We start from the raw sequence: 72,089 nt of genomic DNA, 5'->3' as shown, positions 1-72,089 counted from the left end.
TAAATCTAAAACTATTCTAAAATTTATTTTAAAAATAGGAATAATGTTACCTAAGTTTTACAGATATTGTAATGATTAGGGATAATACCATCAGTAAAGTACTCAGCATGTAATGGATACCTAACAAAGAATGGCTGTTTTTAGTTCTTTAAGGAGTCGCCACATTGCTTTCCACAATGGCTGAACTAATTTACGCTCCCACCAGCAGTGCATGAGCGTTCTGTTTTCTCCACAACGTCGACAGCATCTGTTATTTTTTGACTTTTTAATACTAGCCATTCTGATTGGTGTGAAATGGTATCTCACTGTGGTTTTAATTTGCATTTCTCTAATGATTAGTGATATTGAGCACTTTTATATGTTTCTTGGCTACATGTATGTCTTCTTTTGAAAAGTGTCTGCTCATGTCCTTTCCCCATTTTTAATAGGTTTGTTTGTCTTTTGCTTATAAATTTATTTAAGTTCCTTATAGATTCTGAATATTAAACCTTTGTTCATCGCAGCAGTATTCACAATACCAAAGAACATGGAATCTACCTAAATGCCCTTTGGTAGTACACTGAATAAAGAAAATGTGGTACATATACACAATGGAATACTATGCAGCCATAAAAAAAAGAACGAGATCATGTCCTTTACAGGAACATGGATGGAGCTGGGGCCATTATCTTTAGCAAACTAAAGCAGGAAAAGAAAACCAAATACTACATGTTCTCACATTTAAGTGGCAGCTAAATAAAGAAAACCCATGGGTACAAAGAGGAGAAAAATAGACACTGGAGCCTACTTGAGGGATGAGAGTTGCAGGAGAGAGAGGATTGGGAAAAATAACTACTGGGTATTATGCTTAGTACCTGGGTGGCAAAAATGGTCTATATCCCAAGCCCCCATAACACAAGTTTGCCTGTATTAACAAACCTACACATGTACCCCTGAACCTAAAATAAAAGTTAAAAAATAAAAATAAATGGAAGAATAGCTGTGATGGACTGGTTTGCCTTGGGCTGGGCACATCTTTCCTCACCTCCATCATTGCCTTTCAACATACATCAGTGTAGAGAAACAGTAGGTGCAGCAGCTTTGTATCACACCCTGAGCTCCTTTCTTCCTTCTCCCCATTCTGAAAAACCTCCTCCCAAGCAGAGAACAGCAGAAGCCTTCCCACACTGATACAGCAAATTTTTAGTGGCTTGGATCAAGATTTATTGTCAACAGCCCAATATGTAACAGCTGTTTGCGTTTCTTATCCCTCCATCACCTATTGAATGTCAAGTCTCTTAGCTGAAAGAACATCCTTCATTTGGCTATGCTTGTTTTAAGAATTACTTTTTGCACGGTCTTATCTACTCGGCCCACCCATCCTCTACTTCTGGTTTTCCTAGGTAGGAGACAGATATGAAAGGAATGCCAGCTTAATGTCAAACATTACGTAGTTAGAGCCAATGTATTTGGTTCACATGTGCTTGTCCATAATTACTATATAAGGTAGAGTCCTTCCATGTTTTCTTCCTCCTAGCCTTTGGCTTCATTTTGTAAATGTGTAGTAACCAGAAGTGAATTTGTCTCCTTCCAGTTCCTTTTCGGATTCTAGCTACAGGAGATGGCATGCCAACATCATTCTAAAGTCACTTTTTTTCCTTTTACAAGTGTGTTTCATAGATCTTACCCTTGTTCTTCATTCGTAATCCTTCCTAGGTAGACTAGCTGAATAAATTCAGTGCCCACAAGGTGCACATTTGTCACCAAAAGGTGACAGCAAAAGCATCATCTCAGTGAAAAAGCAGCAGGAGGAAGGGAGAAAAAGAAGACCAGAGGGCACTTCCTTCCCCATCAGAAAAAGAATGATGAGGCACCTTGAAGAGTCCATTCTTGGGACTTGTTTCAGAGGCAAAGTCGACCATAACTTCCTGATTTTATTTTTCTGCTACTGTTTTGTTTTGCTTTGAATACATCTGTTCTGACTACATCACCATAAAGCAGCAATTTATTGTTTCCCGAGTAGACACTGATTTATCACTGGGCCACATTAAATATGATCTCCAGTACATCTCTTTTTAGACATCACCCCATCCCTGCCTGCTGGTTTCTCTTTAGAGAGAATGGAAAAGTGTCAATGCACAGCTGAGGATTTCAGCGTGGCATAGGCCGGAGTCTGTGTCCTGATGTGTCTGCCCACCAGCCATGAAGTTTCCAGCAAAGTTCAGAGAAGAGCGACATTTCTGAACTAAGAGTTTAAACTCAGGGATTGGCAATGCTGGCATTTCCATCTAAGTTGAAAAAGCTAGGGATTTACAAAGCAAAATCTTCTCCTCCTCTCTGACCTTCCTGATGTCTTCCTGCCGGAAACTCAGCTCCATGCTTCCGGGGACCACATCTCTCCTATCTCCATGACAACAGGCACATCCAGGCACTTAGTGGCATCAGTACTAACAGCCCGCATAAACTGAGCACCGTACCCTAGCCTTTGCTCCAAGAGCCTCTCCAGTAATAACTTGTTAAATCCTCCTAATAATTCCAGAAGATAGGGACTGCTGTTATTCCCATTTTACAGATGAGAAAACTGATGCCCAAAGAAGGTAAGGAAGCTGCCCAGAAACACATAGTGAGGGGTGATGGAGACAGTATTTAAATTCAGGCAGTCTGCACGCATTCTTCCTTGGAAAGCCTGCCCAAGTTTCAATTTGGGAGTCTCACACTGTGGCATAAAGTGGGATGAGGGTAAGGAAGGTAAATTCCCCAGCATACTGGAAAGAAAACAAATCAATTTCTGTACAAAGCAAGCATCAGACAGGGAAGCAAAATCATGGCTCAGAAAGAACTTTTTAAAAAAAAAATTGTTTTGATCAGTATAACCGGGGGGAAATTAAAGCTGTACCAAAAGCCCAGGCTGGGTACAATCATTAGAGGAAACATATTTTTCCCCTTTGGTATCAAGCAAACTAATAGATTCAAACTATGGTAAATTCCACAAATGTCACTACATAATAAGGTAAGATGTTTTATGTATTTATTTATTTAAGAAAAAAAAACAAAAAACAGGATACATGTGCAGAACGTGCAGGTTCGTTACATAGGTATATGTGTGCTGTGGTGATTTTCACTCTCCAGGAACATTTCTCAATTGCTGTGGTGTAAATGCTCGCATCCTGACCTATATCAAGCTGCCAATCCAATGTCATGGAGCAGAGTTGAGAAAAGATGTGTACAATCAGTTCTCACGATTTCACACTAGGTGGTACCACTACCCCACAGCCTGCTTTGCAACAAAAACCAACATTTCTCAGAGGAGAGAATATTCTTTGGCACCCTCTCTCCCTACCCCTCCTACTAGCTGGAGATGGGGGAATGTTACTGCCTCAACAATTAGGGGAGTAGATCACTTGAGTCCCTTCCCAACAATTTCATCCCTTCTGTTCACACCATATCCTATGGGAGGAGGACTTGATGATTGGACTGGTAACAGATTGAGACAGTCAGAGGGGCACATTGTGCTAGTTGGCAGGGTCCTGTGATCAAGGCAGAAACCAACTGGACCCTTCCTCTTTCTCTTCTATACCCATGCATATTTGGCTCCCTTCCCTCTTCCCATTCTCTTTCTACGTCATGAATTAAGGAGACAAAGCAGCACCTGACTTCCCTTCCGATGGCTGGCAGGGTTGGTGGAACCCACGTGGCTCACACACCCAGTCCTTATGAATTCTAAGGAGTCCAATTCAGGAAGCCCCCTTGGACTTTCAGACCCAGACACACGTACAAAAGAGACTCAGTCCAGGTGTGGTGATACACACCTGTAATCCCAATGCCTTGGGAGGCTGAGCCAAGAGGATCACTTCAGGCCAGGAGTTCAAGAACAGCCTGGGCAACATAGCAAGATCCCAACTCTACAAAAAAATCTTTAAATTAGCCGATATGGTGGCATGCTCCTGTAGTCCCAGTGACTCAGGAGGCTGAGGCAAAAGGATCTCTTGAGCCCAGGAATTTAAGGCTGCAATGAGTTATGATTGCACCACTGCACTCCAGCCTGAGTGACTGAGCGAGACTATCATCTTTAAAAATAAAAAATAAAAAAAAAAAGAGAGAGAGAGAGAGACAAAACTCTGTGGGGACAGAGGAAGGCAGATAACAGGCACTGTGTCCACCATTAATACAGCCTGAACTGCATTCCACTCTTGATCATGGTCCCTGTGTGTAAGGCAACCTTAGCTATGAACCTGAAACCCTAACTCCTAGCACATTGCTCTGAAAACAGAGGGACTTGATGCTTTATGGCATAAGAAGAGCCTGGGTTTGGAGTCAGATAGTTCTAGGCTGAAATCCCACCCTACCATTTATGGGCAAAGTACTCTTGAATTAACTGCTTAACCTCTCTAAGCTTCAGTTGACTCATCTATAGAATGGTAACAGTAGGAGCTACCTCTCAGGATTCCAGTTGAATGAGATGGTATACATAAGACATTTAGTACAGTGCCTGGTATAGAGTAGCTGCTCAATAAATGAGACAATTTCTAAATCTTATTCCATGATGTCTTGAGCTCAAAGACTCGAGTACAGTTCTATGTCTCAAGTTCAGCCCTTTAAGAGCTCCTGTGCCCCCTGGAGACTCTGTGCGTGTCTGCTGCCAATCACCTGCCTCCACTCCTGCCTCTAGCCTAGAGCAGCAGACACTGCAGCCAGATTGGGCCCCACCATGGTCAGTCCAGTCCCATGTGGTAACTGTGATGTGGCTCCCTTTGCCCCACATCCAGCTGTTCATTTACCCTGGCCCATTCAGGCACACTTTTTTTCTACACGAACTATAGTACTTGCAGTCAGGGGGCCATTCTTTCTCTCACCTAACAAACCTCCTTCAGGGAACCAAGGGCCAAGTCCAGGTTTTCTCCTTCACTGTTCAAGAACGGGTGCAAATCAAAGGATGTGGCTTTTTGTTTCAGCGTACCTGAACACTGTGAGTCAAAGGATACATAATTACAGTTCCCTAGGAGGAAGACATTCAAGAGATCTATTATGTAGCAAGGCGACTATAGTTAATGACATCATATTGTATTCTTGAAAAGTGCAAAGAGTGGGAGGCTAAGGCAGGAGAATGGCTTGAATCCTGGAGGCGGAGGTTGCAGTGAGCCAAAATTGCGCCACTGCACTCCACCCTGGGCAACTGATCGAGACTCCGTCTCGGAAAAACAAAAATAAAAAGTGCAAATAGAGGGAATGTTAAGTGCTTGCTTCACAAAAATGATTACTATGTAAAGCAATGCAATTGTTAATTAGCTAGATTCAACCATTCCACAATGTATATATACTTCAAAGCATCACGTTGTATAGGTTGGTGAAAAAGTAATTGCAGTTTTTGCTATTACTGGTTTTTTTGTTTTTTTGTTTTTTTTTTGAGATGAAGTCTCACTCTTGTCCCCCAGGCTGGAGTGCAATGGCACGATCTCAGCTTACTGCAACCTCCGCCTCCCAGGCTCAAGCAATTCTCCTGCCTCAGCCTCCCAAGTAGCTGGGATTACAGGCACCTGCCACCACGCCCCGCTAATTTTTGTATTTTTAGTAGAGACAGGGTTTCACTCTGTTGTCCAAGCTGGTCTTGAAATCCTGACCTCAGGTGATCCGCCCACCTTGGCCTCCCAAAGTGCTGGGATTACAGGCATGAGTCACTGCGCTTGGCCTTGCTATTACTTTTAATGACAACATTTTATAAATTTGGATAACCTTATATAAGGATTTTAAAATTTTTAATTAATTAATTTTAAAAATTATGATATCCTTGTATAAGGATGAGTGTGCCCAGAAGCATAGAAGGAATGATGCCTTCTAAGAGTGATGAGATGATGCAGCTGATGCCCCAGTCTTAGTTCTGGCAACCGAAGTAAAAATAAATTTAGGGCTTCTCACTTATTGTGCACACGAATCACCCAAGATCATTAAATGCCAATTCTGATACAGTAAATCTGGGGTGAGACTGAGTTTCTGCATTTCTGCCAAGCTCCCAGGAGAGGTCCACGCTGCAGGTCTATGAACCACACTTTGAAGAGCAAGAAACTAGACAGTAATGACACAGGAGCCTGGGACACTGGGGAAATACTGGCCGGCACGGTAGAAAGCCGCAGTCTCATGACTTTAGAAACAAATGAGGTGGCCGGGTGTGGTGGCTCGCGCCTATAATGCCAGCACTTTGGGAGGCAGAAGCAAGCAGATTGCTTGAGCTTGGGAGTTCAAAACCAGCCTGGCCAACATGGAGAAACCCCGTCTCTACTAAAAATACAAAAATTAGCCAGGTGTGGTGGTGCATGCCTGTAATCCCAGCTACTTGGGAGGCTGAGGCAGGAGAATCGCTTGAACCCAGGAGGCAGAGGTTGCAGTGAGCCGAGATTGTGCCACTGCACTCCAGCCTGGGTCACACAGTAATACTCTGTCTCAAAAAAAAAAGAAAACGAACGAGGTTCTCTGCCACCTCATTGCAAGAGAAGCATTTAGGAAATGGGAAAAATGTGGCTCCTTAATATAAGAACTGCAGGAAGAAGAAGCTTGTTTGTGTTTTTATATTTCTATCTTTAAAAATTATTGGTGGTATGCAAATACCATCGTTTCCTTCTATTACCATATGCTTTCATTACCATGGCACAACCCAATCATAAATCATTGTTACTGTGATTTTAAATTTAATTTAGTATTTTCTTTTGTGTCATAATCATGCTTAAAAGGAAATGCAAAATCACTATATCATGCTCTTGGTGTTTTATTGGTTGGGATTTAAATATATGTGTTCATTTGACTACTCAAACTGATTGCATTTTTAGGTATAACATATTTTAATGATATTTTTCTACTGCACACAAAATACTTTAAGGCAATAAAATTTTGTGATAAATAGTAACTCCTTTTATAAACAAATGTATCAGTGATTCTTTTGCAGGATTTCTTGAAATTGACCCTTCAGAAATGCTACGACGCGGCTGTGTCTATGTGACACAAAAAAGTCTGAAACAGAACAGTTTTGTCTATACTGAGCCAAGTTTTTTGATATTTCCATGCATTTGAAGATAGAGAGGGAAAAGCATTCTGGTGAATGACTGAATTTTCACTTGACGTCCTACTCAGAGCAAGTAAAGAAATAGAGCATAGCAAATAATGTTTAATTAATGAAAATAAGAACTCATATTTAACTTATAAGCATTACAGAGCCACCCATTAACACAAAGCCCATGCATTCCCACACCAAACAGAAAGTCTTCCAGTTCTTAGAAGGAGTGGAACCAAAACATAACTAAATCATGTTTTCAAAGGAATGCCAGGACAAAGCAGAAGTTAAAACAGCAAAAGATAAATAAGAAGCCAGCAACAGCCAAGAAGCATCCAGACACCCTGTGGAAATGGTAGTACTCTTTAAACAATTAGTGGCAGCCCCAAATGGAATCCAGACCACAGCTAGAAATCAGGGCCAAAATATTGCGGGGCAGTTTATATTAATACATCTGAGATGATGATTCCATCGAGTTTAGAATCGAACTTGGCTAATTCTGTTGCAACGTGCACCATATTTTAAAAGTGGAGCTGATTATTGGAGAGATCTGGACTCCCCTGTGAGGGACTCCCAGATGTATCAATCAATTATTATCACAATAATGCTGCATAACCATTCCTCCCCATCCCCTGCCCAAAAAAAAATCTCAGTGGCTTACAAGAAGAAACATTTATTCTCATACTCACAGGTCTGCAGATTGGCTGTGGTTTGGCTGATCGAGACTGTCATAAGCTGGGTGCCACTGCTCCAGGCTGTCGGTTGAGTTCAGGTTTGTTTCTGGGGCCCAAGCTGAAGGGGCAGTGGTTTTGTGGTCACTAGAATGCAAGAGGGCAAGTCCAACTGTAAAAGCACAAAGCACATTGCAAACCTCTGCTTCCATCGTAAGCTCATTGGTTAAAGCAAATGGCATGACTAAACTCAAAGTCAAGAAATCGGATCAAGGAATAAAAAACTGGGGCCAATAACGTAATCTACCACACTAGCTATACCAGCATATCTCAATCTTGCCTTCTTTCCCTTTTTTTTTTTCTTTTTTTAACAGCACAGCTCTATTTATTTTCCCTTTTTTTTAAATTTTATTTTGTTTCAAGTTCTGGGATACATGTAGAGGACCTACAGGTTTGATACACAGGTAAAAATGTGTGCCACAGTGGTTTGCTGCACGTATCAACCCATCACCTAGGTACTAAGCCCCGCATGCATTAGCTATTTATCCTGACGCTCTCCCTCCCCGCACCCCGCAACAACAGTGTGTGTCATCCATCTTGTTTTCAATATCACCCCTCTTAAGCAGCCTTTTTTAGACATTTTTGTCCTAACCTCCCCTCCCACCATGAAAATGTTATTCCACAGATGTACTGCATATAATTCTTTTTACTATATTTATATCTGTCCTTTAAACATAAAAAGAGTGGTATTTTTTACACAGACCCCAATAAGCACTTTGGCCCCCTTTGGAGGCAACATTGACTGCATTGAGCATGCATGAGACGCACTTTATCAACATGGACATGAAATCGGCTCATCCTTCTGAACCCAATGTTGCAATGTGAGCCTACCTTCTCTGCTTTATGGGAAGAATAAAGCGGATCACAATGCTTGGATACATACGAGTTCTCCCATCACATTTTTATTCCCAGAGTCAGTTTGCTGTGCATCCCTACTCATGGCGCTGCTGTGGCCTGGGTTCATACATTGATGTGCACCATTTTATTAAAATAAATCATCTTATTTTATGCATTAAATGCAGCATGGGTGTTATTACCCTCACCTAAGTTTGCATGGCCTCTCAAACAACCACCAAATCAGGTGGCACTTGATCCTACAGCTGCTATCAAGATCCTGGCTGTGGGCCAGGAGTGTTGGCTCACGCCTCTAACTCCAGCATTTTGGGAGGCCAAGGCGAGCGGATCACTTGAGGCTAGGAGTTCGAGACCAGCCTGGGCAACATCGTGAAACCCTGTCTCTACTTTAAAAATATAAAAATTAGCCAGGCGTGGTGACGTGAGCGCCTGTAATCCCAGCTACTAGAGGCTGAGGCAGGAGAATCACTTGAACCCAGGAGGCGGAGGTTGCAGGGAGCCGAAATCGCACCACTGCACTCCAGCCTGGGTGACAGAGGGAGACGCTGTTTGAAAAAAAAAAAAAAGATAAAAGATCCTGGCTGTGGCAACGAGTGTTGTATCCTATTAGGGTAATGACAGCTTGCAGCTATCTTCAGAGCTACTATAAACGCCTCTTATTGATATTACTAGCTTAATGCTGAAGCTTAATTCCCTCTTAATAAAAACACTGCAGTTTTTCACATTAATTACTACAGTGAGTAATGGTTACTACTTGCCTATAAACGTTCCACACTTTTAAATAACACAAGACGTCTCCACAACAGTTACGAATTACATGTATCAGCTAGTGACAAATCCCGAAAAGATAACAGGGGCTTCAACAAATTAGAGGTTTATTTTTCTCACATATGAAAGAAGTCCAGAAGTAGACAAGCCAAGGCTAGAGGTAGATGTACATCACAAAAATTAAGTTTCTGCAATCTTTCTACTCTGCTATTCTTTCACTTTTTTTTTTTTTTTTTTGAGACAGAGTCTTGTTCTGTCGCCCAGGCTGGAGTGCAGTGACGTGATCTCGGTTCACTGCAAGCTCGGCCTCCCGGGTTCATGCCATTCTCCTGCCTCAGCCTCCCGACTAGCTGGGGCGCCTGCCACCACTCCTGGCTAATTTTTTGTATTTTTAGTAGAGACGGCCTTTCACCCTGTTAGCCAGGATGGTCTCGATCTCCTGACCTCATGATCCACCCGCCTTGGCCTCCCAAAGTGCTGGGATTACAGGCGTGAGCCACCGCTCCTGGCCTCTTTTTTTTTTTTTTTTTTTTTTTTTGAGATAGAGTCTCACTCTGTCATCCTAGCTGGAGTGCAGTGGCATGATCTCAGCTAACTTCAACCTCCACCTCCTGGGTTCAAGTGATTCCCCTGCCTCACCCTCCCAAGTAGCTGGGATTCAAGTGATTCTCCTGCCTCAGCCTCCTGAGTAGCTGGGATTAGAGGTGCACACCACCAAGCCCGGCTGATTTTTGTGTTTGTAGTTGTTGCTGTTGTTGTTGTTCTGGGACGGAGTCTCGATCTGTCGCCCAGGCTGGAGTGCAGTGGCACGATCTTGGCTCACTGCAATCTCCACCTCCTGGGTTCAAGCAATTCTCCTGCCTCGGCCTCCCGAGTAGCTGGGACTACAGTCGCATGCCACCACATCCGGCTAATTTTTTGTATTTTTTTTAGTAGAGACGAGGTTTCACCATGTTAGCCAGGATTGTCTTGATCTCCTGACCTCGTGATCTGCCCACCTCGGCCTCCCAAAGTGCTGGGATTACAGGTGTGAGTCACTGTGCCTGGCCTAATTTTCGTACTTTTAGTAGAGACAGGGTTTCATCATGTTGGCCAGGCTGGTCTCGAACTCCTGACCTCAGGTGATCTTCCCACCTCAGCCTCCCAACGTGCTACGAATACAGGGGTGAGCCACCACGCCCCGCCCTACTCTGCTATTCTTAAAATATGGCTTCCATCCTCGATGTTGTCTCATGGTCACATAATAGCTGCTGGAGCTCCAAATATCACATCCATACACCAGGCAGGAAAAAAAGGGAATGAATAGAAGGGAAAAAGTGTGTGCCTCCCAGCTGATTTAGTTACTCATTGTTTTTTGATGCTATTAATGTTATTTCTACTTACCATATAAAATTATCCCATGTATCATAGAAGATACGTGCTGCACACTTTTTCCATAAGTATGTGGGTGCATGATGATCACTCTTGAGTCAGCTCTGCTCTGAAACATTTATCTTCCCCTTATTGCACTGTCATTCATTCTCCCCAAGGCCACCACCACAATGTGTGCCGGTACTGTATTGTGACATTCTGTATTGGAGGGCTGGGTCAGCTGCAGAAGGAATACTCAATAAAAGAAAGAAAAGTTTAAAGTCGTCACTGCTAAGGGTTTCCTCTGAGTTGCAAAAGGAAGTAATCTAATGACATGGACCCGGCCAGGCGCAGTGGCTGACGCCTGTAATCCCAGCACTTTGGGAGGCCCAGGTGGGCAGATCACTTGAGGTCAGGAGTTCGAGACCAACCTGGCCAGCATGGTGAAACCCCATCTCTACTAAAAATACAAAAATTAGCCGGGTGTGGTGGTGCACACCTGTAATCCCAGCTACCAAGAAGGCTGAGGTAGGAGAATCGCTAGAACCCAGGAGGCAAAGGTTGCAGTGAGCCGAGATCGTGCCACTACATTCCAGCCTGGGTGACAGAGTGAGACTCCATCTCAAAAAAAAGAAAAGAAAAGAAAGACATGGACCCATCACAAGCAGTAAAATCTTTCCTGTGCCATCTCCCTCCCCTTAATCTGCTTGTTCAATCTCAGCTCTGCAGCCCTCCCCAAAAACTCATTCTCTAAATCTCTTAAAAATTTTTACCACCTCCCTGAGAAAAGGGGAATGAGATCCCTCGTCTTCTTAAAGGGAAAGAGACCTCCCCTCCCTGGACACACCTCCCTCTCTCCAACTTGCAAAGTCCTAAGGCTGAGTCAGTTTGCAACTACTGAAGAGATTGCTAGTCACCTACTAATTTTCACTTTCTCTCCTCTCTACTAAAAGAACCTCATTTCATGGAGCAGTGTTACCAGCTAAAGGAGTATTTCCTGGCCTCTTTAATCGATGGGATTAATCAATGTTACATACGCAAAAGTTGTTGGGTAGAGTTTCCAGGTAGTTTCTTAAAAAGGCTGAGCCAACTAGGAGATGTGCCTTTTTTCTTTCTCCTTTGCCTCCTACTTCCTGTCTGGAAAAACCAATGTGATTGCAGGAGCTCTAGCAGCTATACTGAGCTACGAGACATTTTGAATATAAAAGCCTACATTTTAGTGGATGAAAAAAAATTATAAGGAGCCAAAGTCTTTGATGATCATGAAGCCACCCTACCAGCTCTAAACTGCTACCCATCTGTACAAGGAAAATGAACATCTATCTTATGTCAGCCACTCTTATTTTAGTTTTCTTTAATATGTAGCTGAATCTTATCATAATTGATACAGTAATCTCTAGCTTAAAGATTTTATTCCAAATTCACAAACTCATTAGTTCTCAAAATTTGATGTGGATCACAGTCACGTGGAGAGCTTGTTAAAATACAGATTGCTGCGTTCCATCCTCAGAGTTCCTGATTTGGTTGTGCTGAGGTGAAGGCTGAGAATCCGCATTTCTGACACATCCTATGGGTGCTGATGCTGATGTTGATGCTGATGCTCCAGGGACCACACTTTGAGAACCACTGCGCTAGCTCATTGCTAATATATTTGGATAATTTTCTTCTTAGAGACTATAAAGAAAACAAGCCACTGGGAACTGAGTCATTCTTGTTTTTCCTTTTGTAAGCCAAGAATTCCTTTCCCAGACATATTGAACTGTACCTTTTGCCTATTTCTTTTTCTTTTTTGGCAATGTGCCCCTCAATGTCTGCCATTAGAAGAAACCTTGTGAAGTTGCTAACATGGACTTTTAGTCCTAGCAAAGATCCATCTAGTTAATGTAAACCTACAATTTGTGAGCACTTTATCTTTTCTATTTTCCCTTGACTTGTAATGCCAGGATTTTCACAGACAATAGCTCAAAATTGTGTTGCACAAAAGGTTTTTCTGTTTACAGCTTTAGGTTTTGCTGTTTTATTTTGCACTTGAAGATAGTGTCCTTTTTTGTCCTCTAACATATTATTTGATTCATTATCTCTATAGCAGTTCAGTTCATCCCACTGTCAAACATGAATTTTTTTCTTTAGCATTCTTTCTAATCAGCCCACACACTTCCATCTTCTAGAGCTCCCAAAGCAATAGTAATGTCACTGGACAAATTCTTTTGCCACCCAGCATCTGTTTTACTGTATTTTAGTGAAAATATCCTGGTTTCTACTTAAAAATGATCTCCCCTCATTCAGCCCCAGTGGAACATGCTGCACAGCCATGGCCAATCAGACCCCAACATCCCTTTGTTGGGGGCTAAATTAAGTCCCCCTCCAAAGTCACGTGTTGACTTCTTAACCACTGAGACCTCAATATGTGACTATATTTGGAGTCTGGGTCTTTACATAGGTAATTAATTTAAAATGAGGTCATTAGAGTGGGCTGTAAACTAATGACTAGTATCTTTATAAGAAGAAGAGATAAAGACACAGACATACACAGAAGGAGTACTATATGAAGACACAGGGAGAACACAGCCATCCATATGTTGAGGAGAGAACGCTCGGGAGAAATCAACCCTGCCTACACCTTTATCTCAGATGTCTAGCCTCCAGAATTGTCAGAAAACAAATTTCTCTTGCTTAGTTCACTTGGTCTGTGGTTGTTTGCTGCGGCAGCCCTAGCAAACTAATACACTCCTGGCCCTGGGGTTGGCAGAGTTTTTTCTGTAAAGGGTCAGACAGTAAATAATTCAGACTTTGTGGGTCACATAGAGTATTAGTCCGTTTTCACACTGCTATAAAGATACTATGGAGAGTGGATAATTTACAAACAAAGGCGGTTTAATTGACTCACAGTTCCGCCAGGCTGTGGAGGCCTCAGGAAACTTACAATCATGGCGGAATGGGAAGTAGGCACATCTTACATGGTGGCAGGTGAGAGAGAAGAGAAAGTGAAGTGGGAAGACCCCCTTATAAAACCATCAGCTCTTGTAAGAACTTGCTCACTATCATGAGAACAGCATGGAGGCACCACTCCTATGATGCAATCACCTCCCTCCCTCTGCCTGTGGGGACTACAGGTCCCTCCCTTGACACGTGGAGATTACAATTCAAGATGAGATTTGGGTGGGAACACAGAGCAAAACATATCATATGATCTCTGTTACACCTGCTCACTTCTGCTACTGTAGTGGCAAAGAAGCCATAGTCATTACTTTAAATAAATGGGTCTAGCTGTGTTTCAATAAAACTTTATTAACAAAAATAGACAACCTGCCCATAGCCTGTGGTTTGCTGACTCCTGCCCTTATTGATTGGTTCAAAACTGAGCATGTGACTCTGTCCTGGCCAATCAGCATGATTCTATACCTCTACCCAGAATAATGCAATATGGGTAGCCAACTCAGGTAAGTCCAATTAGGGTGACTATCAGAACTTGCTCCAAACAAATGGAAAAAGGCATTCTCTTTCCAGTGAACTACAATTATGAGAATGTGAGGCTGTTGCCTTCAGAATAAAACCCAAAGTCCTTTGCATGTCTCCAAGGCATCCCAAAATGCAGGCACATACCTGCCATCTTTCATCTTTTTTTTTTTTACCAGATAAAACTGTTCAGCAGATGCACCACAAATGCCTTAAGAACAAATGAGTAGTAACCAACAATTTACTTTTAAAGATATCCAAATAAGTGGACTTGGCTTCTTGCTTGGATCCAGTAGAGAACCGTCAATTTCACTGTTTGAGCATAACCCAAAACAACATATTATGCTGTATTTACGTAGCACTTTATATAACAGAAGTTTTAAAAGAATAACAAGACCCTGAGGAAAATGCGAGAGATAAGTCGTTTATCCAGATTCTCTGAGAATGCCCAGAAAGAAAGCAGCTTTAAAGGCATTCTGGTCAGTAATAAAGGGGACTGGGGGATATCTGATTGTTTTCCATCCTAGTGTTATGGGATTTTAATTTAAATCATTAACAAAAAATTCAACCTAGCATCCCAGTAGGGGTCAAATGGAGGCAAATGCAAGATAATTTAAGCTTTTTTAAAAAATTAAACATTGAAAAGCAGGAATTGTTTTCTTTTCAGACTGATATTTATCAAAATCAGATGTAAGTTTGCTCAAGTCAAACATGTCTTGATGCTGCCATTGGCTGGAGCAGACCAAGTTATGCTGCAGTAATAAGCAATGCCAAAATCTCGGGAGCTTTACATAGGTTTATTCCTTGCTCCCACAAAGACCTCTGTGAGTCTGGGCAGTTTTCTGGGGAAGCTGCCTTCTGTGCCATGGTTGCTTCCATCTGTGGCACCTCCATTTCAACAGATGCTTCACTATGGATGGAGGGAGAAAAAAAAAGAAAACATCACAGAGAATCACACACTGGCCCTTAAATGCTTCCACCTCTGAGTGACATAACGCTTGTACTCCCATCCTATTGGCCAGAATAGTCACATGGTTTTGTCAACTGCAGGGAGCTGGAAAATGTAGGCTTTTAGGTGGCCAGGAAGAGGGGGATGATGGGAAATAGTGACTACCATAGTGGGATACCATCCATAGATGCCATCAGGAGGGATGAAAGGACAACATAATCCTTGCAAACCAGGGAGAAAAAAGTAGAGAGGAATCAGGGATGCAAACAAGTGAAGGAGAGGAGGCTGAATTAACCTGCTGCTCAGTTCAGTGGTTCCTTAAAGGCACCCACATACCCAATGCCTGCTCATGATACTGTTCACTGCCCTGTGGTGCCAGGGGAAAATGAAACAGGAAGTGGTAATTAGAAAGCTAAGTTGACAATATAGCCAGGCATGGTGGGGTATGCCTCTAATCCCAGATATTCGGGAGGCTGAGGTGGGAAGATCATTTGAGGCCAGCAATTTGAGAGCAGCCTGGACAACATAGTGAGATCCTGTAAGAAAGAAAAGAAAAAAAGGAAGGGAGAGAGAGAGAGAGAGAAAAGAAAGAAAGAAAGAAAGAGAGAGAAAGAAAGAAAGAGAATAGAGAGACAGGTTGACGATATTATCCTTTATTACTGTTAAGCTGAAAATAACAAATAACCTTCCTACATTTTTTTGGTATTAAAATGTCATTTCTTTTATGAAGTGATGATGATCGTGGTTAGTAGTTGTTTATCTAATGTCCTACCTTGGCAAAATAAGAATTTGGCAGCCACCCATAATTTTATCCATTGTTTTAAATTACCGTCTCAGTCTATAAACCCAAATTCTGGGAGCCACTGACCTAGTTAATGGTTTTTCCTAGAGCTTGCTTTAATTGTATAAGGAAATTTACTTTTTTGAGCAGCCATGCAGTGATGCTCAGCATAGTTCCTCATTCACTCCTTACAACAACAAGGAGGAAGGTATTATTATTCCACATTTACAGATAAGGCAACAGAGACTCAGAAGACACTGCTCCTGGTTATAATGTCTCCATTGTTCCACTTTTCAGTGGTTTCCTGTATGAAAGTTGTGATTCTAAATGAACCTACTGATTTCCCATCCCAAACCTCTTCTCCAGCCTCCAGCTCATGTCCAACCCCTCACTAGCCTTCCTCATCCCCACCAAAGGCACCACCAACCGCATGGTTGCTTTAGTCGAAAACCTAGGAGTCATTCCTGATGCTTCCTTTCCTCTCCCCCTCCTCTCACATCCCATCTATCAAGAAATCTGTCTACTATTCTCCCAGATATATCTCAGGTTCATTACCTTCTCATCCCTCCATGGCATCGCCTTTTTCAAGTCTACCATCATCTGTCAGCTGAATCAGATATCAGCTTTCTGTCTGGTCCCCTTGGATCTATTTTTGTCCCATCTAACTCATTCTCCATCAATAGTCAGACTGACCCTCCTACAATTATTTCTTTTTAATAAAATAGACACAGGGTCTTGCAATGTTGCGCAGCTGGTCTTGAACTTCTGGCCTCAAGCAATCCTCCCATCTCAGCTTCCCAAAGGACGGGGATTAGAGGCATGAGCCATTATGCCTGGCCAACCTTCTTAAAATTAAATTAGGTCACGGAGTGCTCCTCCTTAAAACCTTCCATGACTCCATTGTGCTTAGAAGTCAGCCCAGACTCTAGGATGGCCTCATAGGCTCCCATGACCTGGATATTACCCTCCTCTCCAACGCCATGTCATCCTACATCTCCTAGGCACACTGACCTTCCATCTGTGCCTAGAGTATGCCAAGCTTTCCACGTCCTTTGCACAGTTGTTCTCCATGACTGGGATGCTTGTCCTCCTCCTCCTCATATGACTGGCTGCTTCTTCAGACTTTACCTCACCTGTTAGTGTGCAGCAACTCCTGTCCCCATTATTCTCATGTTGATCCATGGTTACTTCTTAGCATGCATGACCATCAATAATAATTTTGTGTATTTATTTACTTGTTGTCTTCTTCTCTTGATAGTAAATTTTAGGAGACTGGGGCCACATCATTTTGTTCATCTTTGAATACTCAGTGCTTACAGCAGTGCCTGGCATAGATTAGGGGCTCGAAAATATCCACCGGGACTTCCACTTCCAGCCAAGATGGAGGAACGGGGGCCAGATTTACCCTCACACCTGAAACAACAAAAATAAGGGCAAAGTGTGTGAAACGGCAGTTTCAAGGCAGTAAACTTCAGGCAATGAAGGACAGAGGTCTCAGGGTGGAAAACAAATAAGGTGAGCCCAAACTGTGATTGCTCCAGCTTTCTAACTAGAGTTTCCAGGGACGGAATGCCCAGGAGATGCCCTGTGTCAAGGAGATGGAGCTGCAAATTAGGGAAGACCAAAGCAGAAAACGGTCCTGTAGGAAAGAGCGTGGCCTGAGAGAGAAGGTTGGAGTGGCTCCCTGGGAAATCAGCTGTGGACTGATGGATGCGTGCATATTAGGGTTAGCTCAAGGCCAGTGAAGAACCAGGCTGAAGAATTAGTGGGACCAGCGTCAGGCACTCATACGGGGAGAGATTACAAGGGCACAAAACACGTTTGGAGGGTATTGCCTAGGTTCTTGAGTTTTGGTGATGGTTTCAAAATGTACACATATGTCAAAACTTATCAAATTGTACACTTTAAATAAAAATAGCAAAATATTAGTATTTTAATATTATTATTTAAAATGTTTTTTAAACTCCACTTAGTAATGAACATGGCAATAGTAAACTGCAGAGCCTGATTTAAAAACATGAATGCAACCCCAGAACATTGGAATTTTAACAAATTTTATTTTATTTTATTTTATTTCATTTTTTTTTGAGATGGAGTCTGGCTCTGTCACCCAGGTTGGAGTGCAGTGGCACAATCTCGGCTCACTGCGACCTCTGCCTCCCAGGTTCAAGGGATTCTTCTGCCTCACCCTCCCAAGTAACCAGGACTACAGGCACCCATGACCATGTCCAGCTAATTTTTTTGTATTTTTAGTAGAGACGGGGTCTCATCACCTTGACCAGGCTGATCTTGAACTCCTGGCCTCAAGTGATCCACCTGCCTTGGCCTCCCAAAGTGCTGGGATTACAGGCATGAGCCAACACGCCCGGCCCACAAATTGTATCTTAAAGTATGCATAAATGTAACAATACTTGCAAATGTTCAATGGATTGGACTTTAGCAAGGACAGATTTTGGAGGGGAAAAAAGACAAATTGTTCAACAGAAACAGGGCTGGAGTAGAAGTGGGAAGAAGATTGGTCACAAAATTAATAGCAATGAGTGAGTACCCAGCAAAATACCCAAGAAAGGCTGCCAATAGACAAGACTAGAATTATGGAAGTCTGCCACCAGAGGTTTCATTTACCCACAGAAGAGTGAGCAGAGCAAAAGCCTTTTCTGGGGAGTAAAAGAAATAGTGGTTGACTGTCTAAATGCCTCCATCCAATCAGCTTGTGTCTGGCTGGCGAGTACATGCCCTTCTCTCTGGATAACGCACGGGCTTCTCAGCCAAGGAAATGTCATTGCACAGAATCGAGCCACCTGGCAGTGCCACAACCACCAGTACAAAAGTCCAGGGCTTTCACATTCTTCTTAAGTGAGGAATCTTTGGGGTTTTGCCATTCAAATGTTTTTGCAGAACTGTTGACTCTGCTTATCTGTACTTGTCAGCCATAGTCAGAACAGATTGTAACACACCATGCTCAGAAACTGAAAACTCTTGTCAAGGCATAAAAGATTTTCAAAGCCCAACAGTTTATACATTCTTTTCAAATACACGTAAAATATGTACCCACAAAAATGCCCTTGTGTTTAAGCCACAAAGGAAGCCTCAGTAAATTTCATAAAAATTGACCTCATATTGATTACAGTGTAATAAAATTATAAATCTACTAAAAAAAAATTATCCGGCCTCTATACATTTAGAAACCTAAAAACACCAGCTGGGCTTGGTGGCTCACGCCTGTAATCCCAGCACTTTGGGAGGCTGAGGCGGGCAGATCACTTGAGGTCAGGAGTTCAAGACCAGCCTGGGCAACACGGTAAAACCCCGTCTGTACTAAAAATACAAAAATTATCTGGGGTAGTGGTGCACGCCTGTAATCCCAGCTGCTCAGGAGGTTGAGGCAGGTAAAAATTGCTTGAATCCAGGAGGCAGGGGTTGCTCTGTCATCCAGGCTGGAGTGCAATGGCACAAACTCAGGAGCCGAAATCATGCCACTGCACTCCAGCCTGGGTGACAGAGCAAGACTTCGTCTAAAAAAACCAACCAACAAACAAACAAAAAGACCTAAAAATGCTCTTTTTATTTAATGGGTTAAACAAGAAATCAAAGTAGCAACTACAAAATATTTAGAACCAAATGACAGTGAAAGCACTATGTGTGATATAGACAAAGTGGTATTTGGACGGATGTTTATAACCTCATACTTTAATATACTAGAATTGCAAATTTAAAAATTGAGAAAAGAGTAAACTAAACACTCGCCTGAAGAGCTTAGAAAAAGAACAACAAAATAGAGCCAAAGATCTTTGGAAAAAAAATAAAAATAGAAATTAAATATAAAAAGTGCTAGAATTGACCTACAAAGACCCAAGCTGTATCTTTGAAAAGACACATAAAATAGACAAATCTCAGCAATTTTGATTCAGAAAAACAAAGAAGTGACAAGTAAACAATATTAGCAATGTAAAGGATGACATACCAGTGGGTGTTGCCGTGATTTAAAAATCAAAAGATATTACAATGGACTTTATGTGCTACTAAATTTTAAATCCTAAATGAAATGCAGTTTCCAGATGTATTTATCTAATGTGGCCCAAGACAAAATAAAAAACTTAGAAACTAATTTCCATAAAAGAAATTTCAATAGTAGTCAAAGGTCTATCACAAGAGAAAGAGAGAACGAAAGAAAGAGAAAAAGGCCCCAGGCCCATAGAGTTTGACAGACAAGTTTTCCCCAATCCTTAAAAAATAGATTCCCTCTTCAACAGTAAAAATAAAAAGCTACCTGACTCCCATTGCAAAATTATTGTAAACTTGACATCTAATTCAAATAAACATAGCACATGCAAGAAAACTCAAACCCTACTTCACTTAGGAAAACAAATGTAAAAACCCTTCATAAAATATTAGCAAGTCAAAAGTAGCAGTGTAGTAAAAGGAGAGTAAATGTATAGTTAGAGAATATCTGGGGAGGTAGAACAATTTTAGAAAGAGCCCCGGACTAGAGGTCTGAGTCCTGACTTACTGGGTAAAGTTTATCAGCTTATATAACCCTCAGTTATGAGCCTCAATTTCCAACATTACAGTTAGATAGAGCCACCTTTTGTTGAGTACTTAGTCTTGTCAGGAACTGTGCTGAATGTTCTACATGGATTACATTTAATTTAATTCCATGATGAACCACAAAAAAAATCCCTCAACAGCCAAGGCAATTATGAGCAAAAAGAACAAAGCTGAAGTTATCACACTATGTGATTTCAAACTATGCTACAAAGCTATAGCAATCAAAACAGCATGGTACTGGCTAAAAAAAAAAAAAAAAAGAAAAAAGATACACCAACCAGTGGCACAGAATTGAGAGCCCAGAAATGATCCTATGCATGTATAGTCAATTTTCAACAAAGGTGCCGTGGATACACAATGGGGAAAGGATTGTTTCTTTAATAAATGGTGTTGAGAAAATAGGATATCCACATACAAAATAAAATAAAATAAAATTGGACACTTATCTCATATCTATATACAAAAATCAACTCAAAATGGATTAGACTTAAACGTAAGACCAGAAACTGTAAAACTACTAGAAGAAAATATAGGAGAATAACTATATAGCATTGGTACAGGCAATGACTTTTTTAATTTGACCCCACAGGCAACAAAAGCAAAAATAGACAAATGGAATTACATCAAACCAAAAAGTTTCTTCACAGCAAAGCAAACAATTAGCAATATGTAGAGACAACCTATGGATTAAAAGGAAATGTCTGCCAGCCATATATCCAATAAGGAGTTAATATCTAAAATGTAGAAGATACTTGGACAAGTCAGTAGCAAGAAAACAAACAAACAAAATTGAAAAATGAGCAAGGCTGGGCAAGGTGGCTCACACCTATAATCCCAACACTTTGGGAGGACAAGATGGGCAGATCACTTGAACCCAGGAGTTCAAGGCCAGCCTGGGCAACATTGTGAAACCCCACCTTTACAAAAAAAATACAAAAATTAGCTGGGCAGGGTGGCATGCACCTGTAGTCCCAGCTACCTGGGAGACTGAGGTGGGAGGATCGCTTGAGCCCAGGAGGTTGAGGCTGTAGTGAGCCGTGATCATGCTACTCCACTCCAGCCTGGCTGACAGAGCAAGACCCTGTCTCAAAAACTAAAACTAAAAATAAATAAATAATGGGCAAACAACCTAAATAGGCATTTCTCAAAAGAAGACTTACAAATGGCCAGCAAATATGAAAAAAAATGCTCAGCATCACTAATCACTAGGGAAATGCAAATTAAAACCACAATGAGATCATCTCACACCTGTCAGAATGGCTATTATAAAAAAGACAAAAGGGTACAAGTGTTAGCAAGGATGTGGGGAAAAGAGAACGCTTGTACACTATTGGTAGGAATGTAAATTAGTATAGCCATATGGAAAACTGTAAGGAGGTTCCTCAAACAACTGAAAATAAAAGTGCCATATGATTCAGCAATCCCACTTCTGGATATTTACCCAAAAGATCTGAAATTATTTTGTCAAAGAGACATCTGCATTCCCATATTCACTGTAGCACTATTCACAATAGCCAAGGTATGAAACCAACCCATGTGTCCATGACACTCAGCTAGCTTGGCTGCAGCTTGCTTTTGCTTCCTAAAACCTGCCCCTGCCACTCCTCCAGAGGAGCTGCTGTGCCTGTATTTGCAGAGAACAAAATGTGCCTGGAAGTTTACTCCCCACCCCTGGGCCAGTAGAAAATAACTGACAGTGCAAGTTTATGAAAGCCCAGCTCCCTTGCCTCAGGGCAGAATAACTATGAGGGGTAACTTCGACCCTTGTACCCCTGTGGGATAAGCCTAGGCTTTGCCCAAAATCACACCTTGCTTGGCTTCTTTCCCTTTCCTGTTCTGCTTCCCCCACTTCCTTACCAGTTTCTCCTGAGATCCCTCCCCTCCTAAATCACTTGCACAGCACAGCGATTTGCACTATTGATGCAAGACAGGCAAGCCCCACAATTGGGGCTTATCCCAGGAGGGTTCTTGGCTTCACCCAGGAAAGAGTTCAAGGGCGAGCTGGTGATATTAGACAGCAGCTTTTATTAAAACAGCAGTTCACAGCAGCAGCAGAGGGATAGCTCCTCGCTGAGCAGGGCTATCCTGTAGGCAGTGTGCCCAGAATACCTAGTTCTGCAGTCATATTTATACCCACTTTGCATTACATGAAAATTCAGGGACAGTTTATGCAGAAATTTCTAGACAAGGGTGGTAATTCCAGGTTGCCAGGTTGTTACCATGGAAAAGGGCAGTGACTTCTGGGTGTTGCCATGGCAATGGTAAGCTGACAGGGCACACTGGTGGACATATCTTATGGAAAGCTGCTTCCACCCCATCCCTGTTTTAGCTAGTCCTCAATTTGGTCCGGTGTCTGAGCCCCACCTACAGAGTTGAGTCCCACCTCCTGAGTTGAGTCTCACCTCTTACCTCACCATGTCCACTTAACCAAGCTGGAACCACATAACCTAGAATTCCCTTCCCTATACAGTTCTGGATTAGGTTTGGCCACAGGAGAATTTAGCATTCAATGGGGAGGGCAAGAGTGAAGCAGCATCCAAAAGCAGGTGAGCAGTACGCAGTGTTGCAACTCATCTGTATTATCATTGGTTCCCAGGCTTACCTGGTTGGTGAGGGGTGGTGAGCAGGTCCACAGCTACTCTATCTCCTGACAGCCCTCCCCCTTCAGCCTCTCCCCTTTTAGTTTCCCCTCCTTCCTCAACTCTGCTTCCTGGCCAAGGTGAGTATCTAAACCCATGATAACAGGCACCACCTTCCCCTACCAGAGACTCCACATCATGGAAGTCGGAGGCCTGCAAGTGGTTAAGAAACCAAAGTGAGTTCCAGCTCATCCTCATAGGATTCAGTTCTTCCTCCCCTCCTCTATTCTACACCCATCTTTCCTTCCTGTTTGCCTGCCCTGCTGACTTCAAGCCCAGCACCAAACACAGAAGCAATGACCATAAACAATTCAACCATCTCCCATCATTGTGTTAGGCCACAACCCTGTAATCAATCTCTTATTCCATATTACTCCTTGTAGATCTGTTTCTCTGATTGAACCCTGGCTGATACACACAGGAATCCTCAGGCTCTGCTTCTGGGGAATATGACCTAAGACAATTGGGTTTTTGTTTTTTTGTTTGTTTGTTTGAGACAGGGTCTCACTCTGTCATCCAGGCTGAAGTGCAGTGGTGCAATCTCAGGTCACTGCAACCTCTGCCCCCACAAGGTTCAAGCAATTCACCTGCCTCAGCCTCCCGAGTAGCTGGGACTACAGGTGCACGCCACCATGCTGGGCTAATTCTTGTATTTTTTGGTAGAGACAGGGTTTCACTATGTTGGCCAGGCTGGTCTTGAACTCCTGACTTCAAGTGATCCATCTGCCTTGGCCTCCCAAAGTGCTGGGATTAAGGGCATGAGCACCAGGCCACCAAAGACACATTGTTTAATAAATGATGGGCTTTGTGACTTACCAAGGCCAAGTGGTTATTTGAGCAATGCTGGACCTCAGTCCAGGTCTACGTGACTAAAGGCCATGTTCTGTCCCCTAGAGCACGCAGCTACTGCAGACACTGAGCCATGCCAAAGCAGAGGATTCAGGGGGACTTCTGGTTCACAGTCATTTAGTGCATATTGGCAGAATTCCTCCAGGTGTGTAAATATTATATTTAGTACTTAAATTCATTAAATTCAGCATGCTCAGCCTGCATGCCAGCAACAAGAGGGAGTTACCATTGCTGAGACTCAGGCAGCAGGGAGTCTGAGGGCAGAAACTCACTAATTCTCAGCACAGGCACTCTTGTGGAATATTGATAGCTGGTCTGATATCTAAATAGAGTATCTCTGGCTCTTCCTACACCAGCAGATGTTTCTCACTCCTGGCGCCTGAAATGTGAGTGCCTTCTAAGACTGTAAAAATAGGCACCTCTCATATTTCTATATAGGAACACTTAGAAACAAACAATATTTGGAAAGCTGCATACAACTTATATGAAGTCATTCCACTTTTACAAGAGTCTTGCTATAAGTCTGATGTGTGAGCATAGATATTTGTATGTCTATAAAGTTCTGGTGCTGATGCCCTTAAAATTCTCTGTTCCAGAGAAAAGTAGGGAGAGGCAGGACAACTGTGACCAAGCATTGCTTTGCTTGAGAGCTCTTCACTAAACAAATGTGTAAATATCCAAATTGCTTTATGTTCTTAAATCCCTAAATGTTATGGATTAGGACAAAAATATCAAATTTTAAGTAGAATATTGGGAAAACCTCAAATAAAATTTAACTTTTCTAATTTTATAAATAATTTTATTGTTGTATTGTTATTTTTTATTGGTTTTTCTTTTCGATATTTTCAAACCACAGTTGGTTGGATCCACAGATGCAGAACCCACAGAGGGCCAACTGTAAGTTTCTATCTATCTATATCTATAGTTTAGGTAAAGATAATGTGTATTTATATCTAAATATATCTAGGTAGATATATAGAAAATCTGCATATATCTAAATCTATGTAGAGATAGATCAATAAACATAAAATCAAGAAGCTTCTATGAAACAAAAGTAGGGAGCTATAAAGAAAGACAGAAATGCAGAACAAAAAGCCAAATTAAACAAGAAAAGAATAACGAGGAAATTTAAATTCTAATAGAATAATTAAAATCCACATTGGAGATAATTTAAAGCAGAAAGGATATCAAAAACCATAAGTGATATAAAGAACAAACTTTAGGCTGGGAGCGGTGGCTCATGCCTGTAATCCCAGCACTTTGGGAGGCCGAGGCAGGCAGATTACTTGAAGTCAGGAGTTCAAGACCAGCCTGGCCAACATGGTGAAGCCCCATCTCTACTAATAATACAAAATTAGCTGGGCATAGTGGTGTGTGCCTGTAATCCCAGCTACTCAGGAGGCTGAGGCACGAGAATTGTTTGAACCCAGAAGGCCGAGGTTGCAGTGAGCCGAGTTCATGCCACTGCACTCCAGCCTGGGCGACACGGTGAGATCCTGTCTCAAAAAAAAAAAAAAACTTCACCTCAAATTGAAAGCTTTTACCCAGGGATAAAAGTAAAATGTGTAGCCACAACCTGTCACAATTTATAAAAGTCTGCTTCCCTAGATACCAACATTTGATATTAAATGTTGCCCACCACACACACTTAAATCTAGAATTTACAAGGTGATATTTTTTAGTGCTGATGAAGTATTTATATAGTAGCTGGGAAGTTTTTTCTTTCATTTTTATTATAAAAGCAATATAAGTTCATGAGAAGAAAGTCAAACAGAGCACAAAGGCATATACTGAAGTACAAAGGTCTGATCCTGAAACCCACTACTTATGTCAACCCCCGAGAAGTAATTGCTGTGGTTAAGATCTGTTTATTCTAGGACTTTTCTATGCACACACCATTTATTGTTTTGTTTTTATACAAATGGGACCATACTATACATTACTGTTTTGTAACTGCTTTTTTCAGTATACAATAATACATATTGAGTATCTTTCCACATACAGGTTTTCATGGCTAATATTCTACCTATCAGAGATGCATGAAGAAATTTTAACTACTCTCCTATACTTGGACATTTAGAAGAAATATCCAAGAAATAACAATAGTCCACACAATGATATAATGAATACACATCTTCATATACAAGCTCCCAACTAGAATATAAGTTCTATGCCTGCTTTGCCCACTAGTAAGCTCCCAGCGCTTAGAGCAGTGCCTGACACATTGGGTGCCCCATAAACATTCACCAGACGACTGTATGTGTATATGTATCTATACATGTATTTAAAATTTCTATGTAGATTGACCAATCGCCTTCCAAAAAGATTGTTTCACTGTATACTCCTATGTATAGTTTTTGTTTGGTTGGTTGGTTGGTTGGTTGGTTTTTTTGAGACGGAGTTTCGCTTTTGTTACCCAGGCTGGAGTGCAATGGCGCCATCGCGGCTCACCGCAACCTCTGCCTCCTGGGTTCAAGCGATTCTCTTGCCTCAGCCTTAGCTGGGATTACAGGCATGCGCAACCACGCCGGGCTAATTTTTGTATTTTTAGTAGAGACGGGGTTCCACCATATTAGTCAGGCTGGTCTCGAACTCCCGACCTCAAGTGATCCGCCTGCCTCGGCTTCACAGTGCTGGGATTACAGGTGTGAGCCACCGCGCCCGGCCCTATTTATAGTTTTTAAATTTTATTTTGTTTTGATCAGTTGGGGACCTCATCTGATCAAACGGGCTTAACACAACACAAATTCATTATCTTCCAGTTCTGGGGGTCAGAAGTCCAAAATGGGTGGGTAGAGCCGCAGTCCTCCTGGGAGCCCTAGGGGAGAACCCATTTCCTTGCCTTTTTCAGCTTGTAAGGGCTGCGTTCCTCGGTTCAGTGCCCGTTCCACATCACTCTGAACTCGGCCTACTGTCACATCTCTGAATCTGACCCGCCCACCTCTCTCTTTCTCTTATAAGCACATTTGTGATACATTGAGCCCACCTGGATAATCCATATAATCCCCCCATCTCGAGAACCTTCACATAATCACATCTGCAAACCCCCCTTTGCCACATAAGATAACATACAGGCTCCAGGGATTAGGATGTGAACATCTTTGGGAAGCCGATATTCTGCCTACCACCGCTTGGGAGTGAGGTTTGAATTTCAGCTTTGTCATTTCAATCTTCATTTCCTAAATATGTGTTGAGTACCCCCATATCACGTCCTGAAATAGATCTAAGAAATATACTAACTAGCTCCCGTGGCCTTGCCCAAGTTATATAACCTCCCTGCACCTCCATTTTTCTCACTGGCAGAACTGACGAGATTAATATCTGCTTCACAGGAAACGCTGTATGTAAAGTGTCTGCCGGCAACCCTTTCCACTTAAACAGCATTCAGGAATTATATGCTATTTTCATCTTGACAAAATGTAAGCAAAATACCGGATTAAGCAGTAAAGAGGTAGAGGAACAGATCCTCTTGGAAACGGCTGGTGTGAATGTGAATTGGTATAGGCTTTCTAGAGGGCAATGTGGCAATGTGAATGTAATGAAAAGCCTTACAAATTTTTTTCTCTTTATCCCAGTGATTATTCATTTCTAGACGTGTATCTGAAGGCCAAGGTTGAACTTACATACATAGATGTTTAATGAAAGATTATTTATATTACTGGAAGGGAAAAAGCAGAAACAGACCAAATGTCCTCTAATAAGCAATTAGATAAGTACACCCACATAATGGAAATCTCATCAGCCATATAAAAGGACTTTGTAAAAGAATATGAAACATCATGTTCAGAGGTTTGCCAAATGTTAATGACAAAGCTGGGGATTTAAATCAGGGATATTAGGCCGGGCGCTGTGGCTCACGCCTGTAATCCCAGCACTCTGGGAGGCCGAGGTGGGTGGATCACGAGGTCAGGAGATCGAGACCATCCTGGAGAAGACGGTGAAAACCCGTCTCTACTAAAAATACAAAAAATTGGCTGGGCGTAGTGGCGGGCGCCTGTAGTCCCAGCTACTTGGGAGGCTGAGGCAGGAGAATGGCATGAACCCGGGAGGCGGAGTTTGCAGTGAGCCGAGATTGCGCCACTGCACTCCAACCTGGGCGACAGAGCGAGACTCCGTCTCAAAAAAAATAAAATAAAATAAAAATAAAAATAAAAATAAATCAGGGATATTAATTATCTCATGTTGGTAAAAGAACTCTGTGTGATGAGAGAATGTGTATATAGATAGAAAAAAAAGGACTAAATAAAATAGATTTCATGATGTTAACACTGGTTATTTCCACGTAATGGAAACAAGTGATTTTCATTTTTGCTTACTTGTATTTTCTATTTTCTAATGACAAAGGTGGGGGGTTTCTATACAAAACGATTCCTCTACTAGTTCAATTATCAGGCATTTCCAGGTATAGAACAAACACTGCGGGAGGTGTCCCTCTAGTGGAAGGAGGGATTTTTAAAAATAGTTTATTGTATTGAAGTCTTTGGGAGGCAAACAGAGGTCTGAAGTTAGTAAATGATTCTGCTTATTCCACAGCCACTGCACTCCAGCCTGGGCAACATATCAACACCCTGTCTCGGGAAAGAAAAAAAAAAAAATTAAAAGAGGGATGGGGACCAATCGCAAAAGGAAGGGCCAAAAACCACCCTAGGAAACAGGTGCTACTAACTCTAGGCGCATTTGGAATATTGACCAGTAACTTTTTCAACTGTCGATGTCGGGGGATTAAGCTCCTTAGGCTTACTTCCCTTTCCCTTGCTTTTTGGCAGCTTGAGGCTAGGGTGCCAGGGGATGTGGAACCTCAAAAGAGACGTGGATGGAGCCTGATATCTGCAAGCTACACCGATCGGGAGCGCCAGCCCCGCCAGGTGACTCTATGAATCTTCGGCTCCACTCGGCTCTTCTTCGGCTGAGTTCGGCCAACGCTCCCCTTCTCAGGTTCGGCTCTCTTCGGCTTTCTGAGAGCGCGCCTGTCTTGGCCTCGGCTCCTCTTCGGCTGCGTTCGGCCCACGATCATCTCAGTCTCGGCTCTCCTCGGCTACGTTCGGCTGGCTGTCGTTCTCTAGGACTCGGCTCTCTTCGGTACAGTTCGGCCTACTCTCATCTCGGAGTCGGCTTCCTTCGGCTGCGTTCGGCCGCGACCCGGAAGAGCTTCCATGGAGCCAGGGCTGCCGGCTCGACGGACTGCCATGGCGCCGCTGCTGGAGTACGAGCGGCAGCTGGTGCTGGAACTGCTCGACACTGACGGGCTAGTAGTGTGCGCCCGCGGGCTCGGCGCGGACCGGCTCCTCTACCACTTTCTCCAGCTGCACTGCCACCCAGCCTGCCTGGTGCTGGTGCTCAACACGCAGCCGGCCGAGGAGGTGCGGCCGCGCTGGCGCGGGAGTGAGGGGACTCCGAGAGTGTTGAGGGCCTCCTGAGCGGATGCGAGGCCTCTGACAGGAATGGAGTGTCTCTGAGGGGGATTCAGGCCCCTGACACTACGCGATGACACAGAGAAGGATGGCAGGGGTCCCTAGGGGGATGCAGGTCCCTCACACTGCGGGAACACAGACGTATGTAAGGGGTCGCGAGGAGGATACCGGTCGCTCACACTGTGCGGGGACACTGAGAAGAATTGGAGGGGCCCCGAGAAGGCTGCAGGTCCCTGGCAGGAGTTGAAGAACACTAAGAGGAATGCCAGTCCCTGACACTGTGCGGGGACTCTGAGAGGGAAGGGAGGGGTCCCAAGAAGGATGCAAGTCTTTGACCAGAGTTCAAGAACACTAAGAGAAATGGGAGGAGTCCCCAGGGGGTTCGGGTCCCTGACACTGTGCAGGCACAGTGAGAATGATGGAAGGGGTCCCAAGAAGGATGCAATTCCCTGGCAACACTAAGAGGGATGGGAGGGGTCCCCAGAAGGGTGCAGGTCCCTGACATGGGTGCAAGGGTACTGAAAGGTGAAGGGGCTCTGAGTGGTAGGAGAGGATCCGAGGTCCCTGCGGGGGAAGGGCAGACGTCGGAAGGAGGATCTGGATAGGAATAACGGGAGGGTCCTGAAGTTGGCCATTAAGGGAGTTTCTAGGGGCAGAAGGAAGGTCCCAGAAAGGGAACAGTGATGAGGATGGAAGGGTCTCTGAGGGTGATGGGTAGACATGAAAGGAGATGCTGAGGCTGGAAAAACCCAATAGGAAAAAGGAGGGACCAGGAAATAGGGCATTCACCAAGGCTGTGTTAAGAGGGCCATAGGGTCAGAGAGGGATTGGAGCTGGACGCTGAGGATGTTGGCAAAGGTTAACTACAGTTAAGGAGAATGGAGAACACTAAGAAAGATGGAATGGGGCTACACCTGGGGCTGGGGGGTGTTGAGAAGGGACACAGCTTGGTCTGACAAGTCTGATGATCCCCTAGATAGATCAGGTGGCCAGGAGAAAAATGTCAGCTGAGAAGAGTGACCACAGTCTCTTTGAGGGCAGGGACCCTGTTTGATTCATCTAGGTATCCCCAGTACTTGGCATAGGGCCTAAGGCAACACACAGGGCCTAGTAAAGATGGTTTTAAACTGGGGATATAAATAAACCAAGCCAAGGGACCCAGTGACATGAAGTCCGTCTAGGATGGATCAGCACAGAACTGATAGTCTAAAACATTGTCTGGGGAAAGGATTCCCTTGTTATCATCTCATAGGATGTGCTTGGCTACAAACCTGGCTTTGGTGGGAAGTATTTTCTAGGTAGCAGAAATCTTTTAATCCAGGCTTTTAAAAGTTTGAAGTTTTTGTGTGTGTGTGCATATGTCATTGTAGTTGAGTGCTGATAATGACTGAAGTGCAATTATTCCTTAGTGTAAACCCCAAAACAAGAAAACATCATTAAATGTAGACTGGTTGGCTGAAGTTACTGTAAAGAAGTAACTTAGTGTGTATATTCATTATTAAGTTCATTATCTCAGAGAAAGACAGCACATTATTTTAAATATCTGACCTATTAAAAACTACCCTGTATTAAATAGCCTACTAATCAAGTTTGATTTGATTTAGGAGTATTTTATCAATCAGCTGAAGATAGAAGGAGTCGAACACCTCCCTCGCCGTGTAACAAATGAAATCACAAGCAACAGTCGCTATGAAGTTTACACACAAGGTGGTGTTATATTTGCAACAAGTAGGATACTTGTGGTTGACTTCTTGACTGATAGAATACCTTCAGATTTAATTACTGGTAAGAATTTGAAATCTTATTATTTGTATGTAAATTTGTACTTTTTTTTTTAAGTACAATTTCCATTTTATTTTTCTCCAGAGAATAGTCTGTCTTCAGTCTTGAAGGACTCAGCTCCCTACATCACCTTTGATAGGGGTCGTGGGGCAGCACCCACAGGTCTAAATCGGGTTGGGGCGTTCGGTCCTTGCAGGCTTCACAAGATCGATTCCTGACTACTTTGTTGTGAATTGCACAACTCACACAGTAATTTAGCTTCACATACATCTTGGGAAGCACATAGGCGTCGAAGACACTCGCTTCAGAAATGTCGCCGACTGCTGTGGCCTCCACTATGTTTTGAATGACGAATTTCCTAATGGCTTTGTCCTTGGGCACATATCAGGCACAGTTCATGCAGCAAATAGGCTGCACGTGGCCGCAGCCCTTTTTGGCACAACCATTGTCCTTTCTTTTCTTTGTCATCTTGGAGGCACGGACCGGAGAGGGTATTTTGTACATTTTTATTTTTGTCTGTCTCCTCTGCTAAACACTCTACTAGAACCTTCTAGTGGGCACTACTGGATCCTTTTGCTCAACATTATGCTTCCAACTTTCATCATGATACTTGACACATTGTAGATGCTCAATAAATATCTATGACCCGAATAAGTGACTAAATGTTAGATTAACTTTTCCTTGTTTTCTAAGCTCTTATTGAGTAAATACTTGCAATTCGTTAGCATTTGCTTTTAGAACTTAATCAGATTTGAAATGTTTATAAATAATCTTTGTATATTTTGTAAAATATTTAGTTTTCCTCTTTAAGATTTTTTTTTGGCATTATTTGAAATTAAATCAAGTAGTTGCTTGCTTATTTTGAGGAAAAATTATTTTAGCTAGAATTAAATAGAAAAGAAATTCATTTTCATTATCCTTTCAAAAACCTTTTCTGATGTCCCCAAAGCTAATGTAGGGGCTGTACCTCTGTGCCCTCATATTACCCTCTATTTCTCCCCAGTCATAGTGCTCACAACACTACATTATATTTATGTGTTTGTTTGTCTCACTCACAAGATGAGCTTAAGCACAAGGAACAAGTTGTTCATCCCAAGCTAAATAACTGGTACATGGTAGGCACTAAAGACATACTTGTGGGTGAATGATGGATGGATATAGTACTGTGATCATTAGTGAACTTCTGGAGGCAGAGAGACTCTGAAATTCATCATCTTACTTCCCACCGTATCTGTCATATTGCCCTGAACCTAGATGACCCTCAAGAAAAATTTGATAAATGTGTGAATGAATGCTTCAATGGTAAACCGATTGAAGAAGTTTGATTACTCTTTTATAACTTTTATAATTGTTATAAACAGTATCATAGGCTCACCTGATTTTGAATGCTAACACCCTGCTTACAAAGCAAACTCCTTAATTTTCATTAACCCCAGTTTTCTCATTAAGAAAACAGTGCCTCCTAAAGTTATTATAAGGATTAAGTTAATAAAATAATTGCTTAGTATAGTGCCTGGTATACAACAAACTCTTAGTAATTCATACCAAATAAAATTGGCCTTTTATAACCAGAAATCTTGATACACCAGTCTTTGACTGTTTGCTGCTTTCTTATAAGCTTGGTTTTACTTTATTTTTTAAATTAATTAAAAAAAATTTTTGTTGTTGTGTTTGAAACTACCACTAGATGTCAGTAATATCCTGTGACTTTCAGTTACAGTGCAACCTAATTAGGCAGAGAGCAATGTGAATCTATGCAACGTTGAAGTCTGGCTTATCTGTAGCTCCTAATGAAAAATGCCAAATTCCCTCCTCCTTTCTGATCAAAGCCCAGCCAATAATGAAGCTGGAGCTGTTACTGATGCTTGGCTGAGTAGAATGTAAATGAATGTCAAAAATGAATTCTTTTGAATTCTTTCATCCCCTGGGATCATCCCCCAGGACTGACCAAAGGGCAGTGCGTGAAGTGCAGGTAACCCTCTGGAAAGGCTGAATCCCCAGCCCCAACTTCTTCACCTGTCACCACCCATTATTACCACCACACCTCACCCTGGGAGTCCCTGCTAACCAGAACTCCTAACACGTGGGAGAACTATATAAATATCTGGTGAGGTTGTACTCTGAAAAGAACAGGACAGGAGGATGCTTTCATTGCCAAAACTGACCCTGACATCTCCAGACAGAACTAAGAACACGCTTTCTGGGAAATATATATATGTATTTTTCATTTACACTTTAGACTTGTGTACCCAGTGCTGTGCCCCCACTTTATAGTCATTCAACAAATCTTTAACTCACTAAGGGTCCCTTGTTTGGCAGGAAGGGTGCTGAAGACAGATGAATGGGACAGTATGGTGAACTCGTGAGTTAGACTGCTTCTGGGTTTGAGTTATCTTCATTTTGCACCAGCTGTGTATTTTTAGGCAAGTTTCTTAATTTCTCTATGCCTCAGCTTACTCACCCGTGCATTGGTGATAAAGATAGTGCCTTCCTCCTGGATTGTCAGGGTGAAATGAAATGCTTACATGTAAAATACTTGGCAGCATGGCACATAGTAAGCGTTCTCTGATCTCTGTGGTCTCTGCCTGTTGGTGTTACGATGTTTCTGTTCTCGGGCAGTTTAGTGGAGGAGACAAGTAAAGAAGTAGTTGTAGTACAGTATGGGTACAAAATGTCATAGGAACAAAAAAACTAAAGTAGGCTTTTGTGGAGCTAAAACTCCTCCCAAAAACCTAACCTGCTTCTATTATTTTTATTTTTATTTTTTGAAAAAGGAGTGTCTTGAGTTGGTGTGACTAAATAGGAATAACATGATTTTACATATGATTTGGAACGGTCGGCCTCCCACTTGCTTGCTGGATGACCTTGGTTAAGTTGCTTCCCTTCCTTGGTCTCATCATGATACCTACCGCGTGGAATTATCATAACAATTAAATGAAATAAAAATCTATAGAAACACCTAACCCAGTTACCAGGGATGTAGTCTTAGTTCTCTTCTTCCTCCTGGGTTGCAACCAAAATAAAGACAACTTTTTGGAGCGCAACATTTTCTTAAATTGAGTTTCTCCTTTTCTTTGGAAGTTCATTTTTATTATTCTTGACTCTACGTAGTATTTCAATCCAGGCTAACAAAATATGGCCTCTTAGAGTCTTTGGGAAAACCCAACAAGTAGGTACAGAATATTTTCTGAGTAGTAAATTAGTTATGTACATGTATTGGGTTATTGAAAATCCTTTGTCTATAAATTCCTAAATAACGTTATTAATTTTTACTATATTTGGAAAATAATTTGCTGAGCTAGAGTAAATTTAGCTCCATCCACCTCTATCCAGAACTTAAACATTAAAATAGTAAAATCTGAGTTTAGTTTATTGAACTATTAGAAGGGTCATAAATCACTGTTAGTATCATTGTCCATACCCTTCCAGATATGAGAACTGGATCAAAAGCATGCAAGTACCATTATGCCAAATATATGTAAGGTAACCAGCTTGATTTAGGTCTAAAAGACAGACTCGTCATGGAGTAATTGAGGTTTTGATCTAGAAAGGATGTCTGTATGCCTTTATGTCATCTCATGTTTCTCCCTAACTTAGCACTAATCACACTGCATCAGATGACACAACATATATGAAAGATCTGGGTCAGTAGTCTCATTTCATAAATAACAAAGCATGTATAATTGTTCTTATTTTTGAGATTCTGAGGTGTTATAATCATGCACACCCCCAAAGACATGTACTAAGTATGTCGATTGAAGGTTTTTGTTTTAAATGGACTAATTTACCTCTGAATTGACTACCTTCTGATTCTGAAAATTGAATTCATCTAATAGGTAATGTAGATGTTGCCCAGACTTCCAAAATGTGGCTATTTTGTGTAGTCCACATCTGATTCATATATTCAAAAAAAAAATTCATGACCTACTTTGCTTTCAGAAATTCTTCCTCTAACATGCCAGAAACACCCCACCCCAGGGCCTGTGCCCTCACTGTCCCCTCAGCCTGGCAGACTGGAACTCTCTTGGCCCAGATGGTCACAAGGCTCCATCCAGCCTTTATTCAGATATCACCTTGGTGAGACCACCCCTCATACATTCTCCCTCTGCTCCTTCTCTGATTCATTTTTTCTTCTCAGCACTTGTAACATCCTAAATATTTTACGTATTTATATTGTTTATAGTCAATTCCTCGAGGACAGGGATTTATGTCTGTTCTGTGCGTGGCTATATGCCCAGTCTAGAATGGTGCTTGTTCATTCTCATGTAGGTACTTAAGAAAAATGTGATGAATTAATGGAAATTACCTACCTGTTCTGTAGTTTAAATTACGTTTCTCCCCCTCAGGCATCTTGGTGTATAGAGCCCACAGAATAATCGAGTCTTGTCAAGAAGCATTCATCTTGCGCCTCTTTCGCCAGAAAAACAAACGTGGTTTTATTAAAGCTTTCACAGACAATGCTGTTGCCTTTGATACTGGTTTTTGTCATGTGGAAAGAGTGATGAGAAATCTTTTTGTGAGGAAACTGTATCTGTGGCCAAGGTAAAGAACATTATGTGACAAATAATGATGACATTATTTGTCATCTTTTTTTGTGAGATCTACCGTAACTTAGTTGCACTTTGATGTAATATAATGTAAAATTCATTGTGATTTTGTTTGATAGAAACTAGTCAGGTTTATAACAAACACATCCAGCTATAAATATGTATTCACCAAGTTTGTGATTTTATTTAAGTTGAGAGCAATTTGATGGTTACTTTTCTGCTGGTCCATCACATCCATCCAAGACAGCCACTTTATTCTTTCTTATACGTTTAGGGAAACTCCCAAGGATCTAGAGACCCACATATACAACAGCTTTAGGTGTACTGCAGATTTATTGGCTAAGATTACCACTTCTGCTTTGAAAATTACTCAACAGGGAAATAAAGCACAAAGGTCGTGAAGAAGTTTTGTTAATTTCTAGGAATAACATTAAGGTTTCAGTTTTCAAACATTTTTGCAACCTATGCTACCGTGTATTTTGGTTATAATATATGTTATTTTAAGAGTAGTTGTACACCGGGTGCAGTGGCTCACGCCTGTAGTCCCAGCACTTTGGGAGGCCAAGGCAGGCGGATCACCTGAGGTCAGGAGTTCGAGACCAGCCTGGTCAACATGGTGAAACCCCGTCTCCACTAAAAATACAAAAATTAGCCGGGCGTGTTGGCACATGCCTGTAGTCCCAGCTACTTGGGAGGCTGAGGCAGGAGAATCACTTGAACCCAGGAGGCAGAGGTTGCACTGAGCCGAGATCACACCATTGCACTCCAGCCTGGGCAATGAACGAAACTCCATCTCAAAAAAAAAAAAAGAGTAGTTATAGTATTTTTAACTTTCTTGATTATACCTTGTTTTAGGAGTCAACAAACTCTTCATGTAAATGGCCAGGTAGTAAATATTCTGGGCTTTGCAGGCCATATAGACTGTCACAATTACCCAACTCTATTATTGCCCAAAAGCAAGTATAGACTGCTTACATAAGTAATGGGTGTGACTGCATTCCAGTGAGACTATAGAAACAGGTACAGGATTTGGCCCAGACCGTAGTTTGCTGACCCTTACCTTATCTGAATAATACAGTGCTTCTATTCATTGAGGTTCAAAGTGTTTTTGAAAACGTTGTTGTTTTGCTTTTCATTTGTTTGTTGTTCTGCTTTTCATGTTGTTTGTAGCATTTATAAAAATGGGGTGTTAAACCAAGACCAGAAATATATAGCTGCTGAAACTCTAGAAAATTGTTGAAAAATATTTGTCTCTTTAGGTTCCATGTAGCAGTAAACTCATTTTTAGAACAGCACAAACCTGAAGTTGTAGAAATCCATGTTTCTATGACACCTACCATGCTTGCTATACAGACTGCTATACTGGACATTTTAAATGCATGTCTAAAGGAACTAAAATGCCATAACCCATCGCTTGAAGTGGAAGATTTATCTTTAGAAAATGCTATTGGAAAACCTTTTGACAAGGTACTCTTTTTCCTTTTAAGCACAGTTTATTATGTTGTAATTTTAAAGAATGCAAGTTATTTTAATATTTGCAATGTTGTTGATAGGAATTTGCTGTTATTTAAGAATGAAATTGGAGGTCATTTAAAAACATAGGAAAGTAATAATTTGTAGTAAAGTATGTGGATTGGCATATAAGCATCACTCTGACTTTTGTAGTTATATAGTAAGTGATTATCTCTTATTTTAACTATAATCAAGAAGAAAATAAATAACTTTTTTTACTTTGAAATGACAACATTTGGATGTCTACAGGTAGAAGAGTTTTACATAAGAATGCTCCATAATTGTACATGAATTTATGATCTCTTTTATGGAATAAAAAATAATTTGGATGAGTTTTCATTACTGAGGAGTGTGAAACTTGCTCTGTCTTAAAATTACATTCTGAATTGAGGAAATGGTAAGACATCAGTTCCAGGAATTTTTATTCTAACTAATTGTTTTATTATAGATTAATATTGCAGATATATAAATGTCTACTTTTTCATTATAGATTAATATTATTACAGATACATAAATGTCTAGTATTGAATTGGAGATCCAGAAAATGCTGACCTTTTAGAAATTCTTGGCAGCCTTTTTGTCATATTCTGGTAGAAAAGGTTTCTGTCTTTTAAACTCTGAGTCAATCTCTATGTCACTGGCAATAATGCATGGTGATTATAAAAAAGGAAAAAATTAACTTCTTATTTCTCTGATTCTTCAAAAAAGTCAGTTGACTATGAATATTGATACATAAAACTAATTTTGTATATTCTGTTCCTCTATGCTTAAAGTTTTTTATGATTTAGTCCATGGTGATTTTTTTAAAATCCCACACAATCTTTTAATAGAATGTATATATCCCTAGAAAAATAAAATTGTAGCCTAACATATTTCACACTAAATTTCTGTTGATTATCCCCCTGGTTAGTAACAGTCACTTCATTGTTTTAGATACTCTTTTAGTAACCATATTTAAATATAGATATCCCATGTGTCTTGTTAAAATGTTTAATATTTTGTAGATGATTTTACAAAAAAGGCATGTAGTTATATATCCCAGTTTGTTCAGCATAGTCCCAGTATCTACCTGTTGTCGTGCAGTGATTGTAAATAGTGTATCATTTCTTTTTCCACAAGTGTTGTGATTTAGACAATAAACTATACAGTCATCCAGATACTTCTCCTGCTCATTATTAAATTTGTTAGATAAGACTCCATGCAACGGTACTGCTTTTATATCAGGCTACAAATTTCTGATAAAAAATCAGATAATTCTGTACCTAAAAAGTTACAGAATCAGTCTGTGAAGGAAACATACATATACATAGCTGTGGATATGTAGGTACCTACATAGTGTATACATAAAGCTGTTCTTTGTTTTAGACAACATTTTGGAATCTTAAAAAATAATCGGCCAGGTGCGGTGGCTCACGCCTGTAATCCCGGCACTTTGGGAGGCTGAGGCGGGCAGATCATGAGGTCGGGAGATCGAGACCATCCTGGCTAACACGGTGAAACCTCATCTCTACTAAAAATACAAAAAATGAGCTGGGCATGGTGGCAACGCCTGTAGTTCCAGCTACTTGGGAGGCTGAGGCAGGAGAATGGCATGAACCTGGGAGGTGGAGGTTGCAGTGAGCCAAGATTGTGCCACTGCACTCGAGCCTGGCAACAGAGCGAGACTCCATCTCAAAATAATAATAATAATAATCAAAGTTAGTCCATTGTTAATTTAACAAATATTTTCCTATCATGAATCCACTTTAGAAAAAACACTAAAGAAATTTTTACACCAACAAATTAAGGTACGTTATTTAATTTGGTAATTCTTACTTAATTTGTACATGGGCATCAAACTAAATTTTTCATTTCTTGGTTATACCTTATTTTAAAGGTCAAAAAACGAGATACTCATGTACAAATTAAATAACAATGTACCTTAATTTGTTAGTAAGCCATCTGCTTGGTTTATGCCCTCTGCTTGGTCCATTTAGATCCCATGTCTTTATCCATCCAGGATAGTCAGAGTCAAACCTGGCAGGAATTGAACATATCTGAGCTACATGCTTAGATTCTGTTCATAAAAACAAATAATTGATTATCATGTTTATCAGGTCTTTTCTCTCCTGACAGTAATATATATTTGGATGATAGATTGACTCTATCTGATCATAAAGATTCTAGCAGTAAGACATTCTTCTATATTTGAAAATTTAAACATTATTATTAGAATTTTATTAACTGAAATGTTCTAGCCACTTCCCTGAATAACGTTTGCAGTTTTTTATTGTAGTAAAATATATATGACATAAAATTTACCATTTTAACCATTTTTAGATATACAGGAAATAATCCTTTTGAAAGTATGATTTGTATAAAGAATAACTATACTTAACGTATTTTAGCAATACCAAATTTTATTCTTGTTTTAGACAATCCGCCATTATCTGGATCCTTTGTGGCACCAGCTTGGAGCCAAGACTAAATCCTTAGTTCAGGATTTGAAGATATTACGAACTTTGCTGCAGTATCTCTCTCAGTATGATTGTGTCACATTTCTTAATCTTCTGGAATCTCTGAGAGCAACAGAAAAAGCTTTTGGTCAGAATTCAGGTGGGAGATTAAAATACTAATAGTATTCTAAGCTGATTTGAATAAAGTGTTAGGTTTTAGGGGGAATCAGCTGTGAAAAGTGCTATATTCAACTATATGTTATACTGAGATTTCAAATTATGTTTTATGTTCATAGCACAAAGATGTAGGTTTTATTGATAGCTAATGTTTCCGCCTACTTAACGTCTGTTCTGTATAATAATAAATATTCATATCCGTTCCGGGCAATTTTATTTCTAGAAAAGACTGTGTGTAGTACAGGCAGTCCTCAACTTAGAAATAGGTTGTGTTCTGGAAGTTTAGTTGTTAAGAACTTAAAATTCATTTTCCTCAAAGCAAAAGCAAGGGAGTATGGGGTTTCCATCAGCTAGAGTGCCAAAGACTGAAGAGCAGAAGAGATTTGTAGGGAAATATACATATACAGCTGGCCACCATCTTGTTTGGCTACCACTGTTTTGGCCTCTGTCACTGTTTGACCAGACCAGCGGTTTTCAAAGTGTGGCCCGTGAACCCCTGGGGTCAAGATTTAATACAGTTAATAATTCTGATGCTCTTTAGGGACATTCTTAAGTGATGAACTGCAGAAGCATGACAGTAAAGAATGCATTGAATGCCAGTACACTTTCATGGCACTGCCTTGGTTCGTGCTACGGCACCAGCATGTACAATTATGGAGCATTCTTATGTAAAACTCTCCTACCTGTAGATATCCAAATGTTGTCATTTCAAAGTAAAAAATGTTATTTATTTTCTTCTTGATTATAGTTAAAATAAGAGATAATCACTTACTGTATAACTGCAAAAGTCTGAGTGATGCTTATATGCCAATCCACATATTTTACTATAAATTATTACTTTCCAGTAAACCAAAGAAGCTGTTTTAAATGACCTCCAATTTTATTCTTAAATAACAGCAAATTCCTATTAACAACATTGCAAATATTAAAATAACTTGCTTTTACACCATCACTGGAAGTGTCAACACAGTGAAAAAAGTCAAATAATGTCATAGTATCGTTATGAGAAAAGTTCTGACATCACATAGCCCTGAAAACATCTTGGGGACCCCTGGGAGTTCATGGACCACACCCAGAAAAGCACTGGTCTAGCTGAACAGTGACAGATCACAGTAGTGGGAGGAGGTGTGATTGGCAGGAAGACAGGATGACAGCCAGTTACATAGGTAGGTCATGTGACCATCAGAGACTGTTTTAAATTAACCATAAATTGATGGCACTTTTTCTTTTAACTTTTCATATTAGGTTGGCTGTTTCTTGACTCCAGCACCTCGATGTTTATAAATGCTCGAGCCAGGGTTTATCATCTTCCAGATGCCAAAATGAGTAAAAAAGAAAAAATATCTGAAAAAATGGAAATTAAAGAAGGGCAAGGTATCTTGTAGGGTTAAGTCTTTAAATGTGTTTTTTATTTCAGTATTTGGTATGGAAATTTAAAGTGCAATTTAAAGTCGTCTTTGGCCATGTGAAAAGTGTGTTCCTTGAAGATAAATGTATGTATGTTTGTTATATGTAACGTGTAATGTATGTCGAAAGTATATATGTAAAGTATATGTGTAATGTATGTCGAAGTATACAGCAAGGCAAGTCTTGCAATCTATTGCCCAGGGGTTCCAAATAACAGATGCCAAATATCGATCAAAAGTATGCTACATAAGGAGCTATATATTGATTTTTTTAAAACTTGAAAGTAATTATTATTTTTGAGTCAGAGTGAAGTTGGGGCATGGTGGCACACACCTATAATCCCAGCCCTTTGGGAGGCCGAGGCAGGAGGATTGCTTGAGCCCAGGAGTTCAAGACCATCCTGGGCAACAAAGCAAGACTCCATCTCTACAGAAAAAATTTTAAGGCCGGGCTCAGTGCCTCACATCTGTAATTCCAGCACTTTGGGAGGCTGAGGCAGGCCGATCACCTGAGGTCAGGAGTTTGAGACCAGCCTGGCCAACATGGTGAAACCCCGTCTCTATTAAAAATACCAAAAATTAGCCAGGCGTGGTGGCGGGCACCTGTAATCCCAGCTACTCAGGAGGCTGAGGGAGGAGAATCACTTGAACCCAGGAGGCAGAGGTTGCAGTGAGCTGAGATCACACTACTGCACTCCAGCCTGGGCAACAGAGTGAGACTCCATCTCAAAAAAAAAAAAAAGCTTTTAAAGTAGCCTGGTGAGGTGATGTGCACTTATCATCTCAGCTACTTGAGAGGCTGAGGGGAGCCCAGGAGTTCAAGGTTACACCAAGATATGATCACACCACTGTACTCCAGCCTGGGTGACAGAGTACGACTGTGTCTCAAAACTAATAAATAAAGTCAGGATGGAATATTTGAATATCCTTTTTAATTTTTAAGCAACATAAATATACTAGAAAGAGGCAAATATGGGTTTTATTCCAGCATCTATCTAGTGATACCGTAAATATCACTAGTTTTTTAAGGCATGGGATAGGGTTAATGCCTGCTTTCTGCCTAGTTTAAAGGTCTGTTTCAAAACTTAATTGAGGCCGGGCACGGTGGCTCATGCCTGTAATCCCAGTACTTTGGGAAGCCAAGGCAGGCGGATCACCTGAGGTCAGGAGTTCGAGACTAGCCTGACCAACATGGTGAAATCCTGTCCCTACTAAAAATACAAAATTAGCCGGGAGTGGTGGCACATGCCTGTAATCCCAGCTACTTGGGAGGCTGAGGCAGGAGACTTGCTTGAACCCAGGAGGCAGAGGTTGCAATGAGCCAAGATCATGCCATTGCCTCTAGCCTGGGCAGTAAGAGTGAAACTTCGTCTTAAAAAAAAATCTTTTTAAATAAAACTTAATTGAATATATTATTGTTGTGTTTGTGTTTGAATGCTTATAGAAACAAAAAATTTAATTGTTGTCTACTTTTATCCATGTTCAGGATTATGAAAGTCATGGGGATTTTAGAAATAATAAATACTGTCATTCTGTACCGATGCCTTTGTTTTGTATAGCTGCTTACATATAATGTCACAGAAACAACTAACATGGAATGGTTTCTCATTAGTGACCATGCGTATAACTTTCTACCAAGGCATTTTGAAAGCCATATTAGTGGTTTGAAGTATCTTTCATTTACACCTTAAGTAGATCTTTTTCAGGAAAGCAGATTCCATCTAACATTATAAAGAAAGCTTAAATAAATGGGCATATGTACTGATGCTCATGTTATCTGTTGTTTTAAAAGCCTTTGGAAGACTTTTATGGGTAAATATTATCACATAGAATGAGATATTTTTATTTCTCTACAGAAACAAAAAAGGAACTGGTCCTAGAAAGCAACCCAAAGTGGGAGGCACTGACTGAAGTATTAAAAGAAATTGAGGCAGAAAATAAGGAGAGTGAAGCTCTTGGTGGTCCAGGTAGGAAAAAAGGAGATGAAAACATTTGCTTCCAAAATCTATCAAATGAGTCCTAATTTAATTAGCTCTTTAAAAGTAGTTCAAGACTAGCCTGACCAACATGGTGAAACCCTGTCTCTGTTTTAAAACCCTGCTATTTTATCTATAAAATGTAGACAAATAGATGGCAAATGAACACTGAGATCCTAGTGGCAACCTCATTTCTGTTCGTTTGATGTAATTTTCTCCAGGTTGAATCATTGTATATTCATGAAAGCAGGTTTTTTCACTAGTTGGGTTCTTAGGACTTCTATTTAAAGATTGAGCTAATCTCTACATATATTCACCAAGCTTTAAATCTGGAATCCCCAAGGAATAAACTAATGGGTCTCCTGTTTTATATCCTCAGCCAAGTATCTTTCCAAAGAAGCCTCAACTCTTCTATTACTTTAATATGTAATGAGCTGGTACAAACTGAAGACATTGTCTAAATTGGCAGAGGAGACTAAGACAATTCACAAAAGAGGAAAAATCCATTTGGAATTAATTTAGGCGTATATAAGATCCTCTGGAAAAAAATATTAATTAAAAAGAACTTCTTTAAAGCCCCATTACACCACAGTTGTACTTTCATAAGATTAAATAGTCTGGCTTCAACTTTACTGAAAAGATTTAAGTAATCTTGCCAGAGAGGAGAAAGCATTTGATCAATACCTAAGACCCTTTTTAAATAGTTTGTAAATTGTGGATCTTTAATACCAAAGGGTAAGACGTCTTCCCTTCGGGTGAAGGAATAAGGGGGCACAGGGAAACTAGGAGGACAAGTGAGGTAATAGTAACATAATGTTGCTTTCTATTTTCAGGTCAAGTACTGATTTGTGCAAGTGATGACCGAACATGTTCCCAGCTGAGAGACTATATCACTCTTGGAGCTGAGGCCTTCTTATTGAGGCTCTACAGGAAAACCTATGAGAAGGATAGCAAAGCTGAAGAAGTCTGGATGAAATTTAGGAAGGAAGACAGTTCAAAGAGCATTAGGAAATCTCACAAAAGACCTAAAGACCCCCAAAACAAAGAACGAGCTTCTACCAAAGAAAGGACCCTCAAAAAGAAAAAACGGAAGTTGACCTTAACTCAAATGGTAGGAAAACCTGAAGAACTGGAAGAGGAAGGAGATGTCGAGGAAGGATATCGTCGAGAAATAAGCAGTAGCCCAGAAAGCTGCCTGAAAGAAATTAAGCATGAAGAATTTGATGTAAATTTGTCATCGGATGCTGCTTATGGAATCCTGAAAGAACCTCTCACTATCATCCATCCGCTTCTGGGTTGTAGCGACCCCTATGCTCTGACAAGGGTACTACATGAAGTGGAGCCAAGATATGTGGTTCTTTATGACACAGAGCTAACCTTTGTTCGGCAGCTTGAAATTTACAGGGCGAGTAGGCCTGGGAAACCTCTGAGGCAAGTTATAAAGAATCACAGCTTTCAGTTACACAGTTCTTTAGGATGTAACCCAGAAAGTATACCAGTTGCATGTTAGTTTTCTTTAATATCCGTTACGATACTGCTTATGTTTATGAAACCTTATTTTGCTTCCTGATGAATCTGGGAAGTTGGATAGGAAGGATGTCAAGTGTCACAGCAGAACAACAAACCAAGGGGACTGCTCATGTTCTCGTTACATGCTGCTGTGCATTCTGGCCTTTATTCTTTGGGTATTGGTTTGCAGTGTATGGGGTACTGTATCTGAAAAAGTCTGGGAAATGCATAATATTCTAATTTCTAACAAAAGTTAATGTAACTGTGACTCGGCTAAGTAATTTTAATCTTCTAAAATGTCTTTCCTATAAATTTTAAGAAATAACTCTAAATTACATCCACATAAAACTAAAGTGTTGGGGGAATTACTGTACTAGGTTTTCTTGAGTTTCAAGAAATATCAGATGAAACATCTACAGAAATATCAGATGAGAAAATGATGCCTCCCAAAGAAGATAGTGTTCTGGCTTTCCAATTATCTGAGGGGAAATAAACAGCAAAATTAATATCCTGAACTCAGTCTGAACCAAAAACGGAGCCAAAAGAAACCTTCCCCTAGCATTTTAACTAACACAGCTTTTCAGAGTAGAGATGAATGGAGGAGCTGGATCAGAAATAATGCAGGATGAAGAGATTAGGTGAGGCTGGTAAAATAATTATAGGCTGGTAAATTTTTTGTACTGTGCTGTTGATCAACTTTGTAGAAAGCTTATGTACACCAAACTTCTTTCTTGCCTGAGAACAGAATAGTGTGATATTTGGGAGCAAAATGTTAGAAGGGACCTGGGAGTTCAACCACTTACTCTATCAACGGGAAACTGAGGCCCAGAAATGGTGACTGACTTGGCCTTGGCCACATGACACATCCGTGGAAGAGCTCAGTCTCTTGACTCATTACCCAATGATCTTTTCTCTGTTTACACTTCAAAGAATTATCATCTAGGAAGATAACAGCTAAAAGAAAAACCAAGGCTCAAAAAGGAAAATAGCTTTGACTGAAGGTGAAGCAAAGGGACAGAGGAGGTGCTTAATTCAGCTCTCTTAGCAACAAACAAGATGGAAAAGCGGGCCTTTTTTTATTTTTCCTTTTTTTTTTTTTTTTTTTTTGAGACAGAGTCTTGCCCAGATGCCCAGACTGGAGTGCAGTGTTGCAATCACGGCTCACTGCAGCCTCAACACCTCTTTCCCTGACTCACGTGATCCTCCCACATCAGCCCCAAGTGGCTGGGACTACAGGCATGTGCCAGCATGCTCAACTAATTTTTTTTTTTTTTGGTAGAGATGGAGTCTCACTATATTACCCAGGCTGATCTTCTGAGCTCAAGTGATCCTCCCACCTCAGCCTCCCAAAGTGCTGGGATTACAGGTGTGAGCCACCATGCCCAGCCTAAAAAGCAGGCCTTTTCTAAGAGAAAGTAGATCAAATTATTCTTTGAGATGCCTGATGTAATCCATATGTCTTCTGTGCCTGTGTATTTATATAAAATGTGTGACCGCTGTATTCTGTTAAGACATGAATAAAAAAAAATGTTCATAGGCTGGTTTTCATAACTACTATCCAACTTTTTAAATGATTGGCAGAGGTGCAAAGAAAGAATTGGAGAAGCCTCTAAAATTTGTGTTTTTTCTGTTTGTTTATAGTTATGAGCAAAGAATTATTCTATCCCTCTAGTTATATTTCAGTGTTTACCTAAACTCTTTTCTTCCTTTTGGCAAAAGAAAATAAAAAATGCCCTGTGTGGTAACGAGACCTTTAACAGGTGGGGTTTAGGTAGCTTAATTTGGGCTAGTATGTGATAAATGAAACCTTTGATTCTTAGTCAAATATTTATTATTTGAGCACTCTAGGTTGCTGATTTCACATGTTCTGTTGTTCCTTTCAGGGATTAAAAATGCTGTTTTTCCAACCTAAAAGTTCTGTCTTAACATGCAGGGTTTACTTTCTTATATACGGAGGTTCAACTGAGGAACAACGCTATCTCACTGCTTTGCGGAAAGAAAAGGAAGCTTTTGAAAAACTCATAAGGTAATACACAGAAAATCTATATTGGAAACCTCTGGATGGGGGAATATCGGATAGCCCTGCTCAGGAAGGATGGGGCAAGGAAGAAGTTGGAGAGGATCACATTGAGATAAACCTGTGGTCTGAATTGTCCTCCAGTGTAGACCTCCGCACATGCCTCCTTTTTCTCTTCCCCCTCTTTTCCTTCATCTCCAGTTGCTTTTCAGTGGTTTGTTTAATAGAATATTAGAAATGTAACAAAGACAACTGCTTTTCTGTTTATGAAGCAGTATGATAAAACACCAGAAATATAGCTACAATACTATTTTTCTAAGAAATATGTTAGTAAATCTCCCTCCTCCCTGCCTTATGCACAATATTCTCCCCTACTTTGAATGATTTTTTTTTCTCCTTGTAAAATTTCCATTGTCCGTGGGTGGGTGGCTGCTTTACCGTTTATTGGAAAATGCTTTTACAACACAGCCAGTTATGATCACCATCAATAGAATCACTCTGGGAAAATATTTCTTAGGAAGTGTGTTGTTTGTCTGGACATACACGTGTATGTTTTTAAGAATGAGTATCTGGTACTATTCCAAATCCAAGTAGAAAATGTCTTTCCATTTTACGAAAGGAAAATGGTGAGATGTTCACAAACTGGTTGGCTACCTCTTGCCCTGAAGGCATTCGAGAAATCTGATAACCACCCACCAGGGATATTGTCAAGGAGATTGCAGCCTGGTGTGGGAAGATGGGCCAGATGATCTCTAAGGGCCTCAGAAGCCAGGGGAAGGGCTGGATGGGGCATCACAGAGCTGAGCCAGAGAAAGTTAGATCAGCAGAGACCATGGCCTGGACGGAGTGGGCTGGGCCAGACCAATCTTCCAAGCCTCAGACATTGGCAATGGAGGGCAGAAATTATTTTTAGCAGTAGTCAACCTGCCAGGACCCTAGGCCGAATTTAAAAATGGATAACCATTCTACAGTGGTGGCTGCGGGTTCTCAGTGTATGTGCAAAATATACATATAACCTGGATAGCCCAGGAGAAGAATTCTTGGAAATGGGGGTATTTGCTGAATCAGTGGCATAGAGTCCCACGATGGGGGTCAGCATGGTACATGGGCAGTCCCCTCTTTTCCCTTTACATCCTCTCGAATGGTGACATGCCTTGGCCGTGGATTCATCCAGCTACTAGTCATACAAGTATTGCTCAGTCCTCTCAGCCTGTGAAAATATGTTTCCTACCAATGTGCTCTATGGGATTGTTTATGTCGTATATGTGGGTGTATATATTTTTCAAAAACCTAGTTCAGAAATCGTGTTATAACACACCAGGCATTATACCAGCCGCCTCTTGTTCCAGGCTCTTTGCTCTTCTCTGTCTTACTCTTTGTCTTCTAGACCTTCATGCCACAAGGCTCAAATAGTAAACAGATATTTATTAAGCATCTGGTATGTGCCAGGCCCTGTGCTAATATTAAAGTGCTGAGGTTACAAGGGAGCAGAAAAAGCCTCTGCCCTCCTGGAACTTACCCTTTAGTGGAAAAGACAGACATTAAATTATTATAAATATTGTAATAAGTAGAAGTATACAGAGCACTGCTGGCTGCAAAGGTAAAAGAAGAGGGTGTAATAGGAGAGTACGTCAAAGACCTCACCCAGACCACAAGCTGATCGGGAACCGCTTCCCTGAGGAAGTGATATTCAAGCTGATACTAGGCAGATGGGGTGGAAAGGGGGTTACGTTGAACAAAGGTGTGTATGAAGGCTCCCAGGTACAAGAGGCCCTGTGAAGGATTTAGGGCTTCACGGGCAGTAAGACCGCACTGAAGCATTCTAAGTAGGAAAGTGACTTAAGGATGTTCATAAAGGCTCTCTCTGGCGTCAAGCTGAGGAGTGAGTGAGTGTGGAAACCAGTCAGAATGCTAGTGCAGTCTGATGAGAGAAGGTGGTAGCCAAGATTAGGTTAATGGAGGAAAGAAGACAGATTTGAGAGAGATTTGGGAGATAGAATCAAAGAATTGGTGATACTGGATGTGGGCCAGTACCTCCTGACCATTCCTTCACTCTTTTTAGAACAGCCTTTGCCCAAGTTTTCGCTCATTAAAATAATTGTCACCTAGATAGAAATGAGTGCACAGAGCTAAAATACTCAGATTGGGTTTTCAGTGTTCATGTCAGGGTTCCCCAAGATCATCCTCAGGCTCGATGATTCACTAGAAGAACTCACATGAGTCAGAAAAGCTGTTCTACTCGCAATACAGTTTCTCCCAGCAAAAGGATACAGATTAAGACTGGATGCAGTGGCTCACGCCTGTAATCCCAGCACTTTTGGGAGGCCAAGGTGGGCAGATCACTTGAAGTCAGGAGTTCACGACCAGCCTGGCCAACATGGTGAAACCCTGTCTCTACTAAAAATGCAAAAATTAGCCAGGAGTGGTGGCGCATGCCTGTAATCCCAGCTACCCAGGAGGCTAAGGTGGGAGAATCACTCAAACGCCAGGAGGTGGAGGTTGCAGTGAGCTTAGATCGTGCCACTGCACTCCAGCCTGGGCAACCGAGTGACCCCCGTCTCAAAAAAAAAAAGGAGACCGATTAAAATCAGCAAAGGGAAAAGGCACATGGGGCAAAGTCCAAGAAAAACCAGGCCTAAGCTTCCAGGTGTCCTCTCGCAGTGGAGTCACATGGATGTGCTGAGTCCTCCCAGCAACAGTGTGTGACCACACATGCAAAGTGTTGTCAACAGGGAAACTCACCTGAGCCTTGAGGCCCCACATTTTTACTGAGCTGAGTCACATAGACACAGAGTACCTCCATGGCTGGCTACAGCTCCTCAGACTCCAGCCCCCAAAGCAACAACAGACATTTACCGTAAATCACATCGTCAGTTTTCTGATCCAACTGGCACATTGTGACCCAAGGCCTCAGGCATATAAAAACCTTCTTATCAGGGAGAATACTCCAGGGGCTCAGAGCTCATCTCCCAGGAGCTGACCAAGAGCCAGTGTTGAGGAGTGAAGCCTTTCTTGGAAACATGCAGAGTTTGAGCAACCCAGGCCTGCTCAGTTAATCCTTTCCTGCACAGCGTTAGAGCCAGAGGAGCCTGATAGAATGGGAGGAAGACATCACCTGAGTAGGTGAGTGTCTTGCTTCGCTGTCTTCATGCAGCTGCCTCTTCTCCAGTGCATCAGGGAATCTAATCTAGAAAAGAGCACTTTTAGTAGATAGTAGTAAGGTATCAGATCCCATGCCATTCCTGATTTGTGCACCTGCTTCTACACATCAGAGGACTCAGTGACAAGATGTGCATTAGCCTTATACATACTGGAAAACCTCACTCAGCAGAACCTGGAACATGGACTCTCCCACATTTCAATCCATAGAAAAATTTCTGCGCCAGGTTTTAACATAATTTTATCTATTATCTGGCATAATTTTTTAATGCTTTCAATGATGATTGTCTACTTGTCATAAATAAGATCTTCCCATTTTACCCAGCAGTCAATCAGATAGTTGCACTATTTAGAATTTTAAGATACTTACTTTCCCAGGAAACTTGGGAAATTTGAGAGGTGCTTCTTTTGCAAAGCAAAAACGTATTTAAAGTGCATTGTTCAAAAAACATTTGCACTGTGTACTTAAGAGAAAAATTTAATATGAAGATGAGACAATGTGCTTTTACCAAGACCTCCATGGGTGATGTTGTAAGAACAAAAGCAGTTGTGGCTTTTTAAAATAACCAGAAAGGAAGAAATCAGGTGAACTGACAGTGAAAGGATTTTTAGCTGGATTAAAGATCTGTAGATTACAGATAACAGGTAAAGAGGAAAAGATTACACTGCTAAATATCATAATAATTTTATTTTACCCAGGGAGCATTTTAGCTCCCTGGGTAGAAAACTTAGTAATAACATCCTCAGTATACATAGCTTTGAGGAGGTCACTGCTTTTCAAAGGAAAGGGTAAGATTATTTGAAATTTTACTTTTTGAAAATATGATCACAAAATGGGCTAGCATGAGGGCTTAAGTAAATGCCCATTGGAAGAGACTTCTAGTTCAGTGCTACTTTCCTATGTTGGCATAGGATTATGTTGTACATGCTATTCAAATAACATTGAAGACTGGGCGCAGTGGCTCACGCCTGTAATCCCAGCACCTTGGAAGGCCAAGGCGAGAGGATCACTTGAGCCCAGGAGCTCAAGACCACCGTGGGCAACATGTGAGAACCCATCTCAATTTGTTTAAAAATTAAAATAAAATAAATTTTAATAAAAATACCATTGAAGATACTAAAGCAAACATAGGAAAGCTTGGTGCTTTAAGCAGAAATAGGAATCTGAATTTTTTAATTGTTGTTTCGTATCTGTCACATAGGGGAACTTGGATAATTATGCCACATGTTGAAAGCAAGAGACTGGCTGTTTATAATTATGATACATTTCTGTTAAACTGAATTACTGGTTAGGAAGGCTTATTTTCTTCATAGTCCAGGTTTCATCTCGAATATATTTTTTCTCACATTCGACTTGTAGTTAAGTTATAACATTTAGTGGTAAACTAGCTGTTTTCTGTAGCTATTAATGGAGACAATTGTGGAATTATTTGAAAGCAAATCTTCAGTTTTTTAGCATAATCATGGATAATTAGACAAAGAGATTACCATGTTATAAGAAAAGTACAGTAATAATAACACCTAACATTTATATAGTGCTTACTAGGTGCCAGGCACTGTTCTGAGCGCCTTGCATATGTTATGTAATCCTCATAACAGTCTTTTGAGGTAAGTTTTTAAATTATTATCCTCATTTGACCAATAAAGAAGTTGAAGTATAGAGCCATGAAATGACTTGCCTAAGGTCACGTGGCCAGTAAATGGTTTCAGATCCACACACTTTGGAGCCAGAATCTGTACTCTAACCCCCTAAGATTATACAGATTACAAATTAATCAGGAAATTGGGATGATCCCATGTGTGATATACAGCTTAGCCAGTGTAACAAGTAGAAACAAAGTGGGGGACACAACATAATAATACCAAATGAATGTTAAGGAAAAATAGAAGAGCAGTAATTTTTTTGAATGGTTTGCCCTTTGTCCTAACCAGAGTGCAATAGACAGAATGGAGTGGTAATGAGTGGCAGCCAGAGCCATTGCCATTGCAAAGGGCCTTTCAGCAGGTAGCGCTTGAGTCTGGTATTGAGAATAATGAGACAAAACATGGAACTGAAACCATTGTCTGCCCTCTTGTAATCTAGTTATAAAATTTGTACTAATAATATATTTGCATTTATAGGTTGTTTCAAATAGTATAAAATTTTAAATTACAATTTCTGTTCTTTAGTAGTATCTTCTAGCGATACCCTGCTCTAAAATATTTATCCAGAGTGGTTGAAGAATTGGACCCTCTGATTTCATTTCCTCTAATGGGTATATTAGTCCATTTTCATGCTGCTATGAAGAAATACCCCAGACTTGGTAATTTATAAAGAAAAGAGGTTTAGTTGATTCACAAGTTTCACATGGCTGGGGAAGCCTTGGGAAACTTACAATCATGGCAGAAGGGGAAGCAAACTTGTCCTTCTTCACATGGCAGCAGGAGAGAGAATGAGTGCCAGCGGGAGAAATGCCAGACACTTATAAAACCATCAGATCTCGTGAGAACTCACTCGCTATCGTGAGAATAACATGGGGGAAACCACCCCCGTGATTCAGTCACTTCCCACCAGGTCCCTTCCAGGACACATGGGGATTATCGGAACTATGAATTCAAGATGAGATTTGGGTGGGGACCCAGCCAGACCCTATCAATGGGAAAATCTTGGTTGTTTTAACCCTTGTTGAAATTAATTAATATTGATGGTTCCTCTTCTATTCCCCTCACCTTAGTCTCTTTTATCGCAGTTCCTCAGTTCCAGTTGTTTTTTTTTTTTCTTCTCATGTTTGCTTTGTTCCCTCGACTCAGTTGCGAACCCAAGGAGGGAAGAGACTCAGCTTACACATCTTTTCTGTCATACCTGGCAGAATTAATTATAACCTACTTTATCAATTTTGAAAAATAAGGCTGCTGCAAACCTGGCTTCCTCTTTCTGTGATTCTTGAGGATCTTGTCATGATGTAGTTCCAAACTGCGAATGTTAGTTGCGACTGTACCGTCCTCTAGATCCACCGTATGAGACATGAGCCACCTTGAAGACAGGAATTCTCGCGCGATCACAGTTAGAGCACCACACAGGAACACGCCATCAATGTTTTTCAATAAATGCATGAGTGAGTGATGAATGCTGCCCCCAAGGCCTAACCTGAGCTGTTGATTTTTTGTTTTAATCTCTGACAGAAATTTGATTTCTTATATCTGTTTCAAAATCTTGATCTTGATTTTCCTTTAAAACTCAGGGTGTTTAATGGGACCTTCCACCTGGAGTTTTTAAAATCAAAATTCTATCATATATGTTTTTTAGTTTCTTAATGATTTTTAACCACCCCTATTTATGATTACCCGGAAAATGTTTGAATATAGATGATTTACATTTTAACATCAATAACACTTTAACCTTACAAACAGTCTCAGGAATCTCTCGGTGGCATTTTTAACATGTGGCATTTTTTGACATGCTTATGTTGTTTCTTAAATATTTGAATATAAAGTCAAAATAAACAACTGCTTTTTTTACTCTGGAAAATCGAGAACTAGTACCCGACCAAGGTACTTTTTACTAACTTTTTCTACTTCCTTTACCCATCATTTGTCTTGGCATATTTACTTCTAATATATTCCTTGTTTTTTTTTTTTTTTTTTTTCTCTTACAGCTATCATCATGTAGATCATTTTCAATACTACAATTTACACACAATAAAATCTAGAATTTTGAAATTCGTTTCAAAAGTGTTGACAGTGTTTTCTCCCGCAGGGAAAAAGCGAGCATGGTTGTCCCTGAAGAAAGAGAAGGCAGAGATGAAACAAACCTAGACCTAGTAAGAGGCACAGCGTCTGCAGATGTTTCCACTGACACTCGGAAAGCCGGTGAGTCCTGCACTTTGTCAGGCACCTCCATTGCCTGCAAAGGGGGCTGTGAAGTTCCAGAGTTACTCTGCCAAGGCTTGGTCTGTATTAACAAACTCTTAAAAATGGGGGTTGGGCCAAGGAGAGTATGTGTACTTCCCTACTCTAATCTCAGCTCTGCTATTCACTAACCATGTGTCCTCCCCAGAGTGAAGGCACTGTGTCATCTGCAAATCATGTGAGGTTGAGTTTTAGGCACCCCAGCTTAGAATGGGTTATGTTCCAGCGTTTCCTTTACATTTGGTTGGTTGAGACTCAGAATGTACTTTTGCAAATAAACTTTGTTAAACGGTGATTAGGTTCTTATCTCAACCTAAAAAGCCAGTTTAACTCAGAGTAGTTAAAGGAAGTTTCTCCTTCCCTCCTCTGCCTCTCCCCTTAGTTGTATACATAGGTGGGGTGCATACACTCCTCCTCTCCTTCTGTATTCATTTCTTCTTGGTAGCTCCCCAGATACCCGGTGTCTGGTACGCACTGCTGTGCAGTGTCCGAACTGTGGCATGCCACCAAGACCTGCTGAATTCCGAGTGCACTGTGATCCAGAAGTCACCATTTTCCCATTTCCCCAATTCCTATTTTCCTATGCCAGCAGCTGATTTCAGCCAGGTGGCATGAGAAAAGCAATACGATTGAGTTGGTTTAACCGGTGAGGCCAAGTACAGTTAGAGCAGTGGGTGTCAGAATTTAGTAGACTTTAGAATAACCTCAGATGGTTGTTAAAACTGTAGATTCATAGCCCTCAATTCATAGAAATTCCGACTCAGTGGATGTGAAATGGAGCTAGCAGCTCAGGGGCTTCTGATGGAAGTAGTTTTTGGACCATACTTTGGGAAACATTGCCTCAGAGCCTCTGTGTCTTGTTCAAAGAAGATTCTTTGAAAAATCAACCAGGTTGTTGACATTTCATGAAGAACGACAGAATGTAAGGCAGTATGGGTACCACACAGAGAGCTGTTCGTAGAAGTCTGTCCTTAGAGGTCAGTTCTCCACGCCTTCATATTAGTTGCCTATGGCTGCTATAACGAATTACCCCAGACTTAGTGGCTCAAAACAGCACACATTTTATTATGTTACAGTTCTGCAGGTTCAAAGTCCAAATGGGTTTCACAAGGCTAAAATCAAGATATTGGCATGGCTGCATTCCTCCGGCTCTAGGGGAGAATCCCTTTCCTGGCCTTTTCCAGCCTCTAGAGGCCACCTGATTTCCTTAGCTTATAGCCCCATCCTCCATCTTCAAAGCCAGTAGCATAGCATCCTCTCTTCGCTGATCATCCTGCCTCCATCTTTCACTTCTGAGAACCCTTCAGCCTACCTAGATAACCCAGATAATCTCCCGATCTCAAAATGCTTAACGGAGATACATTCTGAGACATGTGTCATTAGGCGATTTCATCATTACATGAACATCACAGAACGTGCTTACACAAAGCTAGACGGTCTAGCCTGCTGCACAGCTAGGCTATGTGGTATGGCCTATGGCTCCTGGGCCACAAACCCGCACAGCATGTTACTGTACTGAATACTCTAGGCAACTGTAACACAATGGTAAGTATTTGTGTATGTAAACACATCTAAACATAGAAAGGTATGATAAAAATACAGTATTGTGATCTTATGGGATCACTGTCTTACATGCACTTTGTCATTGACCAAAACGTTGTTGTACAGCACATGACCGTATTGATAGGTTGCAGGGATTTGGATGTGGTCATCTTTGCGGGGTACCATTATTCTGCCTACAGCAGCCCTTGATACTTAAAAATGTGATCCTTAAACAAGCAGCATTAGCATCACCTGGGATTTTGTTATGAATGCAGATTCTTAGACCCCTTAGATCCCAGACCTACTAAATACAGAATCTGTTTGTTTTTTGTTTTTTGTTTTTTGGTTTTTTTTGAGATGGAGTTTCGCCCTTGTTGCCCAGGCTGGAGTGCACTGGTGCAGTCTCGGCTAACTGCAACCTCCACCTCCTGGGTTCAAGCAATTCTCCTGCCACAGCCTCCCGAGTAGCTGGGATTACAGGTGCACGCCACCACACCCGGCTGATTTTTTGTATTTTTAGTAGAGACGGGGTTTCACCATGTTAGCCAGGCTGGTCTCAAACTCCTTTCCTCAGGTGATCCATCTACCTCGGCCTCCCAAAGTGCTGGGACTACAGGCGTGAGCCACCGCGCCCGGCCCGAATCTGCTTTTTAATGCGACCCCAGGTGGCTCATGTGCATGTTATAATGTGAGAAGCTGTGGTCTAAGATGTTCATGTTTTTCCCAGCTCCTTCCCTTTCGCCATCTCTGGACTCACTGATATAAATACAATAGTCCCTAAATCACTGGATTTGCTCAGTGAGCATTTTTAACATCTACTGTGGCTGCTATTTTAAGCATCTACCCTCAGGCTTTGTCCTAGGAATTGGGAATACATTGACCAACAAAATGTAGTCAATGCAATAATAATGGGCTATGAGGAAACTACAGAGGGGATACCTTAGCAGATATGTGTGGATTTATGAATCATTGCAAGTAAGGAACTACTGACAGAGTCCAACTTTCCTATTAGCTCGGTTTCGTTCAAGGGAAATTGCCTCTACTTTATAAACAAATCTTTTTGAAAATACAGAAATTATATGGTATATTACCATATAGAATTATGTAACCATCCATCAGAGTTAATAACAGAAACATCGATTTTTAGATTTTGTTATATTCCTTCTTTGAGAATTCTTCCCCAGTGACATTACTTACTTTTTCTCTATAGGTGGGCAGGAACAAAATGGTACACAGCAAAGCATAGTTGTGGATATGCGTGAATTTCGAAGTGAGCTTCCATCTCTGATCCATCGTCGGGGCATTGACATTGAACCCGTGACTTTAGAGGTCGGAGATTACATCCTCACTCCAGAAATGTGCGTGGAGCGCAAGAGTATCAGTGACTTAATTGGCTCTTTAAATAACGGCCGCCTCTACGGCCAGTGCATCTCCATGTCCCGCTACTACAAGCGTCCCGTGCTTCTGATCGAGTTTGACCCTAGCAAGCCTTTCTCTCTCACTTCCCGAGGTGCCTTGTTTCAGGAGATCTCCAGCAATGACATTAGTTCCAAACTCACTCTTCTTACACTTCACTTCCCCCGACTACGGATTCTCTGGTGCCCCTCTCCTCATGCAACGGCGGAGTTGTTTGAGGAGCTGAAACAAAGTAAGCCACAACCTGATGCGGCGACAGCACTGGCCATTACAGCAGATTCCGAAACCCTTCCCGAGTCAGAAAAGTATAATCCTGGTCCCCAAGACTTCTTGTTAAAAATGCCAGGGGTGAATGCCAAAAACTGCCGCTCCTTGATGCACCACGTTAAGAACATCGCAGAATTAGCAACCCTGTCACAAGACGAGCTCACGAGTATTCTGGGGAATGCTGCAAATGCCAAACAGCTTTATGATTTCATTCACACCTCTTATGTGGAAGTCGTATCAAAAGGAACAGGGAAAAAGTGAACAATGGTGGCTGTTTTCTTATCCCATGCCTGTACTTTTCAGCGACTCCTTGCCAGACATCATAGGTCATTATTAATTATTGGTTTGATATTTCATTCTTTTCCAATGCTCTTAATGATTGTACGGTGGACCAGAAGCCAGGATTCCGCTCTGAACTCTGCAGTTAGGCATCACTTGAAGTTGCCTGTGCCTGCTCTTTTTCCTCCCTGCACCGTCCATGCCAGGCTTAGCATGTTCCTTTTTAAATGAGGTCTGTCAGGATCAGGTAAAGTTCCTACAGGTGATTACAGAAGGTGGAAACTTTACCTGATCCTAACAGATCTCATTTAGAAAGGAATATGCTAAGCCTGGCATGGACGGTGCAGGGAGGGAAAAGAGCAGGCACAAGAAAGCTACCATTTTTAACAGTCCTTGTTATCTAGTGCAACATAAATAACAGTCTTAATTGCACTTAATACCAATGTCCTGTGGCTCTCCAAATCTGTTCTTTGCTGTTGTGTCTGCTGGACGCTTGAACTGATGTTTGTGTAGGAAATCATGTTCTGACCCTTTGTCTACAAAAGAGCCTTCTGGAACACTGAGAAGAAACATCTCTTTGCCATTCCTGACCAGTTCTCTCTACCACATTTTCTTCAGCTCCATACTTCTGCCTGTCTGCTCTAAGGAAATTTCATGGAGCCTTCCCACTACTAATTCAAGACAGTCTCTTCTACAACTGGTTGACTAGTCTTCTAATGACCCTAACATATGTAGCGTATACTATAATTTCATTGTTCCAAATTAGTATTTTTAAAACAAAATGAATTACCTATTTGCAAAAGTTAATGATGAAGGCGCTCTTAGAATTCTCAATTTTTGCACATATTCAGTCTCCTAATATCAGAGATTCCTAAGTCCAGCTGGCTAGTTACAGAGTTTTTTCAGACTTCCTCGTTTCCCAGCTCTTATATCCTAAGACACCAGCATCATATCCTCTAGAAATACAACCTAATTGGCAGTGAGCCAAGATCCCACCACTGCACCCCTGCCTGGGCGACAGAGCGAGACTTCGTCTCTACTAAAAAAAAAAGAAAAGAAAAGAAAAGAAGAAATACAACCTAAGCTCACCTTCCTGTGATTCCTCATTTCTCATTATCCTATGCCAGGGTGGCTACTTCTCTGTGTGAGGACTCAAATGCAAGCCAATGAGTGGCCCACTAAGCTTTTAAGATTTGATTTTCCTGCCTTGAGATAAAAAGGAGTGTAGGTAAATGAAAGATCAATGTCTGGAATATATAAAAATTCAAAAGAAATATATACATTTAAAAATCCATAAAGAAAAAAATCTCATTCTAAACCTCCGGATTAAGTTGGCTTTTTACGAAAGTGTACAAATAGGATATTCACAGCATCTTTGTGCAGTTTTTAAACATTTATATTTAAACATTATTAAGTTGGCTTTTGTTCACATGTCAAATAATGAGTAGTAAATTTTCTACCTCAGGAGCTGATATAGACATCAGTTCTGCTAGCCATATCACGTATTTTAATGTTTCATCGACATCAGCTGTTTTTGTGTTTGCTACACTATTTGAACTAATAGACAGTGGATCATGTAACACAAAATTGTCTTCAACTTTAAGAAAATTGTCATTATTATTTTTTTTTGAGACAGAGTCTCCCTCTGTTGCCCAGGCTGGAGTGCAGTGGCACGATCTCGGCTCACTGCAACCTCGCCTCCTGGGTTCAAGCAGTTCTCCCACCTCAGCCTCCCAAGTAGCTGGGATTATAGGCGTGCACCACCACACCCAGCTAATTTTTGTATTTTTAGTAGAGACAGGGTTTCACCATGTTGGCCAGGTTGGTCTCAAACTACTGACCTCAGGTGATCCACCCACCTTGGCCTCCCAAAGTGCTGAGATAACAGGTGTGAGCCACCGCACCCACCCAACAAAATTATTTTTAACTGTCGTTTCTGAACTGAACGTCTCACATTGGCATCTTGATTTATTGGTACTTAACAGTATATATGGATTTTGAACTCTACACAAGGGTATAACCAGAATGAATTGAGGGGTATCAAGAACCAGATTGGTTACAGTAGAACTCTAAGATGATGTGGAGGGTAAGGAAAAGGAGAAGAAATAAAAATTAGTTTAAGATGGAATAAAGATTTGGGCTGCTAATTTGTTCCCAGGATTCAAAATATACCCCCTAGAATGGAAAACAAAAATTTGAATGATTACAACATTATCGTTAACATTCAATTTTGTATTTATTGTTTTACTGAATATAGTTCAGCGTATATTAAAATAGACCTACCACTTCAAATGATAATGATTATTATTAATGTCTCTTCACCCTATTCTAGCACTTCTGCCTGCAGTGTGTGGTTTCTATTTTTTTCTTCTTGTATAATTCCACTTGCCTTTTATTGTTGTTTCATTATATAAAAGGAACATCTTCACATAGCATATTCTATGAAACGGGTTTCATTCCAAGTTGAGTTTTCAAAAAATAAGGTCTTCTTAAAGCTACCATTTTCAACAGTCCTTGTTATCTAGTACAACATAAATAAGTCTTAAAAATTGCACTAATACCAGTGCCCCATGGCTCTCCAAATCTGTTCTTTGCTCTTGTATCTGCTGGACGCTTGAAGACAGGTGCACTGTCTCGTATGTATTTGAATTGTGAACAGTAATTTCTAATGAATTCTAAAATGGTCATTGTAAGTGAAAGCCTCTCGCTACCACTTCCTCTTCCAACTACATAAATATATTTCAATGTATTTCCAGTTTTGGAAAGTTTTCAATACATCCATCAAGTGTTTACTTAGATTTTTGTACAAATATTTTTACAATCTAAGAATCTTTGGTAAAGGAACTAGAGATGCATGCAGTTGCAAAATTAATGTATTTATTTTCCAGCATAATTTTATTAACTTCACTTTTTTTCTCTCTATATAGTAAATATCCAGTGTACTTATCAACTCATGTTTGGCTCTTTTAAAACCTTTTCTAAAAGCTAGATCAGCATTATTCTATTTTACAAGTTTTTTGTATAAAAATGTGAACATATGAGATATTGTGAGAAATCATTTTAAGTTTCATTTAAATCATGGTGCCTCTTTTGATTCTTAAAATTGTGCAAGAAGAAATCATTTTTAGTAGTGGTCATAAATATTATCCTTTTGGCAGTAAGCTATTACTAATTCAGCCTGAAGCTCAGTAGACGGTATGTCTACATGTGTTTGAGTACATCCTGGATACAGTTTCCCAGCTCATGAGGGGACTGAAAATAGTGTCATTCATCAACCCACTAAGATGTGAAGGGTTAAGTCTAGATTTGGTCGCGTTGAAACCCCATAATATAGAATTAATAAATGGCCTTCAGTAGGAAAACCTACACTAAAGCAAATCCGGAGAAGTGGGGCACGGGGAGGAGGCATTACTGGTCTTTTGTTTTGCAAGCATAATTTGATTTTCCTTTGGCTCAGAAAACTCATTTGGGGAAATTCTCTTTTGTGTTCAATTTAACCTAGAAATGTCCTCTTGAAAACCAACATTTTAGGAAAGTTCTTTTTTCAGCATGGAGTATATTAAAATTAAGCCAGGCTTTGACATGAATTATCACTTTTCTTTATTATTTTGTTTTCTATTTTGGTTTATAGTTATTTCTGGTTCAGTTCTGAACTTCAGCACTTAATCATCCTTATCAACCAGGCTTTTGGTAGCCTAAACCACTATGCTGTTGTTTTTTTAATTTAAAGATGTATAAGCCAAAATTTGGATGGGAGTGAGACATAACTGATTTATATGAATTTTAACAGAGTTGTATTTGTGTGTGTTTAATAAAATATATATTTATTCAGTATTTTCCTCAGTATTTTATGAGCAAAGTAAAAATAACAATGCATAGTGAAAGGGCATATATCACCAGCAGTAATAATTTAAAATCCTGAAAATGTTTCATTTTTTTCGTTTTTGTTATGCAGAATAAACGATTAAGGCAGAAATGCTCTTTGAACCACTGCTTTTGCTGTTTAATTCATTTGATAACCTACTTTCTAAGACTTGAAACTATTAGTTATTTTTCCTTTCTGCTTTTCATTCTGTATGATGTCTCCTTAAAGAGGAAAACAAAACAAAACAAGAAAACTATTCTTCTGAAAATATTCATTTGTCAGTTTGTAATGAGTGTGTGGTAAACACAATGCCTGGGATATCTTAGCTCAACAAAGGTGAATTCCTTGCCACTCCTGCCTTGTACATTTTTGTTCCTTTAATGTCAGAGTTGGAAGAAATGAATTATCCTTTCAACACCTCTGGAATTTATTGTAATCTTTCAAACAAGTTTAATTATTGGTTACTGATTGGCTCATTTCAATGATTTAATTACATTTGCTTCAAAATGTAGATCTGTATCCCTTTTTAACAAGGTGTGAGACAGGTTATTTCTCAACATGTTTTAGTGTCTGAATAAAACTTTGGCAGACTAACCCCTTCTTAGTAGCAGCACTGTAACTCACATTTTTTTTAAATCACTTATGCATTATCTCATTTAATCCTCATAACAAAGCCATGAAGGTACTATTATTTAATCTTGTTTTACATGATGAAACTGAGACACAGAGACGCTAAGTAATTTGCTCAAGGTCACGCAGTAGTAAATGGTGGAACCATGATTTGAAACCTTAATGTACAGCCCATGATGAAACAGTGGGGGTTATGGGGGGTAGTGGGAAACATTTCTGTACACTTCTATGTATCTGATTACAAATATGTCATAGAAAATGCAAATTGGTTTTTTGTTTTGTTTTTTGAGACGGAGTTTCACTCCGTCACCCAGTCTGGAGTGCAGTGGTACGATCTCTGCTCACTGCAACCTCCGGCTCCCAGGTTCAAGCGATTCTCCTGCCTCAGCCTCCCAAGTAGCTGGGATTACAGGCGCATACCACCACACCCAGCTAATTTTTTGTATTTTTAGTATAGATGGGGTTTCACCACATTGGCCAGGATGGTCTTGATCTCCTGACCTCATGATCCGCCTGCCTCGGCCTCCCAAAGTGCTGGGATTACAGTTGTGAGCCACCATGCACGGCCGGCAAATTGGTATGTTTTTATATCTCTCTTAAAGTGTCAAAAGGAAGTATGTAAAATTTAGATACAATAATACTGAGTTTCCTCTCTGTGTAGAGCTAGATATTTAGCAGTTGCCTAGGCTGCCTCTGATTTTCTAGGGCCATATGCCTCTTGGTCACTGATTAGGAAGGCTATTTTGCAATTTCATAAGAATAGAGGTTAATTTAAATAAAACTATTAGCCATGCAAATGATTCTTGTCCAGTTGCATTGCAAAGGTCATTGCCTAGTGTAGCATTAACCAGTTTTGCATTGTTTCACAAATGTATTTCTGCACTCCTTTGAACAACAAACTCCAAATCTCCAGGTCCTTGACTTTCTTCTGAACCAGTCTTAATGATTTCCACATTCACTGAGTCAAATAAAATCTTTTAACTTCTGTTTTGTTCTTTTTGTATGAGAGGCATGGTTTTAACTTTTTTTTTTTTTTTTTTTTTTTTTTTTGAGATGTCTCGTTCTGCCACCCAGGCTGGAGTGCAATGGCGCGATCTCGGCTCACTGCAACCTCCGCCTCCCGGGTTCAAGCGATTCTCCTTACCTGAGACTCCCAAGTAGCTGGGATTACAGGCATGCACCACCACGCCTGGCTAATTTTTGTATTTTTAGTAGAGACCGGGTTTCGCCATGTTGGACAGGCTGTTCTCGAACTCCTGACCTCAGGTGATCTGCTCGCCTTGGCTTCCCAAAGTGCTGGGATTACAGGCGTGAGCCACCGCACCCAGCCTATGGTTTTAACTTTTTGAAAATTGTCCTTTGTAATGGTATTGCCAGCATGAGCTCCTGAAGCTCCCATATAATGATAAAACCCTTTTCAGCCTCCTGCATCCTAAAGTTATAAAATAGAAGAGGGTAATACATATACACATGTATATATATAAAATTAAGAAATATATATATTTCTTAAATATGTAAGAAGTATAACGTACTAATACATTAACATTGAAAACTATAAATTGATTAGATATTAATTTTAAGAACTACAAATTTTAAGATGCTGGCATTTTTCAATGGACTCATCCTCATTCCGTTTACAAAAGCTCAGCTGAATATTTAGTCTGAGTTCCTTTTCTGTGTAGCCGTTGACTATCAGTGTTAAAGAGGTTGATTCATGAATGAGAAAGAAAATGAATTTTTGATACTCCCAAGGATCTACTTGTGTGACTAAGATATTTCTACGTGAGAAGAACACAGCTCTCTGAGGCCTGAAAGGTAAACAAAATCAACTCAAGATTTTAAATAAAAGAGTTTCCTGGTTTCATGAAAATAGTAAATAAACCAGATCTAATGAAATGGTAGCATGGCATATTTGAGATGATAATATTTAGAGACCCTTTCCTATAATTATGAGCTCCAGAACTTGGTGTCAATTAAAGAGTGCTCTTAACTGAGTAAAAGATTTGCCTCCCTGTGCAACTTTATTTCTGGGAAGGGTGACACCCAACAGAAGCTTAGGAGAGAAGATAGTTTAGTAGACCAAGAGAAGCGTGACCGGGCAGGTTTATTTTCAGTGTCAGGCATTACTGCATAAGACAGAGGGCTCTCTCTGGGTTTGATGCTATAACAAACAGTCCACGCCATCAAGGGACATTCAGTCTTGCAGTGAAGAGAAGTCAGAGGCAGAAAACGAGCAGGTGGAAGAATAAAAATTCCACAAGAGAGATATAAGTGTTCCTGAGGTCAGAGGAAGAGGTCATATCCCTGCAGGGAACAGGAATAGCCTCAGCGAGGAGGTAGCATTTGAGATGGGTCTTAAAAAACAGCTGGGATTTCAGCAGACAGATGCAGCGCTCTGCACTTCAGCCCCGGTCTACCACATTAGTGAAGAAACAGATGGGAAATAGAATAATGATGTTTAAAGAGGGAGCTGTGAACGCTAAGTAGGAGCAATACGAGGGCCATATTGTAGGAGTCTCTTAAGGGCTAGGATGAGGAGTTTGTTCTTATTTCAGTAGAAAAGCGAATGTTCGATTAAGGAAAAAATGAACCAGAAGCCTTTTAAAATTTTGGTCTGGCAGTAGAGATTTTGAAATGGAAAGGAACTAATATTAATTTACAGTGTGTCATGTGGGTTATGTATGCTACCTTTACAGACAAAGAGACATACTGAGAGATTAAGCAATTAAAGCCACAGTGGAAGGACATTGCAGATTCAGACTCCAAAACCTGTCATCTTTCTGCCAGACCTTGCTGTCTAGAAGGGAGGACTGGAGGTGAAAAGACCACCTCAGAAGCTGTTGTAACAATCTAAGCAACAGGTAACAAAGGCCAGAACTAGAACGACAGCTTTCAAAATGGAAGGACGGACAATCTTTAGAAGGTGGCAAATGAAATGTATGCCTGGGAAGAGTCTAAATAATGCCTGCTTTTTAAGCCTGGGCTCAGGAGATGATGACACTGTTGAAGAGAAAAGTTAAAGTCTGGAGAAGGACTTGATTTGGAAAAGAAGAAGTACGGTTTTGATGGAAAAGGAGAAGTACAGTTTTGATCAGGTTGATTTTGAGATAGCAGAGAGTCGGGGGACAGTCTCAATACAAGATGTAGTAGGGATTGGGCATGGTGGCTCATGCCTGTAATCCCAGCACTTTGGGAGGCCGAGGTGGGCAGATCACTTGAGGCCAGGGGTTCAAGAACAGTCTGGTCAACATGGTGAAACCCGCATCTCTACTAAAAATACAAAAATTAGCCAGGCGTGGTGGTCCACACCTGTAGTCCCAGCTACTCGGGAGGATGAGGCGTGAGAATCTCTTGAGCCTGGGAGGCTGAGGTTGCAGTGAGCCAAGATTGCACCACTGCACTCCAGCCTGAGTGACAGAGAGAGACTGTCTCAAAAGAGGGGGAAAAAAAAAAGTTGTAGTAGGCATCTGCATTGAAGTGAGAACTGAAAACACTGGCTGAATAAATAAGTGGTTAAGGTAAAGAAACCTGAAACGACTAACAGAACGCTAAAAATGCCTACACTTAGGAGAGGGGAAGATAGAGACAGAGTATTAGAAGAAGAAACTGAGTCATCCAGCAACCAGAATGAAAACAAGAGGGAATTTCAAGGGAGTGACCCACAACATCAGCAGTTGAGCAGTATGAGCACTGGCAGCCTTCAAGGCAACAATGAAGACAGCGCTGGTCATCCTGTGTGGTGCGTCCAGGAGACCTAGGGGCACACGCCCACCTGGGGGTCTGAGGAAGCCATGGGGGATGGTGAGGATGAAGAAAATGAGGATGGGGCAGGCTGAACAGAGGGGCGATTTTGCTTGTTGGTGATCAGGATGAGGGAGCAGAGCAAAGTGGGAGAAGGAAGACACTAGAGAGAGAACAGAGAATTAGGTAGAACCAAAATTTAGTATTGTGGGGGATGGGGGTGGAGGGAAAAAAACAAACATGGTTTTGCTTTTCTTCCTTTCACACCTACAGAAAACCTGTTTTTGTACTGAATTGCCTCTTCTTAAAGACCAGCATCAACCTGATCATGCTCCCCCCATGTGAATGGAACGGGCACACCACAATAAGTAGTAATGAGCCTTTTCGGCAGCCTTCTGTTTTAACAAAAAAACGCTGCTGTTTGGCATTGAAGTTTGCTTGTGTTTAAGCTCGCGGTGGAACAGCCTGGAACCCCTCTCTGTAACCTGGCTTTATAATTTTGTTATTATTTAAAGCCTCCCTTTCAGCGATTTTTTAAAACCAAAATATATGCTGGCTAATGTCATCTGGAAACTGAAAGTCGATGTTCAGCAACTCTCACTCGCCAATCCTACAACTTGGTAAGGATTTTTATTTTGGTCGTACTGAGCTTACTGTAACTGGGGCGGCTGAGTTGCTATGGTAATTTGTTCTCAAAACAGAGCACTTTGCTTCAATGCATTGAAACAGCAGATAAATCTACTTTATGTTGACTTGATCGTGACATTAATTCTAGTTGAAACATCCTCCATGCTCCCATCAGGACTCATGTATAGGAATTTTAAATTGGGGCCAAGAAGGCATTGGCTAAAAGAATTGCAACTTCGGCTTTTTAAACCCAGGCCTTCACAATTCATACAACTGAAGGCTGTTGGCTCACAGCCTAGAGCGCTGCCCCGGGGGCGGCTTGCAGCTGGGGGAAGGTTCATCACTGAAGCAATTATGTGGTTAATTGCTCCAGTGTGGGCTTGGGCTGAGAGTTGTGACTCATGCCGCCCTCTGTCACTAATAGATGGGGGTAGGGGGTAGAGTGGACAGGACTCAAGGACGTACTGAAAACTCAGCTGCCTTTTCCCATTCCTCTTGCAAATAAATCTGTAACTCACTAAGATCTGCCCTTGAGATGTGGGAGGAAGGTAGACCTCAATTCCAAGACTTGGTGCTCCCGGCCTCCATTGGTAGGGGTCCCCGTTAAGTCCCACGTCCTGAACTACATTGGAGTCCCCGGACACTTTAAGGATGACTACACTCCGAATTGGGGTGTATCTGCCTCCGATTCTTGCCTAACCATGTCAGAGGAGAGACAAAAAGTAGATGCCTGACTTCGAGCGTGACTCATTATAAACAAATAAAGGACAGATTGACTTCCTCTTATCAGAGCCCGAGTCTGCGCCCCAGGACAGAGCATGAGTCAGACTTGAAGTCCCAAGTCTTGTTGGGAATTTTCCTCCTGAGAAAGAGGTGGATTTTTGAGTAGAGTTCTGTTGATTTCTTGAATACTATCAGTGACCCCATGTTAAGCCCTGGGCTTCTGCATGAGGTCACATCCCTTCAAAACCAATAGAGCTTCCAGAGTAGGGACAAAAACTGGCTGTGCTCACAGAGAAACTCATTTGGAATTGATAGAAATGCTTGTAATTTTAGCAGTGTTGGTTTTGCAATGCATAGATGTCAAAATCATAAAAGTATACACTCTTAATATGTGCCGTGTGTTGTATATAAATTATACTTCAAATATTTTTTAGAAGAAACATAGTTTAGCACGAAAAAAAAAGATGTAGTAGGCACCTGCATTGAAATGAGAACTGAAGACATTGGTTGAATAAATAAGTGGTTAAGGTAAAGAAACCTGAAACGACTAACAGAACGCTAAAAATGCCTACACTTAGGAGAGGGGAAGATAGAGACAGAGTATTAGAAGAAGAAACTGAGTCATCCAGCAGCCAGAATGAAAACAGGAGGGAATTTCAAGGGAGTGACCTACAACATCAGGAGCTGAGCAGTATCAGCGCAGGTAGCCTGGTGGCCTTCGATGAAACAATGAAGACAGCGCTGGTCATCCTGTGTGGTGGTTAATTATTATTATGATTTATCATGAAGCTCAGCGTTACCTCCTCCCTTTCCCATCCATACCGATCTATTGCTGTATTTGGGTGCAAACACACACAGAGTCCCTGCCTGAAGGGATCATGAGGTCACGGCATCCAATGCTGATCTCAAACTCCCAGAGTGTGTGTTAGTAGGTAACATTTATTTTTACTCAACTCCGTATTTCACTAGGTAAAAGGGAATGAAGGCAGTTGGGATAGGTGAAACCCAGGTTGTGACAAATTTGGAGGAGGGTGGGGGAGCTGTTGGGTATTAGGTTAGTGCAGAAGTAATTGTGGTTATTATGCCAGGAGCAGTGGCTCACGTCTGTAATCCCAGCACTTCGGGAGGCGAGGTGGGCAGATCTCTTGAGGTCAGGAGTTTGAGACCAGCCGGGCCAACATGGTGAAACCCATCTCTACTAAAAATACAAAAACTAGCTGGGCATGGTGGCCAGTGCCTGTAATCCCAGCTACCTGGGAGGCTGAGGCAGGAAAATCACTTGAACCCGGGAGGAGGAGGTTGCAGTGATCCGAGATTGCACCACTGCACTCCAGCCTGGGTAACAGAGCAAGACTCGTCTCAAAAAAAATGAAAATAAAAAAATAAAACATTTTTTAAAACTAATTGCAGTTATTGCCATTATTTTCAATGGCAAAAACCTCAATTACTTTTTTTTTTTTTTTTTTTTGAGATAGAGTTTCCCTCTTGTTGCCCAGACCAGAGTGCAATGGCGTGAACTTGGCTCACTGCAACCTCCGCCTTCCAGGTTCAAGTGATTCCCCTGCTTCAGCCTCCTGAGTAGCTTGGATTACAGGCATGTGCCACCACACCTGACTAATTTTGTATTTCTAGTACAGACGGGGTTTTGCCATGTTGGTCAGTCTGGTCTCGAACTCCTGACCTCAGGTGATCCACCCACTTCAGCCTCCCAAAGCACTGGGATTACAGGCATGAGCCGCCGTGCCCAGCCTGCAATTACTTTTACACCAACCTAGTAGCAAAGGAAAAAGAAGCACCTTCAAGGTACCCCACCCCAGGCGGCCACAGGACAGGAGAAGGCTGTTTTTGCCTTCAGGTTTCAGGAAGTTCAAGTTGAGTCAAGCCAACAGCATGACAGCATGCAAGAGCTGTGCCATTGGGCTGTGGCCACAAAACACGCACACATGAAATGACTTAACACTTGGAAACCAGCACACCAGGGAGCAAATTAATTGAGGGAGAAATGAACACGTGTGTGCTTAGATGGCACAAAAGAAAGAACAAAGTCTTTGGGAAAGCCAGGTTAATCGAAGAGCAGGCAGCCATGAGGGTGGAGTGGCCCGGATTTTTTTTTTTTAATGTAAATAACTTCAACTGGGAAAATATGAACATGTATCCATGCATGGACTTGCTTATGATCTTCTGAAAAGTACATGATCTCTCTCTATTTCAGATAAATGCCCTTAATGATGGGAAAGGAGGCTTTTCCTTCCTCTTGCTGTAGATATTCTGGAATATCTACTTCTGACTGCTAACCTTATGGGAAAGGTCTTTCATTTTGACTGCTGACTTCATCCAAAAGGAATTAATTATTTCTTTCATTTTCCCTTCAGTCTCTGGTGAGGCCAGCATTTTCCTGCTGCCATCTTTTGGTAAACAAATTCAACATACACAAGTGATTTGGAGAATTTGCCATCTTAATAGGAGGGTCAGCTGGGCCCGGTGGCTCCCACCTGTAATCCCAGCACTTTGGGAGGCTGAGGCAGGCGGATCAGTTGAGGTCAGGAGTTTGAGACCAGCCTGGCCAACATGGTGAAACCCCGTCTCTACTAAAAATGCAAAAATTAGCTGGGCATGGTGGCAGCCGTCTGTAATCCCAGCTAATCAGGAGGCTAAGGCACGAGAATTGCTTGAACCCAGGAGGTGGAGGTTGCAGTGAGCTGAGATCGCGCCACTGCACTCCAGCCTGGGCAACAGAGCGAGACTCAGTCTCCAAATAAACAAACAAACAAGAGGGTCATTAATATAGGCAGTCTTTTTCTGAATCTCCTAACCTCTCAGTCACTGTCACTAAATCTGTATGTGTAGTGTGTGTGTGTGGGTTTGTGTGTGTGTATTTTTTGACCCTCTGGATTCTGTACCTATTTTGAAGGCGTGTCCTTGCCACAGTGGCTGATCTCACATATGTCTTCCCATGTCCTTAATTTCCAAAGACAGTCCCAAATTTTAACAATTCTTTTGACATACCTCCATAAATATACATTCATATTTTGTAGGTCATTTTCTGCTATGTAAATATGATCTATCGGAAGAATGTTTCATTCAACAAGTATTTTCTCTTGACATTCAGGGTCTTAAAAATTATTATTTGGAAAACAATGTCAGTTTATTCCACAAACATTCATGAAGCATCTTCTGTGTGCCGGAAGAGTAAAACCCAGCCCATAGTTTGGAGTTACAAGTTGTAGTTTTCTCCAAGTCTTAAAGAGTGCAAAAAGCAAAGCCAGCTTTTGTATTTGTAATGATGGAATTACAGTAAAGTACTCCTTAGATATATATTTTTTGAAAATAACACTCATTGCCTGGAAATGACCAAAGCGTCACAGCACTGTGATCTGTATTACAGAGTTCTGGGTGCTAAGAGCATAGGTTACAGGAGTTGTAAAAGTATACTTCTCCCTGGCAGACTGCCAAGCAAGGGCTTATTTCACATTTAGTGCCTTGTAGGAGAAAGATAGCCCAAGTCAAACAGATGAGAAAGTTCAGTCGTCTTGAAAAGCAAAGAACCCATGTCCTCAGCTGTTCGGATCTTCAGGCTGTTCGCCGATTTCGAGGAGTGGTATCAGAGGGCAGTCTTGAAATGGGAGAAAAGGTTTATAAAAGGAAAGACATGTTCCAGGCAGATCTTTGTAATGTATTCCTTAGAGCTGACCTGGAGAAGCTTTTGTAATGTGGCTTTTTGCTGGGGCTCCAAACCTTTGATGTATCCCTTCGAACTGAGTCTTCCATCTGTAGTCCAGATTTGAGCTTCCTGCTTTTCCTGTAGTTTATCATCTTGTTTCTTTTATCATACACTACTGTTTGTTTAAGATAGGTGTTTTTGTTTTTAATTGGGCCACTAGTGCCTGGAATCAGAATAATTATAATTGTTGGTTTATCACACACATCACGGATCCATGCATGACCTGCTCTCATTCATTTAGTTTGTCATTTTCATTTATTTTTTATTTATTTTTATTTATTTTTTTTATATATATATATATTTTTTTTTTTTTTTGAGACAGAGTCTCGCTCTGTCGCCCAGGCTGGAGTGCAATAGTGCAATCTCAGCTCACTGCAACCTCCGCCTCCCGGGTTCAAGCGATTCTTCCGCCTCAGCCTCCTGCGTAGCCAGGATTACAGGCTCCCACCACCACACTAGGCTAAATTTGTGTTTTTAGTAGAGATGGGGTTTGTCTCGAAATCCTGACCTCGTGATCTGCCCGCCTCGGCCTCCCAAAGTGCTGGGATTACAGGCATGAGCCACCACGCCCAGCCCTCATTCATTCTATATAACAATATTTTTGTACCAATTCCCCAGTCCCACTCCCATTCCCCACTACCCTCTTCAGCCTCTCATAATCATCGTTCTACTCGCTATTTCCATGAGTTCAGTTGTTTTAATGTTTAGCTCCCACAAATAACTGAGAACACAGGAAGTTTGTATTTCTGTGCCTGGCTTATTTCACTTCACATTATGACCTCCAATTTCATCCATGTTATTGCAAATGATGGGATCTCATTCTTTTTTTATGGCTGAATAGTACTCCATTGTTTATAAGTACCACATTTTCTTTATCCATTTGCCTGTTGCTAGACACTTAGGTTGCTTCCAAATGTTGGCTATTGTGAATAGTGCTGCAGTAAACATGCGAGTGCAGATGTCTCTTCGGTAAACTGATTTCCTTTCTTTTGGGTATATACTTAGCAGGGCAATTGCTGGATTATATGGTAGCTATATTTTTAGTTTTTTGAGGAACCTGCAAAGTATTCTCCACAGTGGTTGTACTAATCTACATTCCCACCATCAGTGTACAAGGGTTCCCTTTTCTCCACATCCTCGCCAGAATTTGTTGCCTGTCTTTTGGATACAAGCCATTTTAGGCCAGGCACGGTGGCTCATGCCTGTAATCGCAGCGCTTTGGGAGGCCGAGACAGGTGGATCACGAGGTCAGGAGTTCGAGACCAGCCTGGCTAACATAGTGAAACCCCATCTCTACTAAAAATACAAAAAATTAGCCAGGAGTGGTGGCGGGCACCTGTAATTCCAGCTACTTGGGAGGCTGAGGCAGGAGAATCGCTGGAACCCGGGAGGTGGAGGTTTCAGTGAGCCGAGATCGTGCCATTGCACTCAGCCTGGGTGACGAGAGTGAAATTCCTTCTCAAAAAAAAGAAAAAAGCCATTTTAAGTGGTGTGAGGTGATATTCCATCATAGTT

The 72,089-nt window shown here is 41.1% G+C and overlaps 1 protein-coding gene across 2 annotated transcripts; it reads left to right on the top strand.

The window, feature by feature from the left end:
• Nucleotides 1–29,070: 29,070 nt before the first annotated feature.
• ERCC4 (ERCC excision repair 4, endonuclease catalytic subunit) lies at nucleotides 29,071–61,260 on the top strand. 2 transcript variants are annotated; one of them, XM_054453782.2, is made up of 11 exons: nucleotides 29,071–29,304; nucleotides 30,960–31,140; nucleotides 35,484–35,679; nucleotides 36,944–37,151; nucleotides 39,611–39,791; nucleotides 41,054–41,182; nucleotides 43,071–43,181; nucleotides 44,024–44,621; nucleotides 46,633–46,725; nucleotides 53,612–53,724; nucleotides 56,516–61,260. In XM_054453782.2, the coding sequence occupies exons 1-11, from the start codon at nucleotides 29,098–29,100 to the stop codon at nucleotides 57,247–57,249; spliced, it is 2,751 nt and encodes a 916-aa protein (XP_054309757.2). In that variant the 5' UTR covers nucleotides 29,071–29,097; the 3' UTR covers nucleotides 57,250–61,260. The 2 variants fall into 2 exon arrangements, with proteins under 2 accessions (XP_054309757.2, XP_063510353.1); XM_063654283.1 differs by having other exon boundaries at nucleotides 29,163–29,496.
• The last annotated feature ends 10,829 nt before the right edge of the window (nucleotides 61,261–72,089 follow it).

This window comes from Pongo pygmaeus, chromosome 18, assembly GCF_028885625.2.
Source record: "Pongo pygmaeus isolate AG05252 chromosome 18, NHGRI_mPonPyg2-v2.0_pri, whole genome shotgun sequence".
Classification (NCBI taxonomy): Eukaryota; Metazoa; Chordata; class Mammalia; order Primates; family Hominidae; genus Pongo; species Pongo pygmaeus.
Note: the sequence above shows the minus strand (reverse complement) of the source record. Positions and strands in the feature narration are given on the sequence as shown.

What these genes read in the sequence shown, in the direction of transcription:
- ERCC4 (XM_054453782.2), top strand. Translation starts at nt 29,098, where the DNA reads ATGGAGCCAGGGCTGCCGGCTCGACGGACTGCCATGGCGCCGCTGCTG. An exon ending in TTGGAAAACCTTTTGACAAG is followed by an intron (nt 37,152 to 39,610) that starts GTACTCTTTTTC and finishes TTCTTGTTTTAG; the next exon opens with ACAATCCGCCATTATCTGGA. An exon ending in GGAAATTAAAGAAGGGCAAG is followed by an intron (nt 41,183 to 43,070) that starts GTATCTTGTAGG and finishes ATTTCTCTACAG; the next exon opens with AAACAAAAAAGGAACTGGTC.